The sequence below is a fragment of the Nansenia antarctica genome, assembly GCF_963989245.1.
Source record: "Nansenia antarctica genome assembly, chromosome: 17".
Taxonomy (NCBI): Eukaryota; Metazoa; Chordata; class Actinopteri; order Argentiniformes; family Microstomatidae; genus Nansenia; species Nansenia antarctica.
The window spans coordinates 8,503,147-8,575,235 of record NC_137687.1 but is presented as its reverse complement, the minus strand read 5'-3'; the positions used below and the strand labels follow the sequence as shown (position 1 = coordinate 8,575,235).

The 72,089-nt window shown below is 46.2% G+C and overlaps 2 protein-coding genes across 2 annotated transcripts; both read right to left on the bottom strand.

Annotated features, from left to right (window-relative positions):
* Positions 1–21,340: 21,340 nt before the first annotated feature.
* Positions 21,341–46,650, bottom strand: LOC308172739 (uncharacterized protein). The gene is made up of 6 exons (XM_080547690.1): positions 46,583–46,650; positions 26,256–26,800; positions 26,096–26,170; positions 25,835–26,012; positions 22,968–23,258; positions 21,341–22,539 (listed from the first exon to the last, which is right to left on the bottom strand). Exons 2-6 carry the CDS (start codon positions 26,796–26,798, stop codon positions 21,698–21,700), a joined length of 1,929 nt encoding a protein of 642 aa, XP_080403816.1. The 5' UTR covers positions 26,799–26,800; positions 46,583–46,650; the 3' UTR covers positions 21,341–21,697.
* Positions 46,651–56,526: 9,876 nt separating this feature from the next.
* Positions 56,527–59,893, bottom strand: LOC308172353 (uncharacterized protein; the record flags this gene model as incomplete). Its single annotated transcript, XM_080547265.1, has 4 exons — positions 56,527–56,710; positions 58,911–59,107; positions 59,191–59,265; positions 59,351–59,893. 4 exons carry the CDS (start codon positions 59,891–59,893, stop codon positions 56,527–56,529), a joined length of 999 nt encoding a protein of 332 aa, XP_080403391.1.
* Between the last annotated feature and the right edge of the window lie 12,196 nt (positions 59,894–72,089).

Below are 72,089 nucleotides of genomic sequence, written 5' to 3'. Positions count from 1 at the left end.
CCAAAGATTGAAATGAACTGAGTCAAGGCACGGACTACAGACTTGGTGGTGATATTGCGTAAGGGATAAGCTGCAGGATACCTGGTAGCCTGGCACATAACTGTCAGCAAATACTTAGCCCCAGTACGAGACGGAGGGAGGGGACCTACACAATCAATAATGAGATGGTCAAACGGTTGACTGGTTGCCTGAATCGGACTCAATGGAGCCGGTGTAATGCTCTGATTCGGCTTTCCTGTCAACTGACATGTATGACATGTTTTTACATAGGCTGCCACATCCCTCTTAAGGCGAGGCCAAACGAAGTAACGGAGGATGCGATCATAGGTCTTAGAAACTCCTAGGTGTCCACCCTCATCATGTGACACCTGCAGAACCAAGCTGCGATACTTGGAGGGCACAACAATTTGGTAAATGGGGTCTCCCACAAACTCAACGCCATGGGGAACCCACTTCCTCACCAATACCTCATTGTGAATGAAATAGGCATGGGCGCTGTTCCTCACCCCCCCAGCAGGGAGAGCTCCCTCAAACAGCTCTTTCAGACTTGGATCTGCCCGCTGCTCTCTCACCAGTTCACTGTGAGGGACAGACAGGGGAAAATCAGACAGTGATATCACATGCTCCACATCATCCACCATTTTGTCAGGGTCAGGCGTGGCACGGCTCATGGCACGAGTTACGGCACACGCAGTGAACACCTCAGGAAACTCCCGTTCACTTTCATCAGGCTTGCTTTTAAATACTGGCACAGACGTAACCACCACAGGTGGCGCCACATCTGCCCACACTCGTGCACCAACCAAGCCATTACCCATGATCATGGTCACCCCCTCACAGGGCAACGCTGGGCGCACACCCACAGTCATCTCACCCTGAAACAAATCAGATGAAAGAATTATTCTGTGCAGAGGAACATGCAATACAGCCAAACCCATACCACGAATGGGAATGGAGTCACCTGTGTCAGAGGCATCAGAAAATGGCAAAGCAGAAGCTAAAATAAACGAATCAAATGCCCCAGTATCCCGTAAAATGTTTACTGGGACCTTCTCATCCCCACCGACGAGGGACACCAAACCATCTGTAAGGAATGGCAAGTAAGATTCAAGGTCAGAGGATTGTGGAGACTCAACATGTGTAGAGCGCACCTGGGACAGCGAATCACAGGCTTGGGCAGCAGACTTAACCCGCTGCACCACCGGCGCCGCGCAACCAGCCCCTTTAGCCCCATCCCCATGAGACACTGGAGCCCAAGGCTTACCTCTAGACTTTAAAGCATAGCATTCAGATTTAACATGCCCCTTTTTATGGCAGTGACTGCACACTTTCTCATAACTCCTTGAACTATTCTGATTCTCATAACTCCTTGAACTATTCTGATTCTCATAACTCCTTGAACTATTCTGACCTCTACGACCAAAATCAGTTGCAACTGACTGACCAGCAGGTGGCATATCAAAACCAAAGGTACTCCTCTGAAACCCAGGCTCTGGCACATAAGCGCGAGACTCACCAAACGTGCGCGGCTCTCCAAACCTACCCCTGCTATGAATCAATGTAAAATCATCTGCCAACGCAGCAGCTTCAGCAGGAGTAGTCACCTGCTTTTCACTAATATAGGTGGCTATATTCTGGGGAATAGCATTTTTAAATTGCTCCAGTACAATCAGATCACACAAATCATCAAAATCATCTACATCAGACGCCTTGCACCAGCGATTGAAATGCAAAACTAATTCTCTTGTAAACTCAAGATGTGTCTGACTCTTGTTTCTCCTCCAATTCCTAAATTTCTGTCTGTAGGCCTCCGGAACCTGTTCATAAGATTTAAGCACTGCAGACTTCACTTTCTCATAAATCAGAGAATCCTCACGGCTCAGGGACGAATATGCCAACTGTGCTCGACCTGTAAAAACACATTGTAACATGAGGGTGCGTTCAGCATCTGGCCAACCACGAGTGTCAGCGAGGCGCTCAAACAACGAAAAAAACGAGTCAGGATCCCTTTCATTAAATTTAGGTAAAAGTTTCAAGTTTCCTGCTGTATCAAATGAGCCTCTATTTGCTCCCCTGGAAGCAAAAGAACCCCCACTACTTAAGACTTCACTACTGATTTTACCGTCTTCAATCAAATTCAACCTATGTCTCTCTAACTCCAATCTAGCCGTTTCAGTTTGCATTTGGACTTCACATTTCATTTTCTCAAGTGCAAATTCCTGGTCTAATCTCAGTTTGAGCAATTCTTTTTCCTGGTCAAATGTAAAAGGGTGCTTAGCAACAGGCGAAGCTAAACCCTTGACAGGCTGTGGCAAAATTGCCATCTCGACCAGTTTCGACTCTAAACATGCCCTAAGCTCATGTTTCTTTTGTTCTACCACCGCTACATCATAATGTTTTGCAACCAATAACAATTGAGCTTTAGTAAAACGGTACAATAAGTCATAGGATGGAGCTGCTATAAACCCCTCTACTCCAGACATTTTTATTTAATTAAATCACAATATTAAGTACAGGACAATGTAGGCCTATGGACCCAAGATGACGTATACACTGACAACTCAGCGCGCATCAGAGGAAATTGACAACCTCGCAACGGAGCATGCCCCTATCTGACTGCCTACCCCAGGACCTGACTGAGTAAGCTCAACCCTAGTCTTCATGCGTTAGCGGGAGGATCTTTAAACACTAACTCGTCAGCCCGGTTAGACCCCCAGCAAGCTGGTCGCCCACCTGACAGCTAAGAATGTGTCCCCGAGACAATTGCTCTAGCCGCCGTACCGCAACACTACAGAAAAACGCTCAGCCAGACTCAAAGGAGAGAGACCGTAAACCTACCAGGGCAGCCCCGTAGCCTACATGTGCGCAACTGACAGCCAATTGTATACACCCTCTTGCCCCAATAGAAAAAACCCTATCTAAGCACCATTACAAACAAAACGATCGCGCAGATCAATTAACAATAGGCTATTATATACAAAAATGCGATAAGTGTGTCTCCAAAATGCTTAATATGCCACTCAAGGCTTTCAAAAAAAACACCCGCAGGCGATAATTTTGAACTGGTGGGGAATCGACTACGACACCAGTTTGCAGTTCATTCACCAAAATCTCTGCCTAGGCTACTAACAGAGACACGCGCCTCAAGGCACCCCCCTGCCAATCAAGGCAACAAGCCATGGGAGTCGCACCACAAGTAATGAACCGCAATGTTTTAACTATCAATTAAGCAAAAAAGTACCGGGTAGAATTCAATAGAAAAAAAAGCAATATTTACTTACCAAAAGGTGATCAAAAATAATGCTAGAAAAACGAAAACGGACGGAGCCCCCAATTTGTCACGGCCAGGCTCATGACCATGACAAAAGACGGGAGACACACACACGATCTTTAAAGTAATGAAAATAAATGTTTTATTATAAACTAAATGAGGCTAAATACAATAATAAGATGAGGTGTGGTAGTCAGCAAATCAGTGGTGTAATGTGAGTGTAGTGGAAAGTGGTGAGGTGAGTGTTGCATGGTGTGAAACAAGGAACAAAACAAATAAGACAAATAATGGTGCCTAGAAGGGGGCCTCCATACTGAGGCCTGCATGGGTCTTTTATATGTCCCGGATCCTGGAACCAGGTGGGGCACAATCAGCTGTCCACCAGCTGATCTGCATTCCCCTGATTAGTAACCCTGTCCAGCAGGAGGCCTCTCTGCAGACAGGGAAACAGATGTTATTACAGGCCAGGACAATATATGGGGCCAGGGCCGTCACACTAGGGATGCACCGAAATGAAAATTCTTGGCCGAGGCCGAAGCCGAATTTAAGGAAACACTTGGCCGAATACCGAATACCGAATACCGAATGTGTATCAGCAGTTTTTAATTTTATCATTGCATAAACTAAATACATTTTGCTTTTTATTCATGCTTCTCAAAGAAAGAAATTGAGATTGAAAAAAAAGAACTTTTATATATAACTTATTATAACTAATTATCGTGGGATTTAATCTCTACTGCTTTCCAGGGTTCAAGTTAATGATATTCATGATTTGTCTCTACATAGGCTTCAGAAAGTATTTAGATCCCTTCACTTTTTTCACATTTTTGAATAGATTTGCCATCAATCCACACACAGTACCCCATAATCTAAGTAAAACGTTTTTTAATGTTTGCAAATGTATTAAAATGTAAATACAGAAATACCTCATGTACATAAGTATTCAGACCCTTTGTCACTCTTAAAATTAGGTGAAATGCTAAATGTCTTCAACAAGTCATTCATTCAACAAGTTGAATTGAGTCCACCTGAGTATAAGGATAATAGTTCATGTTATTTCAGAATGAATATCTTTTGTTTTTATAGTCTCTGGTTTGCATAGAAACCACCGCATGATACAGCTGCATGTCATAAACTCGTGTAGAACAGCTGGGAGTCTGAATATGTTTTCAACAAGGCAACAACTCTGCTTCTTCCGCTACGACTGCTAAGCTAACTAGCTAGATGAGTGTAAGGTTGCGTTCGTAAAGTCGCTCTGAGAGCGCTGGAGCGCACACTGGGCCGACGTCATAGAGAAACCGAGTCATTTGATTGGACGAGAGGCATTCCACGAGTGCTGATCGGATTTCCTGAGTGAATTTACGAACGCAGCCAGTTTTGAAAGCGCGTCGCCTCGCGCCTGTTGAGAGTTATATTTAATTGTATTGCGTCATCAAAACACGGCCACTATTCGGTGGTAAACATTCGGTGTTTTCACACATTCGGCCGAATACCGAATGTGCTTTATTTTGCGATATTCGGCCGAATACATTCGGTGGCCGAATGTTCGGTGCATCCCTAGCTGTAACGTTACCCCAGTTGTAGGCCTACCCCAGATGGGAACTACCGTGTGTACAAACAGGTCACAGGAGGCAGGAGAAGCATGTTTTACAATGCAAATAAACTCACCTGAATTAATTAGATGGGCTGAAAACCCTACATTTTTAGCTTCTCCAGACTGGGAGATCAGTGTTCTGAGACCATCCAGACTTCGTCGTAGGTCCTCAAGTGTGTCTGGAGTCAACACATCTGCAATGCGCTGTAGATTTCTAGTACAAGCATCTAGTGAACGAATCTCACGTTCACCACAAATCCCTTGATGATATGTTCTCTCTATTTCATGGCATTTTCACGCTATCCTATCCACCACAGCAACCGCCATTGCTTCTGCCAACACTCATCAAATGCTTTGCTGGTCCCGCCAATATCATGAGATACCTCGCATCATGAGCATCATCATGCAATACAATTCGGACTAGTCATAATGACGTTTGAGATATCTGCAACTATTATTTTGACTAGTCAAAACTGAATTACAGATATCTGCAATGTCATTTAAGGATGTGTGACAAGTTTAGTGTCGTTTTCGGTGACATCACTGCTGATATCTGTAATTCAATTTTGACTAGTCAAAACTGAATTACAGATATCTCTAACTGTCGTTTTGACTAGTCAGAATGACGTTATAGATATCTTGAATACAAATTTTGACTAGTAAAAATCGAATTACGACTAGTCAAATGTAGCTAATAAATGTTAAAACGGCTTGCAATAGAGTCACTCCCCATCTTCCGTCGGAGACTGAAGACCTCCATCTCTTCAGGTTACACCTTAACTGCTCCTCCTGAGACATCTACTACCCCCTGTACTGTCCCTCCTGAGACATCTACTACCCCCCAGCACTGTGTCTCCTGAGACATCTACTACCCCCCAGCACTGTGTGTCCTGAGACATCTACTACCCCCCAGCACTGCTCCTCCTGAGACATCTACTACCCCCAGCACTGTGTCTCCTGAGGGTTGGGTTGCGAGATCTAAACTACTAGAACTGAAAGCGGCAGGTAACAGGCACGTAACATCCATATGCTGTATATATAAATAAATATATTTGACTACCAGCAAGACACCGAGGGCTCGTATCTATAACAAACGTGGAGATTGTATGAGCCCCGCATCAGTCAGCCTTTCCGTAGAAATACATCGCTCCGTTATATATCTAACGTTTTGATTGATTGATTGAAAACTTTATTAGAATGTTTGCAGAAGTAGGTACATGAAAGTACATATTACATACAAGGTCAAACTAAGAGGATAAAAACCCAAGAAAGCCACTGGCTTATTTCAATTGGGGTCCTTGATTGTACATGTTTTAAGGCTGATCTGTGCATGATAGTGCTGCATTATGTTGATCTATTTATATCGATCTATTCTTGCCAATTCCTTATTACCAGTGAAAAGCTAAAACACTTTGAATGGAATAGATAGGACTTTCCATTCAATGGAGGAAGCATGATACTCGCTCAGAGTTCATCTCGCTTTTCCCCCCGTTGATGTATTATACAATCTAATCAGAGCAGTTGTTATTATGTAATATTATTGATGGATGTGCCATTTTTGATGGAGAGCAGTGAGCAGATGACTGGATGTGAGCATGTATTTGACTAATGCCGATAGATTCGCGTCTTGCTCCGAAACCGGAGCTGTCGGCGCTGACAGGATTCTACAGCGTTCCTTCAAACTATCGTAATTCATGAACTATATGCCCAATCTAAAAAATTCTAACAGTTTCTGAAAGCAGAGAAGTTGCACTTTTTGAACAGTTGAACTTTTTAAGGCTTATTACGGTAGGGTTAGGGTTAGGGTTAGGGTTAGGCCAGTATCTGCCTCAGAAACTCTGAAAAATGTCCACACCCGGGAAGCGAATTTGCGAAACCTAGGATGGTAGGGGGTGGCAGGGCAATACCGCTACCTGATTGGTTGGCGAAGCACTCCCTCATTGCCCCCTCATTGGCTGGCAATACCGCTACCTGATTGGTTGGCGAAGCACTCCCTCATTGCCCCCTCATTGGCTGGCGAGTCTACCATCTAAAGCCAGACTCCTTGCTATAAGCTATAGCTTGGGCTAACGTAAACGGCTAACGTAAACGCTAGCATGCGCGTGTGAACGGGTTGAAATGCAAGCCCAGAGAAGTTAGAAGTCATAAGGAAACATGTTTATTGACTGGGCAACACAGTGTAAAAATACACAGCTTCATAAAATAAACCAGAAACACTCATTCTGCAGTCTGCACGTTTTATTCTGATATTAACCACCCACAAACCATATTACTGCATAAGCAACCACACAGGGGAAATACAGTATCAAAGGAGCAGAACATTTCAGGAACATTTCAGAACTTTAGGAGTTGTTTAAACTTGAACTCTCTTAGATTATATTCAAGCCGATCAGCTACAGTGTTAGAAGTCATAAAGAAACATGTCACGTTCACGTTGTTGACGTTGACTGTTGATCTCATTTGCATACTCACGCTACGTTCATGTCTATAAATGTTAGAGCGCCAAATAAATCTTCCTCTTTCCGGAATGTTAACCGATGCGAGCAGTCGTGTGTACGTTATCCTTTCTATCTAATATATGTATATATATATATATGTTATGAAGGCCCACAATTTAGAGCCAGTTTAGTTTCCCCGAATCAGCCCTATTTTGCCCCTGTTATTTCCTTTATTATTTTCCATACTATTCCTGTACGTTTTTCCTGAATAGTGTATGTATTGTTATTGTAATGTTTATGTATATGTTTAATGACGTGGTATATCCGAGGTGTGTACGTGACCGGATGTATGGTTGGCGTACGTGACCGGATGTATGTTCGGTTGGTGTATATATAGCGACGGAAGTGGTCTGTGCGTCAGAGTGATGAGAGTAACGAGAGTGAGAAGAAGCAGAGAAAACGAGAAGTCGATCTAAGATGGCGGAGTCAGTAAAACGCACACCGTGCTGAAGCTGAAGACCTGAAGAGTGATTATTGAGTTTACCACAGTGACGGAGGGCAAACCTTACAGCAGCCATTCAACATCTCTCAACAGTCCACAAGGAGAACGGGAGACTCTGAGTGTCGGAGGAGACCTGCCTTTGGCATAGACTGTTGGTGGTGAATCACTGGCTGCCCGCATCACCGCGGGAGTTCGGAGTTTAGTGGGTTAGCAGCGCTAGCCCAGTTTAGCTGTGTTCCCGTTAGCCAGCCTTGCTAGCTGCCGGCTGCTAACGTTGGACCAAGCGAGACCCAAGCTGGACAAAGCCGTCGCCTTCACGAGGTGGATTGCGACCGACCGTGGACCACCGGACCTGAGCCATTCACACCTCGTCGTGGACTACGAAGAAGCCCCTTTCCCTTCGAGTTGCTACGTCACCCCCCCCCTTTGTCTGCTGCCTTCCTCGAAGCACATGCGAGCTCCAACCAGGCCTCAACGCGCTCCTTGCAGTCCGGGACACTAAGCCTTTTCCAGGCTAGGTACTGTGAGTGAGTGATTGAGTGTGTGTGTGGCCGGCGGGGAGGGAGTATATATATGGGGATGTATATATCATTTGTGTAAATAAATGTGTTTGTTCATATGGGATACCGTTGCTGTGTGTTTAGTCGTCTGTTAGCTAATGTTAATGCTAATGCTAATGCTAATGCTAATGCTAACGATAGTAATGCTAGTCTAAAGGGTTGCTGGCGCCCCCTGCCTCTATCCTCCTACACTGCCTATTTAGCTCAGAGTTAGTTAGATAACCAGCCCTTCCTAAATTCTACAGTCCTTTTAGCTACTCCCTGGTTACAATTGGTCCTTCGAGCCGGATAGGTTGTGTAGTGATAGCATGGCTGAGCGCAGCCAACCAGACAAGACAGTTACCCCCCCTTCTCCGCCCCCTGAGCCAGAGCCACGACCACAGAGAGTCCCGCGGTTGCCTCCGAGGTTACAGGAGTATGAGCTTGAGCTCGAAAGCTCACTGAGTGGTAGTGAGGAGCGCACTCCACGGGATACAGTGGTCGGAGAGGCCGAGGTGTCCGCCGGCGCGCGGGTGGCTAACACCGAGACAGCCATCAAAGAGCACCAGCCTGAGGATGAGATGGCAGAACAGCAGGGTTTTGCCGTAGAAACGGAAGAGCAGGAAGGAGAGGCCCGGTCCGACAGCGCCTGCGGGCGGAAGAGGGAGGGCCTCAGCCTTAACGATCTGCCTCCCAGTACGGCGCGCTCGAGACCTAGCTCTTGCCGTTCAGTGGCTTCCTCCCGGTCCAGGGTTTCCGTGGGCAGTTCTGCCTCTGGGGCGGATAGCATGCACTCCAGAGGGAGTAGTGCCGCGCTGTCAGAATGTATGCGCCAACAGGCCGAGATGGCGTTAGAGCGGGAACGCCTCCAGTTCGAGCGTGAACGCCTCCAGATGGAGGGGGCGGAACGCGCGGCGGCGAGGCAGATGGAGGGGGCGGAACGCGCGGCGGAGAGGCAGCGCCAGGAGGCGCTAGAACGTGAACGCCTCCAGATGGAAGGAGCGGAACGTGCGGCGGAGAGACAGCGCCAGGAGGCGTTAGAGAGGGAACGCATCCAGTTCGAGCGCGAGCGCCTCCAGATGGGGAGAGAGCAACTGCACGCGGAGACGATGGCGGAAGTGATGCAGACCATGCGCGACGTGTGCATCAGCAGAGCTCCGTCGGCCCGTAGCTCCAGAGCATCATCCGCACGGCCCTCTCGAGTGCCATCTCCTGAACCCCCCGCCGATGGCTCCATGACCCCCGCCATGACTGTCCAACTACAGGCCCAGCTGACCACCTTGAAGGAAGAGGACCAGGGACCCGACCGCTACGCGGCCCAGAGGGAGCCAGCGTCGCTGCCCGGGAGGGGAGCCATTCCCCAAGAGCGTAGCACACCCCTAGGTCCTCCAGTGCACCAAAATGCATGCAGGCCGGACACCCAGACCGTCACTCCAGCCCCGATCATCCACTACAGGATGTTTCCCCAGGTGGAGGGACCCAAGTTCCCCTTCTTCAAGGACGAGGACAGGAGCCAGTATGTGGAACTACGCATCTGCCTAGACACGCTCTTGGACGACTCCTGCTCAGAGTCCTACAAATATGCGATTCTCCTTCAGCATGTGAGGAACCCCAGAGCCCACAACATGGTTCTGGCCCATGCCTCCGCACCGACACCTTACACCAGAGCGCTCGCCGACTTGGATGCCCGCTACGGTCGTCCCTGGAACCACGCCCTTGCTGAACTGCAAGCCCTCGAACAGCAGGCCCCCATCAAGGATGAACGGGCGCTGGATGACTTCGCGCTCCGCGTGCACACCTTGGTTGGAATGCTGAAGACGCAGGGCCCAGCTGGCGCCAGCGAGATCAACAGCACCTCCAACGTAGAGCGGCTGCTCCGCAAGATCCCACGCTTCCGGCAGGAGAGGTTCCGGCGACAGCAGCGCGTTCGTAACCCCGGGAGGTTGGGTCTGAGCATGGCTGCCTTCGCGGAGTTCCTACTGGAGGAAGTGCATGACACCAACGTAGACGCCATGGGTTACGCTGAGCCGAAGAAGGAGAGGGAGAAGGGAGACCGCTGGGACAGGCCGAGCTCGAACAGAGGACGCCCAGTAGGAGTGCTGCACACGGAGGAGGAGCCTCGGAGAGAGAGGAAAGCCCGACCTGAGGGAAAGGATTCCTCTCAACCCCCTCAAAAGGGACGGAGAGGTCCACCGCCATGTCCGTACTGCACCAGCGAGCACTGGTTCAATGAGTGCAGTGACTTCAACAACCTGAGTACCGAGGCCAAGCAGAGGTGGCTCGAGGAGAACAAGAGGTGCTGGAACTGTGGGCGCGACCATCTGGCTAAGAACTGCACCTTGAGGAGAAAGTGCAACCGCTGTGAGGAGGTCCACCTCAACATCCTACACGAGGTCTCCCTCGCCAGGTCCACGGAGGGCACCAGAAGCCCTAGGTCCGGTAGCGCACCGGAAGAGGAAACACCTGTCTACTATCTAGACCCAACCCAGAGCAGCGGCTCCAAGGTCCTACTGAAGGTGGTGAAGGTCCGACTGCACCACAACAACGCTGTGTACGACACGTACGCCGTTCTAGACGACGGGTCGGAACGGACCATCCTCCTCCAGGAGGCAGTGCGCCAGTTGGGGCTCCACGGGACTGAGGAGAAGCTGACTCTGCGCACGATACGTCGCGACCTTAAAGAGGTCACCGGGGCGAGAATCAACTTCTCTATCTCCCCGGCGGGGCGGCCGTCGGATAGATATCGGCTTCAGAATGTCTTCACCGCAGACCAGCTAGCGCTCTCCCGCTACGACTACCCCCTGGAGAGATTACGCGCAAGATATTCCCACCTACGGCGAGTAGACCTACATCCGATAGAAGGAGCGGAGCCAACCCTTCTCATCGGCTCGGACAACGCTGCACTGATCGTGTCGCTCCGTCCTCCGCTGAGAGGACCACGAGGCTGCCCGATGGCTGTTAAGACTGCGCTTGGGTGGGCCCTCCAAGGCGCTACCGAGTGGAGAGATAGAGACGGGAGAGCTACGTCATCCCTCCATGTCCGCACCGAAGAAGTGCAGACCATCAACTGCCTTCACACCAGTGTGGACTCCATGAATGCGGCGCTACTAGACAACGTCCAGAAGCTGTGGACGCTAGACGTTGCGCCCTACAAGAATGAGAAGCTCTACGTACGGTCAAAGGAGGACGTCTACGCCCTAGACCTCCTTAAAGCAAAGACAGTGCGTATCGAAGTCCAGGGCGTGAAGAGATACGTCACACCACTACTCCGAAGAGAACCCATGCCAGAGTTTCGAGTATCCCCTCGAACCGTCCTACAGTGTCTGACCAGCACTGAGAAGCGTATGAGGAAGGACGAGGTCCTTGCTGCTTCTTACAGAACTGAGATGAAGAAACTGACGGAGTCCGGTCTGGTGAAGAAGCTTGAGCCAGCCGAGGCGAACCAGAGTGCCGAGTCTTGGTACCTCCCGCACCACAATGTTCACCACAACGGGAAGAACCGAGTGGTCTTCAACTGTAGCTACCAGGTGGGGAAGCTCAACCTCAACCACTATCTTCTCCCTGGTCCAACCTTGACCCCAGCCCTCTTGGGAGTTCTGGTGCGCTTCCGTCAGCAGCCGATCGCAGTCAGTGGTGACATTAAGCGAATGTTTCACCAGGTCAGGATGTTGGAGGAAGACAAGCCACTCATGAGGTTTCTCTGGAGAGAGGACCCGAGCGACCCCGACCCCTCTATCTACCAGTGGGAGGTGCTACCCTTCGGGACAACCTGCAGCCCCTGTTGCGCCACCTATGCGCTACAGACTCACGCCGCGCAGGAGACGGCACCTCCTGGAGTGTTTGACGCCGTCCATAAGAGCTTTTACGTGGACAACTGCCTCCACAGTTCGAAGACAGCCACGGAAGCCCGTCAGCTAGTCCAGGACCTGCGTGCTCATCTCCAGGAGGGTGGATTTGAGATCTGCCAGTGGGCCAGCAACGACCCGCAAGTCATCAGAGACCTCCCGAAGGAGGCCACCTCGACCAGCAGCGAGGCTTGGGTCTCTCACTCACCAGATGATGCTCAGGAGATGACGCTCGGACTTATCTGGCAGTTCCAGACCGACACTCTACGCTATCGCAATAAGCCTGCCAAGCCCCAACGCGTCACGATGAGAACGATATACAGCACTCTAGCGAGCCAGTACGACCCACTGGGATATATCGCTCCCTTCACGACGATGGCCAAGGTGCTTGTCCGGGAGCTGTGGGCCCAAGAACGAGGATGGGACGATCCTCTGCCTCGTCACCTAGAAGAGAAGTGGAAGGCCTGGGAGCAGGAACTTCCCACTCTCCAGCACATCAAGCTGCAGCGGAGCTACTTCCCTCCCTCCACGGACCTAGAGAGGAGTGTCATCACGCTACATGTATTCTGCGACGCCTCGGAGATGGCGTACGGGTCCGTGGCATACGTCAGAGCGGCAGAGCTTGGAGGTGAAGTCCACGTCTCGTTTGTCCTGGCACGTTCCCGAGTGGCGCCGAAAAAGCAACAGTCCATCCCAAGACTGGAGCTGTGTGCTGCCCTGAACGGCGCGCAACTGGGAAGGTTCCTGCTCGACGAGCTCCAGCTACCTCTGATGAGCGTCACCATGTGGTCAGACTCAACTACCGTCCTCCAGTGGTTGAAGTCCAGCTCATGTCGGTATAAGGTGTTCGTGGGCACCCGAGTCGCAGAGATTCTGGAGTTGACTGAGGTGAACTGCTGGCGTTATGTAGACACCAAGAGGAACCCTGCTGACGTCATCACGAGAGGGGCAACTCTCCAGGATCTGGCTGAGCCCCACCTGTATCACACGGGACCAGACTTCCTACAGGAGCGGGAGTCAGAGTGGCCAGCCACGCCGGCGTTAGCAGAAGACAGAGAGGACAAAGAGCTGCGTAAGACGTTGTTCTGCGGAACCACCCAGGTCGTAGACCCTGAGACTACTCCGGGAGAGGAGTGTGAGACGCTCGAAGAGCTGCAGAAGAGGATGTTCTGCTCCAAGGCCGGTCTACCCCTAGATACTACGCTCAGCGCCGAAGATTACACCGCGGCGGAGCTCCTGGTGCTGCAGAGTGCCCAACAGGATGCCTTCTCCCGAGAGCTGGAGTGTCTCGAGAAAGGGAAGCCGATCCCCTCGGACAGTAGACTCCGCGGCTTAGCTCCAGAGCTCGACGGTGTTCTCATTCGCGTGGGTGGCAGACTGCGCCGCGCTCAAGATCTAGACCTAGACACGAAGCATCCCATCGTGCTTCCCACTAAGCATCAGGTCACCAGATTGGTCATCAAGCACCATGATGACAAAGTGCAGCACGCAGGTGGAGAGCGTGTCTTCGCGGAGGTACGACGGAGATTCTGGATACTCCATGGACGGGAGGCGGTACGGAGATATCAAAGGTCCTGCTCGGACTGCCAGAGGTGGCGAGCCACGCCGCCGCAGCCCATGATGTCCGATCTGCCCGAGGACCGGCTGCGACTGAGACAGGCTCCGTTCCACTCTACTGGGGTCGACTGTTTCGGGCCACTCCTAGTCCGAAACCGGCGAGCCTCCGAGAAGCGGTGGGGCATCATCTACACGTGCCTGACGACGAGAGCAATGCACCTTGAAGTTCTGCACCAGCTCACAAGCGACAGCTTCCTCATGTCCTTCAAGAGGTTCACCTCCAGGCGAGGGACCCCTAAGACCCTCCGGTCGGACAGAGGCACCAACTTCGTCGGTGGTGAGGCCGAGCTGAGGGCGAGCTACGCTGCGATGACTGAGGAGGCCCGTGACAGACTCGCCTCCCAGCAAGTGAAGTTTGAGTTCAACCCCCCGAATGCTCCACACTTCGGGGGAGCCTGGGAGCGGGAGATTCGCTCAGTAAAGAACGTCCTACGTACCATTCTCGGACAGAAGGTGCCTACCGATGAGGTGCTCGAGACTGTACTAGCAGAGATTGAGGGCATCTTGAACTCCAGGCCCCTAGGCTATACCTCCAGTGATGTAGCAGATCTGGATCCCATTACGCCCAACTTCTTGCTGATGGGGCGGCGAGACTCTGCACTGCCTCAGGTAGTCTACGACCCTGCAGAGCTCACCGGAAGAAGATGGTGGAGGCACAGCCAGGTGCTCGCGGACCAGTTTTGGAAGCAGTTCATACTGCACTACCTGCCGACCCTGCAAGTCAGGCAGAAGTGGACGAGGGAGAGAGACAACTTGTCCGAAGGTGCCGTGGTACTGGTGATCGACCAGTCCCTTCCACGCGCCGCCTGGCAGACAGGCAGAGTGACCAAGGTCCTGCCGGGTCCGGATGGAAGGGTGCGGACGGCCATCGTGGACGTTGGTGGTCGCACTTACACCCGACCTGTGGCACGCCTGATTGAGCTCCCTAAAATTACAAAGGACACTATCACCTCATACCTCACGCTGCTAGGGCAGCCTAGCCAGTGTGCCTTCCCTAGTTAAATGAAACCGAGGGTTTCATGGGGCGGCTGTTATGAAGGCCCACAATTTAGAGCCAGTTTAGTTTCCCCGAATCAGCCCTATTTTGCCCCTGTTATTTCCTTTATTATTTTCCATACTATTCCTGTACGTTTTTCCTGAATAGTGTATGTATTGTTATTGTAATGTTTATGTATATGTTTAATGACGTGGTATATCCGAGGTGTGTACGTGACCGGATGTATGGTTGGCGTACGTGACCGGATGTATGTTCGGTTGGTGTATATATAGCGACGGAAGTGGTCTGTGCGTCAGAGTGATGAGAGTAACGAGAGTGAGAAGAAGCAGAGAAAACGAGAAGTCGATCTAAGATGGCGGAGTCAGTAAAACGCACACCGTGCTGAAGCTGAAGACCTGAAGAGTGATTATTGAGTTTACCACAGTGACGGAGGGCAAACCTTACAGCAGCCATTCAACATCTCTCAACAGTCCACAAGGAGAACGGGAGACTCTGAGTGTCGGAGGAGACCTGCCTTTGGCATAGACTGTTGGTGGTGAATCACTGGCTGCCCGCATCACCGCGGGAGTTCGGAGTTTAGTGGGTTAGCAGCGCTAGCCCAGTTTAGCTGTGTTCCCGTTAGCCAGCCTTGCTAGCTGCCGGCTGCTAACGTTGGACCAAGCGAGACCCAAGCTGGACAAAGCCGTCGCCTTCACGAGGTGGATTGCGACCGACCGTGGACCACCGGACCTGAGCCATTCACACCTCGTCGTGGACTACGAAGAAGCCCCTTTCCCTTCGAGTTGCTACGTCACCCCCCCCCTTTGTCTGCTGCCTTCCTCGAAGCACATGCGAGCTCCAACCAGGCCTCAACGCGCTCCTTGCAGTCCGGGACACTAAGCCTTTTCCAGGCTAGGTACTGTGAGTGAGTGATTGAGTGTGTGTGTGGCCGGCGGGGAGGGAGTATATATATGGGGATGTATATATCATTTGTGTAAATAAATGTGTTTGTTCATATGGGATACCGTTGCTGTGTGTTTAGTCGTCTGTTAGCTAATGTTAATGCTAATGCTAATGCTAATGCTAATGCTAACGATAGTAATGCTAGTCTAAAGGGTTGCTGGCGCCCCCTGCCTCTATCCTCCTACACTGCCTATTTAGCTCAGAGTTAGTTAGATAACCAGCCCTTCCTAAATTCTACAGTCCTTTTAGCTACTCCCTGGTTACAATATATTATTATCTACGCTGGATGCTTGCTGAGGAACTTGGCTGAACTGTCAATGACATCTGGACACAAGTGGACAGAGGTGGTCAGTGGAACACTTTTTTGGAGACGCATATTACAAGTTTAAACAGCAATGTTTCTCGCTGTCCACTTGCAATCTAATCTCAAAAACACATTCTAAGTGTAACAGTCTCATTGTTCCCCACCCTTCTAACATGTCTAACATTTTACATTTTTTTTTTTTTTAATTTTTGTTTTTCAGATTTTATCCCTTTTTCACCCAATTTGGTAGCCAATTTAACCCAATTTAGCATCCAATTATCCCCTGCCTATTGCATTGGATCCGCCGCCCGACCCCGTGGCCGGCAGTCCCAGAGGAGGGCGCCAGGCAGACTAGGCTGACTGGCTCCTCGAGCCCAGTACCGTTATTCCGGCACCCCAGGGGGCGGTGTTGCGCGACGGATCCTAGTCCAGAAATACTCCTATACCCTCCCTCGGAAGCGGCCGGCCAATATGCCGCTTCCCGTGTGCCTCGGCCATATTCTGGATCTGGCGAGCCGGGATACGAACCCCGGCCCCGGTGGGCAGCATGCACTAGCGGCCAGTGCGTAGACCGCTACATCACCGCGGGGCGGCAACATTTTACATTTTGTATCAATTAAGGTAGACTACTGAAGGAGAAGTGAGCGAGGGAAAAGACGAGAGAGAGAGGGAAAAGATCGAGGCAGCCATGAAGATCAGCCTGAAGATCGGCTTGAATATAATCTAAGAGAGTTCAAGTTTAAACAACTCCTAAAGTTCTGAACTGTTCCTGAAATGTACTGCTCCTTTGATACTGTATTTCCCCTGTGTGGTTGCTTATGCAGTAATATGGTTTGTGGGTGGTTAATATCGGAATAAAACGTGCAGACTGCAGAATGAGTGTTTCTAGTTTATTTTATGAAGCTGTGTATTTTTACACTGTGTTGCCCAGTCAATAAACATGTTTCCTTATGACTTCTAACTTCTCTGGGCGTGCATTTCAACCCGTTCACACGCCGCATGCTAGCATTTACGTTAGCCCAAGCTATAGCTTATAGCAAGGAGTCTGGCTTTAGATGGTAGACTCGCCAGCCAATGAGGGGGCAATGAGGGAGTGCTTCGCCAACCAATCAGGTAGCGGTATTGCCAGCCAATGAGGGGGCAATGAGGGAGTGCTTCGCCAACCAATCAGGTAGCGGTATTGCCCTGCCACCCCCTACCATCCTAGGTTTCGCAAATTCGCACCCGGCAAGCCATGTTTCGCTCTCGTCTCTCCACTGCGTGGCTGTACGCAGGCGCAGCATCATGAGCGCGATAATAAAACCGATAAATAATTAATAACATTAACTTCCCAATATCGGGCCGATAATATCGTGCATCCCTACTAGTGACCCAGTGCCATATGGGCAAATCATTTTTTTTGCAGATCTCCATGATTCACGTGGGTCACCTATTTTGAGGTAAAAACAGCGAATTTAGCCGAAAGGTGAGCGATTATCATGCCTGAACTGTCCCAAAAATGTTGGTACGCAAAAGCGCCTCTTTTCGTATTTTCTAGTGCGCATCCGTTATGTTGACCACACATGCGCACCACTTATGTGCACCTCTGATCATATTCATCTCATCTGCCCACAAATACATTTTTCAGGCCTTGCATGCTTTTTTTTTTTTTACAAACTGCAATGTGATGACCTGAAATAGGGGGACTATGTGTATACTATATGTACATAGACATCAAATTAAAGCTAAGAATCTCTACTTAATCCTCATATTAATTGTTTAATTTAAAATCCAAACTTTATGAAACAAGAAAAATGCTTACTGTCCCATTACTTAGGCAGGGCACTGCAGTTGTGAAGCTCAAGACAAGTGAACATGAAGTAGGCTGCTATAATGCACATTACAATACATCAATCAGTGCTTTCATTTGAAACGCATTTGGGATTTTATTACAGTTCAACAACTTCCAGTAACATTAGAGAGACACCTACTGGTCAATAAGAAGAACTACACCAAATACACTAACACTGGGGCCTTTAGTCTGTCTTTGAGGACTGTACAATTTCACTGTACATGTAGTAAATAATAATCACTTCAAATCTAGTCTCCAATTCAAGGTTAGGCTTCATAGACTCAGTCTAGGGGAGAGGGGCAGGGTTTAAACCCGGGTCTCATCACGTCACTGTCATCACATCAGCATTGTATCCTGTCCTCACGCTGTCCCTCCTCTCAGGAGACGATAGATGGATCCTTCCCTGTCTCTCATCAGTCTTATTAAACATGTCTCCCTGACAGAGAAGGGCCCTGGACACCTATAGACACTTGATTCCCTGACAGTGTGTGAAACCTTTACCATACTGGGAGCAGTGGTATGGCTTCTAACCAATGTGTGTTTTCTGATGTCTCTTTAGCCTTCTTAGTTCACTGAAACTCTCCCCACACTGAGAGCAGTGGTGTGGCTTCTATCCAGTGTGTGTTCTTTGATGTGAATTTAGGCGGTGTTGTTGACTGAAGTTCTTCCCACACTGAGAGCAGTGGTATGGCTTCTCTCCTGTGTGTATTCTCTGATGTACCTTTAGGTTTTCTAATAGACTGAAACTCTTCCCACACTGAGAGCAATGGTAGGGCTTCTCTCCTGTGTGTGTTCTCTGATGTATCTTTAGGCTTTTTAGGTGACTATAACTCTTCCCACACTGGGAGCAGTGGTATGGCTTCTCTCCTGTGTGTATTCTCTGATGCACCTTCAGGCTTCCGAGTTCACTGAAACTCTTCCCACACTGGGAGCAGTGGTATGGCTTCTCTCCTGTGTGTGTTCTCTGATGTGCCTTTAGAGATTGAAGGTGACTGAAGCTCTTCCCACACTGGGAGCAGTGGTAGGGCTTCTCTCCTGTGTGTGTTCTCTGATGTATCTTTAGGCTTTTTGGGTGACTATAACTCCTCCCACACTGGGAGCAGTGGTATGGTTTCTCTCCTGTGTGTATTTTCTGATGTGTCGTTAGGTTTCCTAGTAGACTGAAACTCTTCCCACACTGGGAGCAGTGGTATGGCTTTTCTAGTGTGTGTATCCTTTGATGCCCCTTCAGGCAACCTAGGTCTCTGAAACTGCTCCCACACTGGGAGCAGTGGTATGGCTTCACTCCTGTGTGTATTCTCTGATGTCTCTTTAGATTTCCTAGGTTACTGAAACTCTTCCCACACTGAGGGCAAGGGTAAGTACGTTTTCCTTTGTGAGCCTGTGGTTCTTTATGGTTTCCTGATGTGGTGAAGCTGGACTCACTCTCTGAGCCTGGGTTGGAGCTCTCCCCTGTAAGAATAGCAACACAGACAGGATGAGAAACATGACAGCAACAAGTAGTGCTTCCATCGACTCAGCAGTGCCAGAAGTAACAACATCTGGCATCTGTAGAACGCCATGACTGAACAGAGTTCAAGAGACACTTGGGAGAAACTTAAAAACACGCTGTCATACTAAGCAAGTATTGACTGTTACAGTTGTACACTGGATGGTGAGTAATATTCATCCATTAGTGGATTGAGGGGTGGCTGAGTTTCAGCAGCATGGCTCTACTCCTGTAACACCCACCACCCCATGCTTGTTTCCATGCCTTGTCTCTCTAGCCTAGTTATGCTTTCTCTATTAATTAATGGTTAATGTTTTAACACCATAGAGCATTGACTAGGTTGTACAATAATTAAAATAATAATTTTAGACAAATTCATGAACTTCCAACTCACTATTGTTCTCCTCTGCATCCTCTCCTCCTTCCTCTTCTTTCACAACCACATCTTTCTCCTCCACTTCCTCTTCTTCTTCTACCTCTTCTTTCACCATCATAGTTTTTTCCTCCACTTCCTCTTCTTCTTCTTCTTTCACCATCATAGTTTTTTCCTCCACTTCTTCCTCCTCCTCCTTCACCACCACATTGTGTTCCAGTGTTTGACTGCAGTCCTCCAGCTTCACTGTCACCATCTCTGGACGCCACTGTGTGCTTGTCTGGGCTGGAGAACCACAGCCAGAACCCAGGGACTCTGTGGACTTGGGTTCAGACATGGTAGCTGGGCTGGGAGGTGGATCTGTGTAGGGTAAACAAAGGTAGAGGCAATTTACCCAACATTCAGATTACCAAACACGTAACAGTGGATACTGTGGCAACCCGCTCACCAGCGCACCTAAGCCGGGGGCAGAGTACGATGGACAGCGCCCCGAGCCCCTAGGCAGAGTGATCGACAATTGCCACTATCTGCTCGCACGCGTCCGACAATCAACACAGTGGTGAGCGCGGGCTCGTTAAGCGGGCGCGGAACAGCTGTGCCAGCGGAGAAGACAGGATAAAGCGACCTGGCAAACCCTGATCGGGGGTTAGCGTTGCCAGTACACGGCACGACGCCGGATGGGTGAGGACCGCTTTGCTGTAACCAATACTGCGGTGACCACACCGAGATGACCTGAGGAGAGAACCTCGATACGAGAGCTCATGAGAAGGGTTCTGACCACACTGAGGGACCGATGCGAAGATTTGGAGGCAAGAACCCGCCGCTAGGGCTGCAACTAACGATTATTTTGATAATCGATTAATCTGCCGATTATTGTTTCGATTAATCGATTAATCGATTAATGTTGTCTGAACGCCCCCGTTGAGAAACGATGCTATAGACACTTGATTCCCTGACAGTGTGTGAAACCTTTACCATACTGGGAGCAGTGGTATGGCTTCTAACCAATGTGTGTTTTCTGATGTCTCTTTAGCCTTATTAATAAAGATTCGGAAAATTATTCTGACCATCGTATTATCTTAGTTTAATGTCATTTCAATGAATCATATAACTTTTATTTACAACAAGCACAACACAAAAATCGCTATTATGCACCGTGTTTGTCCGTGAATAACACCGGCTGTGGAGGTGGTAAAAAAACACAATACTCCTTTGCTAACTTCACCATCTGTCTACGGTCATTTTGAGCTCTTAACCACCGCGCTGACACCCCGAGAAGTTATGCCTTTAACCGTAAACTCGATGAACCGGGAGTTCGCCCGCAGCCGTCCAGCCATTTTCACCATTCACTCATGAGTCAAATGCCGGTTTTAACAGGGAATTCGCTCCGCGCTGTGTCCACGGTGATAGGAGTGGAGGATCGACTCCATTCAAAAACTTTTGAATTCCCTGGCTTCTCCTCTTTCCGGACACGTTTTAATTGTTATCCTAACCCCCGGTAAACCGAAGTTATTAACCCGCAAACGGCACCGTGTTTGTCTGTGAATAACACCGGCTGTGTCAAATTCCGGTAGATTCGCGTCTTGTCGCTGTTTCCCGATGATGATACTACAGTTCATAAAGCAGACAAGTGAAGGCAGTGGTTTTAAGGGTTCAAAAAACATGACTTTATTATGTGTACATAGCTTCCTCTCTCTCTTTCTCTTTCTCTCCAAAAAAATCACTGCTGTTGCTGTGTACACCCGGAAGCTTTTTGCCAGGCTGCGTGTGACGCGTAACTCCGCCTACTATCCTCTACTCCTCCTACTAGTCCGGGTCGGTTTGTGTATAATGGAAACCAGAACAGATCAAAAGTGACCCGACCTGACCCGACCCGACCCGACCTGGGCCGACATATGGAAAAGCGGCTTTAGTTCACTGAAACTCTCCCCACACTGAGAGCAGTGGTGTGGCTTCTATCCAGTGTGTGTTCTTTGATGTGAATTTAGGCTTTGTTGTTGACTGAAGTTCTTCCCACATTGGGAGCAGTGGTAAGGCTTCTCTCCTGTGTGTATTCTCTGATGTACCTTTAGGTTTTCTAATAGACTGAACCTCTTCCCACACTGAGAGCAATGGTAGGGCTTCTCTCCTGTGTGTGTTCTTTGATGTGAATTTAGGTGGTGTTGTTGACTGAAGTTCTTCCCACACTGAGAGCAGTGGTAGGGCTTCTCTCCTGTGTGTGTTCTACGGTGTGATTTTAGGCTTTTTTTGTGACTGAAGTTCTTCCCACATTGGGAGCAGTGGTATGGCTTCTCTCCTGTGTGTATTCTCTGATGTACCTTTAGGTTTTCTAATAGACTGAAACTCTTCCCACACTGAGAGCAATGGTATGGCTTCTCTTCTGTGTGTGTTCTCTGATGTGCCTTTAGAGTTTGAAGGTGACTGAAGCTCTTCCCACACTGGGAGCAGTGGTATGACTTCTCTCCTGTGTGTATTCTCTGATGCACCTTCAGGCTTCCTAGTTCACCAAAACTCTTCCCACACTGGGAGCAGTGGTATGGCTTCTCTCCTGTGTGTATTCTCTGATGTACCGTTAGGTTTCCTAGTTGACAGAAACTCTTCTCACACTGGGAGCAGTGGTATGGCTTCTCTCCTGTGTGTATTCTCTGATGTCTCTTTAGATTTCCTAGGCTACTGAAACTCTTCCCACACTGAGGGCAAGGGTAAGTATGTTTTCCTTTGTGAGCCTGTGGTTCTTTATGGTTTCCTGATGTGGTGAAGCTGGACTCACTCTCTGAGCCTGGGTTGGAGCTCTCCCCTGTAAGAATAGCAACACAGACAAGATGAGAAACATGAGCAACAAGTAGTGCTTCCATCGACTCAGCAGTGCCAGAAATAACAACATCTGGCATCTGTAGAACGCCATGACTGAACAGAGTTCAAGAGACACTTGGGAGAAACTAAAAACACGCTGTCATACTAAGCAAGTATTGACTGTTACAGTTGTACACTGGATGGTGAGTAATATTCATCCATTAGTGGATTGAGGGGTGGCTGAGTTTCAGCAGCATGGCTCTACTCCTGTAACACCCACCACCCCATGCTTGTTTCCATGCCTTGTCTCTCTAGCCTAGTTATGCTTTCTCTATTAATTAATGGTTAATGTTTTAACACCATAGAGCATTGACTAGGTTGTACAATAATTAAAATATTAATTTTAGACAAATTCATGAACTTCCAACTCACTATTGTTCTCCTCTCCATCCTCTCCTCCTTCCTCTTCTTTCACAACCACATCTTTCTCCTCCACTTCTTCTTCTTCTACCTCTTCTTTCACCATCATAGTTTTTTCCTCCACTTCTTCCTCCTCCTCCTTCACCACCACATCGTGTTCCAGTGTTTGACTGCAGTTCTCCAGCTTCACTGTCACCATCTCTGGACGCCACTGTGTGCTTGTCTGGGCTGGAGAACCACAGCCAGAACCCAGGGACTCTGTGGACTTGGGTTCAGACATGGTAGCTGGGCTGGGAGATGGATCTATGTAGGGTAAACAAAGGTAGAGGCAATTTACCCAACATTCAGATTACCAAACACGTAACAGTGGATACTGTGGCAACCCGCTCACCAGCGCACCTAAGCCGGGGGCAGAGTACGATGGACAGCGCCCCGAGCCCCTAGGCAGAGTGATCGACAATTGCCACTATCTGCTCGCACGCGTCCGACAATCAACACAGTGGTGAGCGCGGGCTCGTTAAGCGGGCGCGGAACAGCTGTGCCAGCGGAGAAGACAGGATAAAGCGACCTGGCAAACCCTGATCGGGGGTTAGCGTTGCCAGTACACGGCACGACGCCGGATGGGTGAGGACCGCTTTGCGGTAACCAATACTGCGGTGACCACACCGAGATGACCTGAGGAGAGAACCTCGATACGAGAGCTCATGAGAAGGGTTCTGACCACACTGAGGGACCGATGCGAAGATTTGGAGGCAAGATCCCGTCGCTAGGGCTGCAACTAACAATTATTTTGATAATCGATTAATCTGCCGATTATTGTTTCGATTAATCGGATACAGAAAAACCGGAAAAAAATGATTACTTTTTTTTGGGGGGGGGGGATTTATTTTGCAAATTTTATTTTATGTTTTCTAAATCAGCCAGGCCTATACATATACATGTGCAAAATGAATAACTATTAATAAAAAATAAAAAATAATATAAATAAAAAAGGCTTTGCTACATCAAATAGGTTTAACAACAGGCCATGGACTATGGCAGTAGATTGTTTCAATAAAGTAGTTGGACTCTAGCTCAATACATGCATTGTTTTAGGTAATAACTTTGCTTAATGTAAAGGTCAGTAACCCAAAGTGCAATATAGGCTACAGACAAGACACTAATGTTTTTATATAACAGATATGCTCCAAAACAATGCAATGTGTCCTCTCACTCCATACAATAGGCTAGGCGACAGTCAGTGCCTCACTCTAACTCACGGGTAGCTTGGTAGGCTACCACTAGCTAGCCTTTAGCTTATCACCTCTGCTCTACCACTGACGTTAGCCAGCTAGCTAAATACACTTGTCATGCAATATTGAATTCATGAATGCGAGCAAACACTCACTGGCTATCGCATTACATTACAGTCATTTAGCTGACGCTTCGCCAGAACTCACACTAACGCATTTGCATGGAGAGCAGGAGACGAAGGGCTGAGCCCAGCAGGACTTGTATAATAAAACAATAGGAAGTTAGCTGTAACCCTCCTCTATAGAAACATAGTTAGTGTAACCCTCCTCTATAGAAACATAGTTAGTGTAACCCTCCTCTATAGAAACATAGTTAGTGCTCTGGTTCTCAGCACAGCTACGCAGACTACAGCTGGACGAGCAGCGTAGTGACAGTCAGCTAGCGGCAGCAGCGAGCTAACCCTGCTAGCTAACTCACTAGCATGTCCTGACAGCAGACAGCAGACAGCTTCACTCTCAAGGCTTTTGAGTAGCATGATTTAAATGTAGCCACCGCGCCGGTGTAGGTACCGGATTTTCCCACTTTTCCGGTTCCGGTCATAGGTTCTGCCCTTTCCGGCCATAGGTAGCGCTATGATTCGCGATGCCTACACCGGCCGCAAGACAGCGTGGCGTGCGTCAACAGGAAGTAGGTTTGTTATGGAAACAAAACCCTTTTTTTTTTTTTTTTTTACGACGAATCGATAATGGCATTCGTCGCCAACGAATTTCATTATCGATTTTTAACAATTTAATCGATTCGTTGTTGCAGCCCTACCCGTCGCTGTAACATCCGCATCACGGGAGTGAAGGAGAGACGTGAGCATGGAAAACACCCATCTCAATTTGTGGCTACCATGCTTAAGGAGGCTCTGAGGGGCCTTGAGAAGCCTCCGACACTAGACCGGGAACCACCGCACTCTCCGCAGCAAGCCGACGCAAGATAACCTACCACCGCGGGCATGGGTAAAAAAGAGAAAAAGAGATGCCGCTAAAGGAGGCTATAGAAATGAGGTGAAGACAGCCAACGGTGACTAGATTCGTATCCTACCAGACTTCACTCAGGCTGTGAGTAAGCAACAGGCGGCCTTCACAGAGGTGAAAGGCCTACTTCGGGGCTGTGAAGGAGTTCGCTACGGCCTGAGATACCCAGCGACATTGATGAACAACATCAGATGGACAGGTGACGAGTTTCAAAGATCCAAGACTAGCCAAGGAGTTTGTTTTTCAAAAAGGTGGTGCGCAAGGATCCATAATGGACGTATTTGTTTGGTTTCACTGATTACGCACGCACAAGGTAGAGTGGAAAAGGACGTGAAACCACCACTACACAGACATTATGGGTGAGAACGAGTGGGTCACGCTTTGCTGTATATTGCCAATGTTATGGAATGTTCGATCCCCCCACTTGCAAGTTCTCTTGGACAAACAGGTGTGCTGTTCGGTTGATGTATTTAACAGGTCGAAGAGTTAAGAGCTATATTTAGTTCATTATTATTATTATTATTATTAGGTTTCTGTGAAGAAGAAAGGCAAATATGTGATTAAAATGTAATGTTAGCATGACGTCCCTCCACAAACACAGTTACCCATAGTGTTCCATCTTACCCATGGAGCAGGGGAACACATCGTTACGCATGACGGAGCCACGGCCGCTGCCCGATGCAGGAACGTCCTCTGGGAGACGCTCTCCAGCCTCCTCCTCCTCCCAGGCCTGAGTAGCCACCCCTGGCTCTTCCTCTCCGGCCTCGGTCTCCTCCTCAGGCTCCTCCCCCTCGTGCGTGACCTGTAGAAAGACAAGTGGATGAACGAGATGGATAATGGATAATGGATTAACATATTAATGAAGTCTACCATCCCCTTTTTCACCTCTTGTCCCGCCTCCTCTCCTCGACAGCTTCTCTTCTTGGAGCCTGCATTGGCCCCTGCTGCTGCCCCCTCCTCCTATGAAAGGAAAAGTGAAAGAATTAATATTTTGGCATGCATAAGTGTAAGTGCTTTAACCTTTTCCTCCTCTGCACTCACTCACCGGCAGCCTCCTCTTCACGCGGCGGTACTTCTTACGAAGACTGTCCAGCTCTGCCTCGAGCTGGGCGATCTTGCGTGCCTGGTTCTCCGCCTTGCTCTGGCACTCCGGGTGGGTGCACCCCCACCCCAGCTCCTCTGCAGAGGTTTGAGGGGTCACACCAGGGTCAGCACCATCGTCAATTAGCACCTCGAGGTCGAAGGTGCTGATCAAGCCGGCGGCGGCTGGGTCGGCCCGCAGCGCTGCCAACTGGCTCACGGCCTCCGCCCGCCTGGCCGCTGCAAAAAGGGCCTCCAGCCTGGCAGACGACATCTCCGGGTGTCCACCCGCCAGGTGCCTGTCCAGCCCGCTCCCCTTATAAGGGCAGCCCACGGCCGGACAGGGTTCCCCAGGGTTCTGGATCTTTATCCTTCCCGTCGCCAGATCCAGGAGGATTTTCTTCTCCTTACTGTTCCTCACGTTGTGCTGGTTCACTAGGTGCTTGGGCAGTGCCACCAGCCTCTTGTTGCACAGCGGGCAGACGCAGGAAGGCCTCGGAACAGCCATTACTAGAAGAAGAAGAAGAAGAAGAAAAAAAAGAAGAGAGTATCTCTTTAGATGGTTGAAAAATTAAATACTTTGTAGCGCCACCTAGCCATGCCATGCACTTAATCACCCCTTGGTACCCAAACCATACTGTCCATTTGGGCACCCACAAAGGTTCCTGAATGGACACTCCAGCTAAGACGCTATGAAAGTGATTTTTGTAAACAATGTAAGCTAATTTGTCAATAAATTTGCTCTAAGAAGACGTGTCACGTGACAGCTTCTCCTCAGATTGGATGAAGACTTCATAGAGAAGGCTTTGGAGATGAAACAACGCTTCCTTGAATACATATTATAGCCCCGGTACCTGAAAAGGGTAGTGGGGTAGTGGTGGTCTAGTGGATAGTGAGTTGGACTTGTGATCGGAAGGTTGTGAGTTCAAATCCCGCCTGAAACCACACCACTACTAGTGTGCCCTTGAGTAAGGCACTTAGCCCTCAGTTACTCCAGGGGGAATGTCCCTGTAATTCGGAATTGTAAATCGCTTTGGATTGAAAGCGTCTGCTAAATGGCAACATTTTAATTTAAATTAACATCAAGCTAAACCTTGCCAATAAAGTCCATCAAAGAAAGAGGCGTAGAGTGGCTTTTCAAATCAGGTATATTGAACTGGTAAAAACTGCAAGACAAACAGCACAAAACATGTTTCAACAGGATGTAAACAAACAGTGGCTAGCTAGAAAGTCCGTTATTTTTTTAACTAACAATCTAGCTACAAAATAATAACTAAAACGTAATATTCCCAACAAATGATGACTAATATATAAAGCTATCAATCCAACACTTGATATTTCGTACTTACAACATCAGTCAATCTGAACATGGATGTTAAATGATAATGGAGAGCAAACATACGTCAGTATATACTAATTGAGTATGCTAGTATGCTAGGGCTGTTACGATTATTCGACGTCGTCGACGTCATCGACTACGTCAATACGTCGGTTAGCGTAATATGCGTCGGTTAGTCGTAAATAAACAAAATGGCGATTTTTTTTTTATTTTTTTTTTTTAAACCTTTATTTTACCAGGCGAGACAATTAAGTGTATGAGTGAAAAATGGATAGCTACTAGCTAATGTTACACAAGCAATGTAGCTCACCACAGTTCGTATGTCTTGTCTTCTGGTGTTAGTAACGTTAGCTATGTAGCTGGCTAGCTACGGTAGCCTATTGTCATTGTGGTGCGAGCACCTACTGTATGTTATCTAGCTCGTAGCTCGCATGCTACGTTAGCATAAATTTAGCTAATCATAACATAGCAGCGAGAGTAACGTTAGCTAGCTATGTGTTGTGGTGATGGACAGACTTCTAAATGGCCATGTTGGCATTCAAGTTGGCTAAACATAGCAGTGAGGTGGAGACAAATACGTTTTTTTTTTTTTTTTTTTTTTACAGTACAAAAATTATCGTTAGACTTATCGATAAATTAGTCGTTAGACTAACCGAATAATCGATAAAATAATCGCTAGATTAATCGTTAGAAAAATAGTCGTTTGGGACAGCACTATAGTATGCAGTATGCTAGTATGCAGTATGTAGTATGCAGTATGCTAGTATGCACCGCTGGACTGGCCATACAATCTTTCTGCCCGCTGGCAGATGGGCCGCGCTAGTTTTGGGCCGGTCGGGCCGCCTGACCCCCCCCCCCCCCGACGGCGGTCCCGTCTATACTAATACATGGGCTGGCCCAATCACATGCTTAGGCCCTGCTGTCCATCGGTCCGTAGTAAGATAGTGAAAGGGGGTGCCCAGAAAATTAGGGAGAAAAAAAGAAAGTAAGAAGCTAGCAAAGGATGCCTCAAAATGTCAGAAACTGACAGATATGTTCTCTGCATCGACTGTGGGGGCTAGGCCTACTACAGCTGCCACAGCAAAATCTTTACCGCTAACTAACGTTAGCACTGATGTGCCGTTAGCAATTGAGGAGGAGACAGAGGACACAGCTAGAGAGGTAAGCAATGTTGTTACTTGGTTTTACAAAAGCAAAGTTATGTTAGTCGCTTGCATTGGCCAGATTAAGGGAGCAGCAGCAGAGAATGTCTTATGACTTATGCTAACCCGTACAGGCAGCATGATTGCATTGCGCTTCACCAGGACTTGGCTGGAATTCATGCACACTCATAGGGCTTTCACACCGGCAAAGAACTGTGCCGGTTCGCGTTCGCAAACCAAGTCTGGAACCGGCCGGCGCGTTCAGACCGAAGCTCAATTGGTTCGGAACCTGAAAAGTTGGTTCGCAGCGGGCACCAAAAAATAGTGGTTCTCAAGTGAACCAAAAACGCGAACCGTGACGTCGTCAGAGGGTGTGTCATATTCTAGGCTGCAGAGACCAGCAAGGAGGAAGTAGACCAAATGTAATCTAATCTAAATCTAATCATTAGTGATCCAAAACAATATCAAAAGTGTCATTATTCTCTCTATCTTCCTCACATGCTCAGCAAACACACACACGCACACGCGCGCGGACATGCGCGAACGCGAATTTCGTAAGCCATTTCTATTCCAGTAACGGAGCAGCTGATTAGTAAAAGAACGCGTGTAGAAAGTGTCTTTTGTTTTGTTTCATAGAAAATAGTGTTTATTTCAGATACTGTAGTGGAAGATATTATCTTCATTTCCAGTGAAGTAGCTGCCATCTAGTTGTGAAATGTTTGTTTATCCCGCCCCTTCATCACCCAGCGTTGATAACGCGGATGGTTCAGGTTACACTGGTATGAACGCGGGCTCGTTCGCCAGACAGCACCAAGGTTCAGAGGTTTCCGAACGCGAACGCGAACCGGCACGGTTCTTTGCCGGTGTGAAAGCCCTAACAGTGATCTCTCTCGTGGTGTAACGTTAGTGCTGCTTGGCTGTGGACTCTATAGCTAACGTTAGATGGGGGTGTTCTGCATTTTGTGACTTTCTATTTTGTTGCTAGCTAGCAAGTTGAGGTATCACTGTCACTGACATAAATGCAATAGGCCTACCAACAATGGGTGTTAATAATACTTTTTATTTGAAAATAAAAATATTAAAAAAAAAAATCTACACTAGCCTAGTTCAGAACTAATGAATGATTTTTATTGCATGGAGAAATAAAACTCATGCAGTCTGCAACCCAATAATGTTGTCTTGCAACCTTCCATTTGAAATGACTGGGCTTCTGGTGTAACATAATGCAATCATGCAGCCTGTGTGTACATGTAAATGAGAACTTTGCTGATTTTGACAACCAGTTAGTTTACTTCTCTGTCCATGTCTTGTTGAACCAGGTTGAGCTGCTGCTGCCCTCCCCAGAAAAGCAGAGTGTCAGGGAAAGAGAGGAAAAGGAGAGAGAAAAAGATGAAACAGAGGAAACAGAGTGCCACGTTCAGGACTTCAATTACTTTGCCTGTCCTGAGCCTTCCATGCTAGATCACTTTTTAGATTACCACCCTCAGCAGAGAACCAAAAATACAGCAGCACAAAAGTATTTCACATGTGCAGATGGCACCAGTAGGAAGTGGCTCACATATTGCGAAGAACAGCATACATTGTTTTGTTTTGTCTGTATGGCATTTGGCAATAGCACTGACCCCAGAACATTTATTACTGGAATGACAGGATGGAGACGTGCGCAACAGAATGTGGAGGAGCATGAAAAGAGTGCTACACACCGAAAGTGTGCTGAAGCCTATTTTCTAAGAAGTAGAAAAGGAGATATCCAGAGCAAGTTTGCTGGCAGTCAGATGTCTGCTCGTAGGCAGCAAGTAAGAAAGAAACGCCAGGTTTTGGAGTGTGTTGTGGATGTGGTGAAGGTGATAGGCAAGAGGGGCTTGAGCTACAGGCATGTGGAGAACGAGGCAGCATACAAGTGGGACGACAGTACCCTGGATCATGGCAACTTTTTGGAGCTCATCCTTATAATAGGAAAGTGCAATGTTAGCCTCAAAGAGCATCTTGAGGAGTGCATTAAAAAGAGCAAAGAATTGCATGCATACAGTGGAACAAAAGGTAGAGGGTCCCTCGTCACCTTACTGTCCAAGACCACTGTAAACTCAGTGATAGACAGTATTGGTCATCTCATTCAGGAGAGCCTCGCAAGTGACATACAAAAAGCTGGAATGTTCACTGTTCAGCTCGACACCACACAGGACATAACCAGCCAGGATCAGTGTGCCGTCGTTATTCGGTACGTGACAGAGGAAGTCCATGAGAGGCTGGTTGCTGTGGTGAAGTGCCATGCATCCACAGGGCAATACTTTGTGGAATTGCTCTCTGGGGTCCTGGATGGTCTGAAACTGGACAAGGCCATGTGCATCGGCAACTCAACAGATGGAGCTTCAAATATGCAGGGTCAGTACAGAGGCTTTTCAGCACTTATGGCATCCCAGTCTCCTACTCATGTCCATGTATGGTGCTATGCCCATGTACTGAATCTTGTCCTGGCAGACACGACTGGAAGTGTTTTGGAAAGTGGATCTCTGTTCAGTCTACTAAACGACGTGGCAGTCTTCATCAAGGACTCATATCAGAGGGTCATACTGTGGGACAATGAAGTGTCACTAACCCGGCTCAGGGAAAGTGACAAAATAGGGAGACAAGTCGAGGGTAAAGGTAAATTATTCTTTTATTATTAACTAAAGAAAATAAGTCATTGAGAAATGGGATGTGATAGTCAGTTTATCAGTTGTGTAGGGTGTGGGTGAGTGATCTGTAATGTGGAATGTTGTAAGGTGTAAACAAAGGAACAAAACGTTGCCACTAACAAAGGAATCAAAAAAGCATAACCTGTATGGAGAGAGAGAGATAGGGACTGATCCCCAATGCACAACCTAAATAGGTACAGGTGTGCTACATCAGCCAATCAGGCCCCCTCTCCCCACTGCCATCCTGCAACACAATCAGAACAAGACAGCAGTGGAGGGAGGAGACCGTAACACCCCCCCCCATAAAATGTGGGGACTAAAAAGGACCCAAAACCATTTCAAAACACTAACGTCAAATTTACAAAATAAACTTAGCCCCATAGCCACCAACCTACTCACCAAAACAGCACCCCCCCCAGGCCACACCGCACACCTCAGCAACCACGGCCTATGGAAGCAATTTAAGAGGGTGAAGAGTAGGGTTGGGTACCGAAAATCGGTACCGGTAGGTACCGGTTACTTTACATTCGGTATGTACCCATACCGAATCGCAAAGGAGATTTCGGTACCTCATTTCGGTACTTTTCTATCTCGCTCCGGTGTCTACTGGTGACTCGTGGCGTCACATCGCCTAAATGTCCACTCAGTGAAAGCAGCGAGTACGGAAGGATAACGAGAAGGTTGCTAATAGCAACTTCCGCTAGCGGGTTGGCATAACGCGACGCTCGACTTATGGGTGCGTTCCGTAAACTCGTTCTGGAATTCTGATCACCACTCGTGGAATGCCTTCTGTCCAATCAAATGACTTGCTCCCCTTATGACGTCGGGCCCAGTGTGCGCTGCGACGCTCTCTGAGCGAGTTTACGAACGCAAGCCTTTGATTGGACAGTGCACTCCAGGATTCGACGCGTCTGTTGATGACGTAGTGCGGATGTGTGGCTGCGTCTCTGCGAGGTGGACAACATGATCGGGGATCTCCTGATATTCGGGTACTGTGTCAGATCATGTATATATCATGTAGATATATCCTTATCCTACTACTGTGTCTGAAAAATTAATCGTCATGTCATCATGGACCAGAGAGGGGGAGGGGAGTAGTAGTAGCTGAGCGGCAACAGAGTTTGGATTTTGACGAGGTGGAGGGCTCCAGTTCATCAGAGTTATATTTCCTCTCGGTCTTCTTGGTTCTGGGGGCTATGCAGGCCTCTTCACTAGATCCCTTTTCTAAGAATATTCTGATGTCCTTGAGGGGCTGCCGAACAAGTGTGTACTCGTATTATTCGACATCAGTACCGACGATAGGCACCGCCAGCTTAATGGAGTCCCCAAGGCTCAGGAGTTTTATTTTAATTTATTTTAATTTGAGTGTATATTTAACTAATATATATTGTGCCTCAGCAATAAAAAAGTGAAAAGCTGTTTAATGTTGTCGACCGTGTTATTATAATATATATATATGTCATTTAAAAAAATCTAAAGTACCGAATTAAGTACCGTTTTGGTACCGGTACCGTTTTTAAAGTATCGGTTAGGTACCGGTACCGGATAAAACCCAAACGGTACCCAACCCTAGTGAAGAGAGCCAGGGGAAGGATACAAAAAGGGAGAGGCTGATGACCAGGAAAAACCAAAATCAAAAAATCAAAAGATGCAGTAACCACAACCATACTCTCAATAGGGATGCTCCGATTTATCGGCCACCGATTTAAATCGGCCGATTTCACTCCAAATGACTCGATCGGTGATCGGCAAAAATGGCCGATCGCAAAAACCGATTTATTTTTTATTTTTATTTTTCCCTGGGGAAGACAGATAACTGAACAGAAAACATAGGAGGACGTAACAGTATGTAAACCATGAAGGCCACGTTTATGATGTCTTTTATACAGCCATATCGACTGACTTGGGCTTCAGGCCCTAACTGGGTGATAGGCCAGACTTTTACTATGCCATAAAAATGGGTCTGCGTTTGCTTGGTGCCTAATGGATCAAAACTTTTGTCTAAAAAGCAAAAAATATGTAGGCTATCCAGTCAGTAGGCCTACAGTTATGTATTTAAAAAAAAATCGGAATCGGTATCGGTTGATCTTGAGGAAAAAAATCGGTGATCGGTATCGGCCCCAAAAATCCAGATCGGAGCATCCCTAACTCTCAACCAGGGTCAATCAAAAATGTAACCACGACCCCCTGGTTCAAAGAACAGAAAAAGCCTCCGCCACCATCAAATAAAAAACAATAGAAGAGCTGCCAGGCCAACATACATTTTACCAGCTCCAAAAGCCCAGACAGTAGCAGGTCAGCAAGAGACTCTGATTTAATCAGTCTTCCTACAAAAACACAAACAAGGCCAGCTACACCCTCACCTTCCTGCGCTGCCACCACAGGACCAGGAGGAGAGCTGGGCACTTCCACACAAATTGTACAGACAACTCGATCAACAGATGTACCAATGGCAGGAACAGAACACAATGGTACAGACTCTGTAAGCTGGTTAGACTTTGCTGTCTGGCAAATATGGCATGCTCTAATGTAGGCTGAGATATCTCTCTTCACACGAGGCCAATAGAAATTACACAAAATGTGGTCATAGGTCTTCTGGACCCCTAAATGACCAACCACATCATGTGACATCCTCATAATCATCTCACGTAAAGAGTGAGGGACAACAATTTGAACAAAAGGATCACCCATAGAACAATCTCCTTGAGGAACCCCCTTCAACCCGCAACAACCTCGTCATCAGTAAGAAGCTGTTCAAATAGAACTTTAAGAACAGGGTTAGCTCTCTGCTTCGTCACCAGGTCATCTCGAGTAACTACACTAGGACATTTTGACAAAAGGTCACACGCCTTGCTTGTAACCCTAGTTACAGGGTCAGGTGTAGGAACAGCATTTGCACGGCTCAGCGCACCTGTCACAGCACAGGATGGAAACACCTCAGGGAAACACTGTTTCACAACCAACGGTGGAGATATGTCACCCCAGACGCGTCCATCCGCTAAATTATTCCCCAAAATAACCTCCACACCTTTAACAGGCAGCAACGGCCGCACCCCCACAACAACTTCACCCTGTACCAGGTCTGAAAAGAGGTCAATCTTATGCAATCAAATCAAATCAAATCAAATCAAATTTTATTTGTATAGCGCATTTCTTACAAGATGCAACTCAATGCGCTTCACACAATGAAAATGTTCAGTCAATCAGTCAATCAATCAATCAATACTGACAGAGCCGCGAGCAGGCAAAAGTAAAAAAAACCTGTATACTATGTAGCCAGGAAAAATTCCCTTGCAGCCCTCTACCAATAGAGCGACTACTAGCCAGTTTGCTTACCAGTACCCAGCGGTCCCCCAGGGGAGGCCAAGGACCACCGGCACAAAGCAAGCAAGCAAGGGCAAAAACCTGTACACCATGTATCCAGGAAAAATTCCTTGCATATTATCGGCGTACACACTGTCCATAAATTTAGTGTTGTATTTGCATCGTTCTTGCATGTATGGTCACAGGTCCTGCCAAAAGAGAAACTTAAGCACAGTTATGATGCAACAACACAATAGAGACAATAAAGATGACAGCAATACAACCTGATGGTGGTCCTGGTACACCCTTGTACCGGTTCCAGTATTGCTCTAGGTGCTATTTGGAGCTGACAGTGCCTCATCAGCACCCGGGTCCATTTTCCTGTCAACACAAATCTCAAAACACGAGTATGGTGTAATGGCCTAGTGATCCTAGTTCTATAATGTCCAATGTCTCCCTTAGTATCAAAAGGCGACATTGAATAAGTAGGTTTTGAGGTCACGCTTAAAAATGTCCTGAGTTTTAGACAACCTCAGGCCCTCAGGTAGGGTGTTCCACAATCTAGGAGCATATATGCTAAAAGCTGATCCTCCAAATCTCTTTGTCCTAGCCTCTGGCACTATTAAAAGTTCCGTGCCACTAGACCGTAGGGGTCTAGCTGGTGTGTATCTTATGAGCATGTCCACCATGTAATTGGGTGCATCACAGTGAAGTGATTTATAAACTAGTAAAAGGATCTTAAAGTCTATTCTGTGACTGACAGGGAGCCAGTGTAGTGATCTCAAGACAGGTGTGATGTGCGCTCTCCGTTTGGTCCTAGTAAGGACACGAGCAGCAGCATTTTGAACCATTTGTAGTCTATTTATCATTTTTTGGGGGAGACCTGTCAGGAGAGCATTACAGTAATCTAGCCTACTAGTAACAAACGCATGCATTAATTTTTCAGTGTCTGCCTGGGAGAGAAATTATTGTACCTTAGTGATGTTTCTTAGATGGTAGAAGGATGTTTTAATAGTGTTATTAATATGAGTTTCAAAATTTAGATCTGGGTCAATTATGACACCAAGATTCCTGGCCTGACACTTAGTGTTAAGAGCTAGTGTTTTCAAGTGTGCAGATAATTTCTCTCCCAGTTTTCTCGCCAATGATCAATACCTCTGTTTTTTCTTGATTGAGTTGGAGAAAGTTTGTGTCATCCAAATATTAATATCGGCAATACAGTCTATCAGGTGGTCGATCATCTTGTAGTCGTTGGGAGTTACTGAGATATAAAGCTGAGTGTCGTCAGCATAGCTGTGGTAGTTAACGCTATGCTTCTTGATAACAGAACTGAGGGGTAGCATGTATAGGCTAAAAAGCAACGGTCCTAAAATGGACCCCTGCAATGGGACCGACCAAGTGTTAAGTCCAATTCCCCTAATCAAGACACTGTCACCTGTATCAGATAGCTGGGAAAATGGCAGGGCAGATTTCAGGACAAAAGATTCAGACGCACCAGTGTCACGCAATATCCTAACTGGAACCTTTTCCCCACTCCCAAGGATAGACACAAAACCATTCGTAATGAAAGGTGCATAATTTGAAACAACCAGAGATTTCTCATCTGGCTGCACACAAGACAAACTGGGTGTAGACCAAGCATCTTCAGTAACTGCTAGCACAACCGTTTTTACCTCAGGACTAGAAAAAGACCTGGTTTTGCCCTGAAGGACAGGACACTCATTCTTCCAGTGACCTCCCCCCCGGCAGTAGCGACAGGCTCCTCTTCCCTGTGAGCCTCTATCAAATCTAAAGGACGGGGTCTCATTCCTCGCCTCAAAACTAACAGGACGAAACCCAGATGAGCTCCGCCTCTCACTGCGGTCCCAGTCACGAGCACGTAGCTCCCCCAACCTGCCGTTGTGCGTTAAAACAAAGTTATCAGCTAACACTGCTGCCTCAGAAGCTGTACACACCTCGCGTTCACCAAGATATACAGCAAGGTGCTCAGGAACAGAATCTCTGAACTGCTCCAACACAATTAACTGACACAACTCCTCATAGCTGGTAACAGATGAGGCAGAGCACCACCGATCAAACTGTAACGTCAACTCACGGACAAAATCAACATGAGATTGCTCGTTACGCCGCTTTGCAGTTCTAAAACGTTGGCGGTACGCTTCCGGAACCAATTGATAACAGGGCTCGACAGTGCGACCATTTCACTCGCAATTGCGACTAAAAATACATCTGTGCGACTAGAGAAATAAATTCACAAGCACACTGTGCGAGTACAGATTTATTTTTTTATTTTATTTTTTTTATTCTAAAAATAAATCTGCGCGAACCGTGTGGCCACATTTTAAGCCGTCAGCCAGCCCGCTACGACCACGGGAAGTCATGTTAAAAGTGAAGTTACTTCTGTTAAACTGGCGCTAAGCTAACATCGCTAATCGCTAACTCCCTCCTGGGCCTTAAAGAGACAAGCGCCCTTTTCTCATCTCAAGCTTCATTAGCTTCATTAGCTCACCACATCTACAGATTTGGTCCCACACACTCCAGATTTGAACCCAAGGTTACAACTAGGGTTAACTACCCAGGGTAGAAAGTAGAAAGCTCTCAGACCTTCAGAACCCATTGAAAGTAGTGGAGGTACTCCAGAAGTCCAAATGCATCTCTAATCCTAGGAAACCCTAGGAAGCAAGTTGCCTAATGGCATGAAAATGCAACATGTTGTACTTGAGTGTGGCAGAGAGGTGGGACCCCCGGGGATGGTGGTGTGCTAACAGCTAGCCGCCGCAGAGGCACCGTCACCGTGCTGGGCTGGCCACCTCCACATGTCACCACCCCGGGCAGCATGGGGCTGGGGACTGGTCATCTGGATGTGGGGTCAGTGTTTCCTCCAGGAATTTTTACAATGGTGGCGGGTAGTGCTGACTGCGCGCACAGCGCGCTCGCGATTTTTTGCGCGTGCACGCGCATGAAACGCGCACGCGCGCTCAAAACAACGACGTAATTTCAGCCAAAACTCGAGGATGGCCCAAAAAAATAAAATGTTTTCCTGTACTTCTCCCGTGTGTCTCTTATTGTCTGTGTCTGCATGTTTTTCCAGCATGTAATTCCGTTGTCAATAAAAACAAAAACATTGATCTGACGGTTTTTTTCACAACGTTATTACTTGTCACTTTAAGCCCAGGAGGGAGTTAGCGATTAGCGATGTTTAGCTTAGCTTAGTTTAACAGAAGTATCTTCACTTTTAACATGACTTCCCGTGGTCGTAGAGGGCTGGTCGACGGCTTAAAATGACCGTGTAGACCTGTAGACCTTATCCAGCTATAGTCTTGTGTTTCTACCCCGGGCATAGCCGGTGTTATTCACGGACAAACACTCCTGTTAGAGTGGTTCTAGTACACTGGACATAGGTAACACATAGAGAGGCTTCTCCTCTCTCTCTCCATACTACACTACACTACACTACGCTAGCTCGCGGTGTTCGGGTGACAGCCAGGGCGCGTTCGTAAATACGCTCTGGAAATCTGATCAGCACTCACGGAATGCCTCTTGTCCAATCAAATGACTTGGTCCCTTTATGACGTTGAACCCAGTGTGCGCTCCGGGGCTCTCAGAGCGAATTTACGAACGCAGCCTCAAGTTCAATACTCGCGACACACACGGACTGGTCCAGTTTCAGCGCTTGTGGGTGTGTCTAGCGCTGTGAAGGTCTGAAAAGCGGCCTAAATCCTTTTTTTTTTTTTGGGTTGAGAAATCTGAATGGTGGCGGAGGAAATTCCATCGTGGCGGCGCGCCACGATGAAATGCATGTAGAGGAAACACTGGGGGTAGTTTAATACCCCTAGATGTGGAGTTGTCTGGCCACCGTGTGTGACTGATGTAGCCTGACCCAGCAGCAGGGAGGTGGGCAGCATGGAGACAGACCTTTGCATGGCCTGGCTGGGCTGCTAGCTGACAGACCTAGCCCTAAAGCCTGGCTGGGCTGCTAGCTGCTAGCTGACAGGCATGACATGGATGAATGAATGAACATGCTGCTAACCAGGAGAACTTGACACAGCTAGTTACCATAATACAATGCCATCAACTCTGCGTCTAGTAGGGCTGTAGGCATGGGCCAATGTGTGATTTTGGTGCAAAAATTGCAAAATCACTAATAAAAATGTGTTATAATTACATTTTTCACTGTGCTCCTAAATTTCTTTGTGTGCCCCTAACATTTTTCATTTAGGAGCACATGTGCTCCTAGTGAAAAAGGTTAGCGTAGAGCCCTGGATAAGCACGCAAAATTGCAGTTTTAACTAAGGAATAGTCCCTACAGTCAGCCCTACTTAGAGCAGAGTAGGCCTCCTGGGCTCCACCCGTAATCACGCTCTGTAGGAGCAAGATGCGGTCTGAATCAGACCAACGTCTAACCTCAGCCACTCGCTCAAATAGTAAAAAAAAACGAGTCAAGGTCTCGCTCATTGAACTTAGGCACAAGCTTTAGGTTAGTAGAAATATCAAAATGGGGACCCACACGTTCCCTAGCGGGGTCGGAATCATAGAGAGAAAAACCCCCGACATCTTTACCCTCCTTAATTAACTTAAGATGCTCCCATTTAAATTCTAATTTAGCATTTTCTAAACTTTTCTCATGCTCTTGCTGCAACAACAATAACTCCTTCTGTTGGTCAAAAGTCAAATGACTACTCACGGGAGTTGGGGTAAGCGGAAGGGTTAGAGATTCCTCCAGGATACCAGCTTGAATCAGATTGTCCATCACGACCGTTCTTAAAGTCTCCTTGAGACGGCTAACAGTTTTACTTATTTCAATCTTATGGAGATCCGCGATTTTCAAAAGTTGGTCCTTACTACATCTCTCTAACAACTCCACTGATGGTTTCTGCATGAACTCTTCGACAATAGAAGCCATGATTAATGTGCACGTAACTACTATAACAACAAATGCCTCCCCACCTGTTGAAGCACACAAAACAGTAGCAGTCGCAGTCGCACCGAGCGCAGCAATGGAGATATTCAACGGAGCTTCCCCAAATCCAAGATAGCTCAACCCTAGTCTTTGTAGTCTTTGTGTGGCTTCGTGGTGGGTAATTACGCACTCAATACCGCTAACACGGAACAAGTAACCAGCACGCTGGCGCACTCCCCCGTGCTACGGCGATGCCCCCGAGACCACTGCTCTAGCCACGGTTACCACACAAAAATAATTTAAAAAAACAACAAAAGCCCAACGCACTCCCCAAAGGAAATAAGCCGCTATGCCTAACATGGGGTAGAAGGCATCAGCTCCTAAATCTCTCACCACTGCACTAGGGGTGCAACGGTTCAGTTGGCCCACGGTTCGGTACGGTTCGGTATTTTGGGTCACGGTTTTCGGTACGGTTCGGTTCAGAAACAAACGTTCCAGACCAACTCGACCTCTGACCAAAGGCCGCGTTCGAGGCATTCACGTGGACGCTCCGGCGCTCTCAGAGCTAATTTCTGGGTCTGGGTCTGCGTTTGCTTGGTGCCTAATGGATCAAAACTTTTGTCTAAAAAGCAAAAAATATGTAGGCTATCCAGTCAGTAGGCCTACAGTTATGTATTTAAAAATCGGTATCGGTATCGGTTAGAGATGCTCCGATCAGGGTTTTTGGTGCCGATCACCGATCACCGATCACTGGAATCAGTGATCTGCCGATCCGATATCACCGATCACCGATCACAGCGTCGAAAATGGCAATTGAAGCATTCTATTGATTGTGTAGCATTATTTATGTTTTAAATTATTCTTAACACCATTGACATTGTATATTAAGTATTTAAATGAAATTAGGAGATGAGAAAGTATCATGAATTGACGACCATCTGTTTTATTGAATTCACAACCACCTGTAGCTTACTTCAGGAAAAACAAATAAAATGTGAAAATAAAAATCATAATAAATAAAATGTACACTGTCACATCAAATGTGCAACATTCCACTCGAATGAGAGGAACTAGGGGCTCTTAGAGAACTTGGAGCTTATACTGTAACTGTAGCTTTCCTGAGGAACAATAAACATACCCAAACTAAACTGCAACATAAACAGGCTATAGCCAAATATAAAATACTGTTTCAAGTCAGTCAGTTTCCAGTCATATTTAGGAGGAGATAAGACAGCAAGTCAGCAATAATCAATAAAACAAAAAAACTAAACATTGCACCTAAGGAGATTTCAGACTCAAACCTTACTTCTGATTAAGCAGCATCACTGGCAGATTAGCCTTGAGAAATACAAGCATCTCAGCGTTTTTGGCACTCAGCCTGTTCCTCTTATCATCTAAAATATGTCCTGCTGCTGAAAAGTCGCTCGCTATCTACACTTGTGCAAGGTGCACAGAGGAAGACCTAAAACTCACGCGCTAATAGTTGTTGTTGCTATGGGCCAAGTGACTTCCTGCTCGCGGGGTCACATGACGTCGGTGAACACTACCTACACTACGCTCGTGAAGTCGCGCTGGAACTCTGACCAGCACTCGTGGAACGCCTCTCGTCCAATCAAAGCACTCGGTCCCTTTATGACGTCGAGCCCAGTGTGCGCTTCGGCGCTCTCTGAGCGAATCGACGAACGCAGCAAATGCCGTATGATATTCGTGGTATTGAAAGACCTTGCGTGCGTTCCTCCGCAAGGTATTTCTTTTGAGCAGACATTACAAACGGCATATTTGTTGTCTCTTTCCGACACTGTGTAATATTTCCAGACTGGCGACGCCATTTTGTAAACTGATCGGTCATGTTTGATCGGCCGTTTTGAGAACTCCGATCAAAACCGATCAAGGCCATATCGGCCGATACCGATCGGCGCCGATCAGATCGGAGCATCACTAGTATCGGTATCGGTTAGGGGTGTAACGGATCACCTAACTCACGGATCGGATCGTGTCACGGATTTTGAGTCACGGATCGGATCATTTTTCGGATCAACACAAAACATTTTCCTTGAATTCTGTAAAAAGAGGATGCATTTGCTAATTCGCCGACAATTAGGATCCTCTCCTTTTCATAGAGGTCGGGCACAACCTTCTCACTGAAGTGGGGGCGCGAGGGGATTTTGTAACGTGGCTCAAGCACATTGATCATATTTTGAAACCCTCCGTTCTCCACAACGGAGTATGGCCTCATGTCTGCCGCGATAAACTTCCCAATTGAATTGGTAATGGCTTTAGCCCGGTCTGAGTCTGCAGGAATCGTCTGTTTAAATGACGTTTGGAGAAGTTGTTGTTGAGCTACTTTTTTCTTGCCCCCCGTCATCAACACACCAGGGTGATGTCGCGTTAAATGTGTGGCCATGCTTGACGTATTGCCTGCCTCATAAGATTTCCGCGTGGCACAATGCCTACACACCGTAACTTTCCCTCCTTCCATCATTATTATAAGTAACAGGGAAGCCAAAGTGCTCCCATACATGTGATTTCAATGACGAGGGAGGCCTTTCCAGTTCGCCAACGTTGCTAGCACTCGCCATGATACTTGTTGCTGTGGATTCCCAGCTTCACGTGGAGTGAGTACGTAACAGAGTACTTTTTTTGTGTGTTTACACAATCACCCAGGCTGCTTAGCGGGTGATATGACGTGATATAAGTGGGACAGAGATGAGTGAATGAATGTTGTTGTCAACTCAGTACACATGCAGAGAGTGAGAATAAAGCGCACATGATTGTTTTTCTACCGGTTACATTTGAATGAATGAATGGTCTTTATTGTCATTGCTACAGCACAGGTACCAAACAACGAAATTTAGGAGGGGTGGCTCCCCTGGTGTTAAAAAAAAAAAAAAAAAAAAAAACGATTTTGCTATTGATCCGCGGTACACATGCGTTCCGAACCGTGGAGGGCGATCCGAACGGATCACGGATTATCCGTGATCCGTTACACCCCTAGTATCGGTTGATCTTGAGGAAAAAAATCGGTGATCGGTATCGGCCCCAAAAATCCAGATCGGAGCATCCCTAGCTCCAACACTGGTACACTCTTGTGTTTAAAATCATCTCTGGCTTCTTACCGAATTATCTGGGCCTGAAGTTCATCCCTATACCGAGTGGCTCGGGTCTCAGGTCTCGTAGATGGCTACAATACAAGGTGCCACTTATCATGAACAATGTTGGAAGGGCAAGCTTGTCTTATTATGGCCCTTGGTCTTGGAATGACCTACAGACTACTTTTAAATTAGAGGCCCTTATTTCCATAAGTATCTTAAAGCGTAGATTAAAGGATGTGGTCACCGCTCGCTGTACCTGCTTTGGTTAGACTTCTCAATGTTTTAATCACCTTGTAAATACCCCTACCATTGTTTGTCTATTGTATTGTTGCCACTGTCTTATGTCCTGTCTTGTTATCTGAACTGTTTTTTTAAGATACTATTTTGACCCTGTCTTGGCCAGGTCTCTCTTGTAAAAGAGGTTTTAATCTCAATGTGACTTCCTGGTAAAATAAAGGTAAAAAAAAAAAAAAAAAAAAAAAAAAACGAAAACCGTCACGGTTCACTAGTGAATTGAGCCGTGGAACGCAAACCGTACCGTCCGTAAAAAAACCGAGAACCGTTGCACCCCTACACTGCACAAGTAACAACCACACTCCTACCTAGGTGTCCCAACAGATAGTAGAGCAAATGGCGTCTCTAGCCTGGGCAAGTGTCTGGAGACAAACCGTAGTCCTCTCTCTCCCCCAGCACACAAACAAACACAAATAACTGTTGGCACAAATCACAACAGAAAGGTAACTAAGATGCCACAGCATCAACAAAACCATACCCAACTTATCTCCCAAATTTTTTTGCGCTTAACAAAGAACCAACCAAAGAACAACGAACCAACAAACTAACCAATTTAACAAAAAAACAACCAAAAATCAACCAACCCAAATCACTGAAACTATCAAACAGTGAAACAAAAGAGCGCTAACCAAACTACAACAAAAGGTCCTACAACAACTAAATCCGACGGCCGAGCCCCCATTTGTCACTAACCCGGCTCAGGGAAAGTGACAAAATAGGGAGACAAGTCGAGGGTAAAGGTAAATTATTCTTTTATTATTAACTAAAGAAAATAAGTCATTGAGAAATGGGATGTGATAGTCAGTTTATCAGTTGTGTAGGGTGTGGGTGAGTGATCTGTAATGTGGAATGTTGTAAGGTGTAAACAAAGGAACAAAACGTTTGCCACTAACAAAGGAGTCAAAAAAAGCATAACCTGTATGGAGAGAGAGAGATAGGGACTGATCCCCAATGCACAACCTAAATAGGTACAGGTGTGCTACATCAGCCAATCAGGCCCCCTCTCCCCACTGCCATCCTGCAACACAATCAGAACAAGACAGCAGTGGAGGGAGGAGACCGTAACAGAAGCCCAAGACAAAAGGCACAGACGACTATCTCCAATAGGAGAAACACGGTGGTTGTCCAAGCATGAAGCAGTTGGAAAAGTGTTTGGACACTTTAATAAACCGACAAGCAGCCTCTACCTTGAAACAGTGCTCACACTGACAGCCATAGAACAGCAGGCAAAGGAGAAGCCAACCATCCGTGCCAAAGCAAGAGGATTCAAAGAGGGCCTCCTCAAATACGAAACCGTCTTAACAGCACAGATCTTCCTCAGAATATTTGAGCTGACCACGCCACTCTCCAAGTACCTCCAGACCAGTGGGATGGAAATCCTCTCCGCCCATCGGATGGTGATAGCCACACAAGACAGCCTCAAAAACATCACACGGGATTTCACTACTGTGAAGGCGGCTGCAGACACCTTTGTAAAGTGGGCCAACGAGAACTTGGAAGGGAGAGAGGGAGGAGCAGACATCGAAGTGGAGACTTCACTCCCCAAGAAAAGAATAAGGAAGAGGAAGAACATGCCGGGAGAGAAGGCTCTAGATGAGGTACCTGACAATGCTCTCAGAGCATACGAGGTGAATGTCCACAACCTAATTCTGGACACAGCCAGCGAGGTAATCCAGAGAAGGTTTTTAACAAACGGCACTCTCATTAATGATTTGGCATGCCTGGACCCCAGGAACTTCAACAATTTCAAGACGACAGACCTTCCTCACAATGCTTTCCAGGACCTCAGCAAATGTCTAATCAGATTTGACAGCAGGGCTACAGTGGAAAACCTTCAGATGGAAATGAAGAACTTCGCTCTGCAGTGGGACAGGCTTAAGGCATCCCACATGGAGGAATACACTGCCAGAACAGTGGAAGAAGATGGGTCTGCAGGAGAGGATAAGGAGACAGATATTGTCAGCAAAAGCTGCAGAAACTGCCCACTCTGCTGCTTTCAGGTACTTCGACAGTTCAACATGCTCTCAGATGCCTACCATGTCCTTGGGCTTGCCTACAAGTACCTGCTGACGCTCTCCGTAACCCAGGTGGCCAGCGAGAGAACATTTTCAACACTCAAGTTCATCAAGAACAGACTGAGGAGCACCCTGTCTGCAGACAAGCTGGAGACGTTCTTGTTGATGGCGACCGAAAAATATGTCCTCATGGGGTTGGACTCTGACACCATCATTGACAGGGTAGCTGAGAAGAGTGACCTCATGAGAAAGATGCTCCTCTAGCTTAAAAAGGTGAGACATATATTTAAAAATATCTAAATTCTCATCACTAGGCTAGTCCAGTCTCAGGGATGTGTGTGCCACACACCGCCACCTACTGTGCGGGAGTGTGCCACAGACTTGTCAAACAAATGCTAATCTCTCTCCTTTTCTCTCTCTATTTCTCTCTGTCTCATAGGATGCCTTCCCTTGTCATGTTTTAAAGACTGCAGCCTTTCCGTTTGTGTTGGTTGATCTGGAGTTCACAGGCAGCGTTTTGACTTGGTGAGTATACACTATATAGACATGCTGCAAATCAGTTTTTTGATTCCCAGAAGATTCTGATCTGAATCAGTTATGTAATCACTTATCATGTCTTCTCACTCCTTGGTCTCTTTATCTCTGCCCCTCCCTCTACTCTGTTCCTCTCACTATCTTTCGGATATGGCCATTAATTGTCCAGGTGGAGATTGAAAGGGCTGAGCCTTTCGGAACTGGGTGAGTATCCAATCTTTTCAGCTATAGCCATCTTTTACATGTGTTGCTGTACCATGTCTCACATTTCTCTTGTGTGTGTGTGTCTTTCTCTCTCTTCCCTATTGCATTGTCTGCATTTTTTTTTTTACAGTGGTGTTATATTGAGTGATAATTGATATTGTTTGTATTTAAAATGTTAATAAATAATTGTAATTATTCCTATGACTGCAGAGCTTTTTGTTATACAACTACTTAACAGTATTAAAATGTTTATAAATCATTGTAATTATTCCTATGACTGCCGAGCTTTTTGTTATACAACTACTTAACAGTATTGAGTATGGGTATTGTTTGCTCAGCACAGCAGCCATGTCTCATCACCGTGGAGTACGTCAACAGTGAGTGAGTACACTGGTTCACACTTGCATTGGTATACTTGCTGTCCATGTCACTTACTCCGCTCTATAGGGGTTTTACAAATGGTATATTCAACAGACTGCCAGCATGTTGATCGGCGGTGTCGGACCGATTGTGTTGGGCCGGTCTGAGCCACATGGCAGGGCCTAATTTTTGTCCCAGTCCAGCCCTGCTAGTATGCCATTTCGAACACAGCCTATGCTAGCTGGCACAGTTACACTCCACCAACCGGAGCGTTAGCACGTTAGCTTAGCGTAAACTGGGACCGTCGTAACATCAACAACCACAACAACAACATCGCAGCTGCTACAGCACTTTTTTTTAAATAAATGACATCAACTACATATTCTCCCACATGACCATTACCCTCGTAAACATGAATAATTATACAATATTACCTGTAATAAATCACGGAATGTCCAGTCAGCCGGATCGGGTAGAGTGTGGCTTCACGTACGGCCCCAGCTCACATTTTACGACACTGTCGTGCACATTACCGTAGTAACTGTAATACTATGGCATTACCCTATTTAAATAAATAATAATGTAAAGAAACAGAATACACCACTAGTCACGACACGGCGTCGATCTTCCGACGCAATGTGCCTCGATACATAAGATGCTTGTGTCAATAAAAAATAAATTTAAAAAACGTGACTACTTGAACGAAGCTTCGTACGTCACACAAGCACCTAACCGATGTGTCAATCATTCCGCAGACGAGGCAGTGTTCCACGTTTCGTACTGCATAAAATGACGTGGAACTCATATTCGAGTGTTGTCGTCAGAGTTGAGACATATACGGACGCCAGTGGTGGTCTAGTGAGTTGGACTGATGATCGGAGGTTGTGAGTTCAAATCCTGCCTGAAACACCACCACTAGTGTGCCCTTGAGTAAAGCCCTCAATTACTCCAGGGGGAATGTCCCTGTAAGTCGCTTTTGGATTAAAAGCGTTTGCTAAATGGCAAATTCTATTATATTCATATCAGAAATGGCCACAACAGTTGCATGGGGTAGAGAGAGGACTCACACTGGACAGTGATGTCATCATGTTAGAGAGAAGACTCACACTGGACAGTGATGTCATCATGTTAAAGAGAGGACTCACACTGGACAGTGATGTCATCATGTTAAAGAGAGGACTCACACTGGACAGTGATGTCATCATGCTAGAGAGAGGACTCACACTGGACAGTGATGTCATCATGTTAAAGAGAGGACTCACACTGGACAGTGATGTCATCATGCTAGAGAGAAGACTCACACTGGACAGTGATGTCATCATGCTAGAGAGAAGACTCACACTGGACAGTGATGTCATCATGTGTCCTTCTACCGCTGCGCAGTGGAGAGCATCCTCACCTACTGCATCTGCGTGTGGTTCTCCAGCTGCACAGCCGCAGAGAGGAATGCGCTACAGAGAGTCGTGAGATCGGCCCAGAAGATCACCGGCGCCCCCCTCCCCTCTCTGGAAGAGCTGTACAACACACGCTGACTCAGGAAGGCCTCCAAGATCTCCAGAGACCCATCCCACCCTGGGTACGAACACTTTGCTCGGCTGCCCTCGGACAGGCGGTTCAGGACCATGTTCGCAAGGACAAACAGACTGAAGCTCAGCTTCTACCCCAGGGCCATTCAGGCCCTGAACACAGCAAAGACCTAGGTTCTAGGCCCTGGACAATCTAGACAATTTGATGGCAGCTACTAGATTGAAATCAAGTGTAATACTGAAACACAACTGTGAACATTTCAAACCTGCAAACTGCGACACTTTAAATGAATGTGCAATAACACTATGTGCAATATGATAACCCTCGGGTACATAAGGTTCAGAGATAGGAAATGTTAGAATAGGTATAGCATAGCATAGAGTACAGCACAGTGTTTTATTTGTATAGTATAGTATAGTGGATAGTGTACATAGCCTTTATTTATGTAAACCAGCTCTTTTCCCTTCTTGTTTTTAGTTTTTTTTCCTAGCAGCAGGGGAGCCCCCCTCCCAAATTTCGTTGTTTGGTACCTGTACTATATCAATGACAATAAAGACCATTCATTCATTCATAAAATACCGCTTCTCTTCAAATCACTCTCCAGCTCCTATGACGCTTTGAGGTCAATGCATTTGTTTTTTTTGTAAACTACCGTAGTAACCCTAAATGGTTAGAAAGTGCAACTTCTCTGCTTTCAGAAACGGTTGGATTTTTTTTCGATTGCACATATACAGTTAGGTCCGTAAATATTTGGATAGTGACACAATTTCCATAATTTTGGCTCTGTATGCCACCACAATGGATTTTAAATAAAACAATCGAGATGTAATTGAAGTGCAGACTTTCAGCTTTAATTCAAGGGGTATTGAAGGGGTATATTAACAAAAATATTGTATGAAACATTTAGGAATTGCAACCATTTTTATACACAGTCCCCTGTTTTCAGGAGCTCAAAAGTAATTGGACAAATGAACATAATCATAAATACAATTTTCATTTTGAATACTTCGTCCAGAATCCTTTGCAGGCAATGACTGCCTGAAGTCTGGAACCCATGGACATCACCAAATGCTGGGTTTCCTCCTTTGTGATCCTTTGCCTGGCCTTTACTGTAGCTGTCTTCAGTTGTTGTTCGTTTGTGGGTCTTTCTGCCTTCAGCAAGTGAAATGCATGCTTGATCGGGTTAAGGTCAGGTGATTGACTCGGCCATTGCAGAATATTCCACTTCTTTGCCTTAAAAAACTCATGGGTTGCTTATGCAGTATGTTTTGGGTCATTGTCCATCTGTATTGTGAAGTGCCATCCAATCAACTTGGCTGAATTTGTCTGAATCTGAGCAGACAGAATATCCCTAAATACTTCAGAATTCATCCGTCTGCTTCTGTCTTCTGTCACATCATCAATAAACACTAGTGACTAGGGATGCACGATATGCATTTTTTTCAACCGATACCGATAACCGATGTTTACCCGCTTCTCGTGGCCGATAACCGATATGAGAACCGATATGAGAACAGATATAATTTCACAGTTGATAACCTGTAGTTCATGCACACCTGAAGGTAAGAAAGGCTATGTAGTGAGCAAAGATTGATGATTTGATATTCCATAGTGATCTCACCAAATCTAACTTACATCACTATTGTTAACACAACAAAGAGAACACTTCTGACTCTTCAAATGTTGAAATCATTTAAGCCTCTTTCACACATAGTTCCCTGTAACTTCAATGGAATCCCAAGCTGTGCCGTCCAGCCATTTTCGCCGTTCACTCATGAGCCAAATGCCGGTAGATTCGCGTCTTGCTCCCTTTAACACATGTTGGTGTTTCCCTGGTTGCGAGATCTAAACTACTAGAACTGAAAGCGGCAGGTAACAGGCACGTAACATCCATATGCTGTATATATAAATAAATATATTTGACTACCAGCAAGACACCGGAGCACTCGTATCTATAACAAACGCGGAGATTGTATGAGCCCCGCATCAGTCAGCCTTTCCGTAGAAATTCATCGCTCCGTTACATGTTTTAAGGCTGATCTGTGCATGATAGTGCTGCATTATGTTGATCTATTTATATCGATCTATTCTTGCCAATTCCTTATTACCAGTGGAAAGCTAAAACACTTTGAATGGAATAGATAGGACTTTCCATTCAATGGAGGAAGCATGATACTCGCTCAGAGTTCATCTCGCTTTTCCCCCCGTTGATGTATTAAACAATCTAATCAGAGCAGTTGTTATTATGTAATATTATTGATGGATGTGCCATTTTTGATGGAGAGCAGTGAGCGGATGACTGGATGTGAGCATGTATTTGACTAATGCCGATAGATTCGCGTCTTGCTCCGAAACCGGAGCTGTCGGCGCTGACAGGATTCTACAGCGTTCCTTCAAACTATCGTAATTCATGAACTATATGCCCAATCTAAAAAATTCTAACAGTTTCTGAAAGCAGAGAAGTTGCACTTTTTGAACAGTTGAACTTTTTAAGGCTTATTACGGTAGTTCACCGAACTTTTGCCGAACATGTATTGCAAATTGCAAACGCACTATCTGCCTCAGAAACTCTGAAAAATGTCCACACCCGGGAAGCCATGTTTCGCTCTCGTCTCTCCACTGCGTGGCTGTACGCAGGCGCAGCATCATGAGCGCGACAACCGGAACCGGAAATATTTCCGGCTTCATATTATCGGCTCTATATTATTAAATTTAATAAAACCGATAAATAATTAATAACATTAATTTCCCAATATCGGGCCGATAAATATCGGCGCCGATAATATCGTGCATCCCTACTAGTGAACCAGTGCCATATGGGCAAATCATTTTTTTTGCAGATCTACATGATTCACGATTTACCTATTTTGAGGTAAAAACAGCGAATTTAGCCGAAAGGTGAGCGATTATCATGTCTGAACTGTCCCAAAAATGTTGGTACGCAAAAGCGCCTCTTTTCGTATTTTCTAGTGCGCATCCGTTATGTTGACCACACATGCGCACCACTTATGTGCACCTCTGATCATATTCATCTCATCTGCCCACAAGTAAATTTTTCAGGTCTTGCATGCTTTTTTTTTTTTTTTACAAACTGCAATGTGATGACCCTGAAATAGGGGGACTATGTGCATACTATAATGTACATAGACATCAAATTAAAGCTAAGAATCTCTACTTAATCCTCATATTAATTGTTTAATTTAAAATCCAAACTTTATGAAACCAAAAAAATGCTTACTGTCCCATTACTTAGGCAGGGCACTGCAGTTGTGAAGCTCAAGACAAGTGAAAATGAAGTCGGCTGCTATAATGCACATTACAATACATCAATCAGTGCTTTCATTTGAAACGCATTTGGGATTTTATTACAGTTCAACAACTTCCAGTAACATTAGAGAGACACCTACTGGTCAATAAGAAGAACTACACCAAATACACTGGGGCCTTTAGTCTGTCTTTGATGACTGTACAATTTCACTGTACATGTAGTAAATAATAATCACTTCAAATCTAGTCTCCAATTCAAGGTTAGGCTTCATAGAATCAGTCTAGGGGAGATGGGCAGGGTTTAAACCCGGGTCTCATCACGTCACTGTCATCACATCAGCATTGTATCCTGTCCTCACGCTGTCCCTCCTCTCAGGAGACGATAGATGGATCCTTCCCTGTCTCTGATCAGTCTTATTAAACATGTCTCCCTGACAGAGAAGGGCCCTGGAAACCTATAGACCAGTGGTTCTCAACCTTTTTTGGGCCAGCGCCCCCCTGTCCATTATCCAGGCCTCTTACCGCCCCCCCCCATCAAAAAAAGTAGGCTTATTTTCTTCCCTAAATATTAATGTTGACTAATATTCCGTGTTATATAATTTAAAAAGCATGTCACTGAATGCCAAATAATAGATTGGATTTACCTGGGCAGTTGGAATATCATTATCATTAGTTTACCAGAGAGCAGAAAAGCCATGTGAATGTGAATAAAAATGCTGTTTCTGAGTGTTAAACAAACTCAGACAACATCAGAGAATACAAACAGACTGCTACGGAACAGCAGCAATTTCACACATGTCCGATGCAGAACAAACATTAGGCTGCAGAACTGTACATTACAACTAACATTGTTAGTTTTTTTAAAGTGTGCTGGTGTTGCATTTCTCCAAATTGCTGTTTTATGATGCTAATATTTATTCATTTTTGATTGGACTTTTGGGGGGGGGGGGGGGTCACAATATGGCTGCAAACGCTAGGGGGCTATTATTTTAATATTTTATTTAGTATTCTATGGTTTTATTTTCATAAACTGACCACTTTGAATTTCTCATATCAAAACATATCAAAACATGTCCCAAAGTTCAGAGCTCTGCGCTCTGGGAGCGATCAGAGATGGGCGCTCTGACTGAAAACACGGTTTTGTCCGAGCGAACTGACCGTTTGTGCATTTACGAACGTACCCGTAATAACACTGCTGACAGCTGATCAATACAAAAGACACTGCAGCTGATGTGTTCGTTTCCAGGACATCACAAGAGGAGCAACATATCACAAAAAAGCGATCGTATATTTTAGTTTGCAAACACATCGCAATGCTAACATCAGAATGGCACTAGGGATAACATCCACAACAACACTTAACAGTAATACATTTATGTAATAAACTGTGATGAACCTGCGAGGGGAGGGGACATTCGTAGCTGATTTCTCTAGGTTAGATTATTGGTAAGCGACAGAGAACTTTCAGGACTGGTTTATTACGATCGCTTTTTTGAGATAGGTTGTTCCTGCTGTGATGTTCTGGTATGGTGGTATGGTATTAGCACTCATTTTAACTAAATTAAATAAGCTGTATTGAAAGCAAGCGAACGAAGCGAACGCAACAATTACAATGAGCCCACAAACTGAAACATATGTCACTCAAGCATAGCCTACAAGGAAAACACTCATAGAAGTTGGGCATTGGTCAACATGATGTTACAGATGGGATGAACCGGGGTTCTTTCTATCGTAGCATAGTATTGCAATTTCTGCACTGTACATGAACTGTCAAGATTCTTCTACAATGCAGCTTACCCAGACACATTGGAAACTATCAAAAGCTCTGCCTTTGCTAGCTGAGTTTTTAGCTTCTCCATCTTCTTGATGACACTCACTTTTATTTTCTTGGGCGCTGCGCTACATGTGTCTGCGTCACAGAGCCCGGCCATGTTCAGAGCGCTCAGATGGGCGCTCTGACTGAAAACACGGTTTGTCCGAGCGAACTGACCGTTCGTGCATTTACGAATGTGCCCGTAATAACACAGCTGTTTTTCATGAGAAAAATACTTTATGCCTGAACGCCCCCCAAGAACACCTCAACGCCCCCCTTTAAAAAATATTTGTTCCAGCGCCCCCCGATGTTGTCTGAACGCCCCCGTTGAGATACGATGCTATAGACCAGAGGTTCCCAAACTTTTTTTAACCAAGGCACCCCTGAAGCTTTCCCCCTTCTCCAAGGCACCGCAACTCTACGAAGATTTAAAAAATGCCTCGGAGCTTAAACTAAAAACAATACACGATGAATTGGTTTGAAAATGTGTGTTTATATATAATACATAAGTATTGCCCCAATGAATTTTAACAAGATAATAAAAGTCATAAATGAACTGTAATGGATGGGCAAGAATGCATAGGTCAGTCAAACTATCGCTAAATTAAATAAAATTGTGGCCCTCAAGGATTGTACAATATGGGAGGAGACTCAGAGGGAATTCTTCACACAAATAAAATATCAAAGGCCTGTATAATCAATCAATGGAACAATGCTTTTTTGGGGGGCTTAAAATAATGCCTTAAAATGTAATTCTCATTTCAATGCTCATTCTGAGATTATTATTTCACATCTTCTGAACCAAACGGGTAACTCACAACTATAATAATTTAACAATAATAATCATGACAGAATTGTAAAAATTGAGAGAAATACAAAACAAAGAAATATGTTGTGCGCATTAGTGGGACACATGCGCCTGCTTTTGGGAGCAGAGTCTCTTTATGCGGGGAGAGATAGTGGACAGCGCGACACGCAGGTCCTGTTCCACTGACAGTCACGTGCGTGTCTTGTTCTTGACGTATGCTAGAGAAGAAAAAGCCAGCTCGCACAAGTAGGAGGTTGGGAAGGGTAAAAGCACCTTGATGGCGCTCTCTGAGAGAGATGGATATTCATGTCCCACAAGCAGTCAAAACCTATCCAAACCTAGCTCACCATGTTTGAGCTTCAGTGTGCGGTCCATAATGAGCTCTGCCAGTTCATCTTGAGCTTTGCTGCTCAAACTAGCGGCTGATGCTGATGAGAGGGGGTTGAACGGATCCCGGAGCCAGTCAAAGTCTTCGTTCATTGGAGGGAAATAGGACTCAAATCTCTCCTCCAGCATACGTAGGTGCGCAGCGATCAGATTCAAGAAAGACGCTGACTTGTGTGCTGCGTCATTGGCCGTCAATGTAAACATTTCAATGTTTTTCTTGGCCACCCCATCTTGCCACCGTCTCAATTTGGATCGGAATCCGTTCAGTTTGTCTGTCGCTGTCAAGATATTCTCAGCCTTCCCTTGCATTTTTATGTTGAGGTCATTAAGGTGGCTGAAAATATCTGCCAGATAAGCAAGCTTAATCCACCACGATTCATCTTCCAATTGTTCTTTGTATGGCAAGTCGTGCTCACTGACAAAAGTGATCAGTTCATCTCGGAGCTCATAGACACGGGATAACACCTTGCCCCGCGACAGCCAGCGGACCTCTGTGTGTAATAAGAGCCCCTCATGCTCGGACCCCATCTCATTGCACAATGTGCTGAACAGCCGTGACTTCAGCGGGCGTGATTTTACATAATTAACCATTTTCACCGCTTGGTCCAAGACTTCAGTGAGGAGTAGTTAGTTAGTAACTAGTAGGCCTAGTTAGTAAATTAATATCTTTCAAATCTGAGAAATATATATTTTATTTGCTTATGAACTCCATTGCACATGTAATAAACAAACGTTTATTCATGTATTATTATTATAATTGTATATTATACTTGTTTCATTTTTTTTTTTTTTTTTTTTTTTTTACGAGCAGATTTGGCGGCACCCCCGGACAGGTGCCGCGGCACCCACTTTGGGAACCTCTGCTATAGACACTTGATTCCCTGACAGTGTGTGAAACCTTTACCATACTGGGAGCAGTGGTATGGCTTCTAACCAATGTGTGTTTTCTGATGTCTCTTTAGCCTTCTTAGTTCACTGAAACTCTCCCCACACTGAGAGCAGTGGTGTGGCTTCTATCCAGTGTGTGTTCTCTGATGTACCTTTAGGTTTCCTAATAGACTGAAACTCTTCCCACACTGAGAGCAATGGTATGGCTTCTCTCCTGTGTGTGTTCTCTGATGTGAATTTAGGCTTTGTTGTTGACTGAAGTTCTTCCCACATTGGGAGCAGTGGTATGACTTCTCTCCTGTGTGTATTCTCTGATGTACCTTTAGGTTTCCTAATAGACTGAAACTCTTCCCACACTGAGAGCAATGGTATGGCTTCTCTCCTGTGTGTGTTCTCTGATGTGCCTTTAGAGTTAGAAGGTGACTGAAGCTCTTCCCACACTGGGAGCAGTGGTATGACTTCTCTCCTGTGTGTATTCTCTGATGCACCTTCAGGCTTCCTAGTTCACTGAAACTCTTCCCACACTGGGAGCAGTGGTATGGCTTCTCTCCTGTGTGTATTCTCTGATGTACCTTCAGGCTTCCTAATACACCGAAACTCTTCCCACACTGAGAGCAGTGGTAGGGCTTCTCTCCTGTGTGTATTCTCTGATGTCTCTTTAGATTACTGAAACTCTTCCCACACTGAGGGCAAGGGTAAGTATGTTTTCCTTTGTGAGCCTGTGGTTCTTTATGGTTTCCTGATGTGGTGAAGCTGGACTCACTCTCTGAGCCTGGGTTGGAGCTCTCCCCTGTAAGAATAGCAACACAGACAGGATGAGAAACATGAGAGCAACAAGTAGTGCTTCCATCGACTCAGCAGTGCCAGAAGTAACAACATCTGGCATCTGTAGAACGCCATGACTGAACAGAGTTCAAGAGACACTTGGGAGAAACTAAAAACACGCTGTCATACTAAGCAAGTATTGACTGTTACAGTTGTACACTGGATGGTGAGTAATATTCATCCATTAGTGGATTGAGGGGTGGCTGAGTTTCAGCAGCATGGCTCTACTCCTGTACCACCCACCACCCCATGCTTGTTTCCATGTCTCTCTAGCCTAGTTATGCTTTCTCTATTAATTAATGGTTAATGTTTTAACACCATAGAGCATTGACTAGGTTGTACAATAATTAAAATATTAATTTTAGACAAATTCATGAACTTCCAACTCACTATTGTTCTCCTCTGCATCCTCTCCTCCTTCCTCTTCTTTCACAACCACGTCTTTCTCCTCCACTTCCTCTTCTTCTTCTTTCACCATCATAGTTTTTTCCTCCACTTCTTCCTCCTCCTCTTTCACCACCACATCGTGTTCCAGTGTTTGACTGCAGTTCTCCAGCTTCACTGTCACCATCTCTGGACGCCACTGTGTGCTTGTCTGGGCTGGAGAACCACAGCCAGAACCCAGGGACTCTGTGGACTTGGGTTCAGACATGGTAGCTGGGCTGGGAGATGGATCTATGTAGGGTAAACAAAGGTAGAGGCAATTTACCCAACATTCAGATTACCAAACACGTAACAGTGGATACTGTGGCAACCCGCTCACCAGCGCACCTAAGCCGGGGGCAGAGTACGATGGACAGCGCCCCGAGCCCCTAGGTAGAGTGATCGACAATTGCCACTATCTGCTCGCACGCGTCCGACAATCAACACAGTGGTGAGCGCGGGCTCGTTAAGCGGGCGCGGAACAGCTGTGCCAGCGGAGAAGACAGGATAAAGCGACCTGGCAAACCCTGATCGGGGGTTAGCGTTGCCAGTACACGGCACGACGCCGGATGGGTGAGGACCGCTTTGCGGTAACCAATACTGCGGTGACCACACCGAGATGACCTGAGGAGAGAACCTCGATACGAGAGCTCATGAGAAGGGTTCTGACCACACTGAAGGACCGATGCGAAGATTTGGAGGCAAGATCCCGTCGCTAGGGCTGCAACTAACGATTATTTTGATAATCGATTAATCTGCCGATTATTGTTTCGATTAATCGATTAATCGGATACACAAAAAAGGGGGGAAAATAGTACTTTTTAAAAATTGATTTATTTTGCACATTTTATTTTATGTTTTCTAAATCAGCCAGGCCTATACATATACATGTGCAAAATGAATAACTATTAATAAAAAATAAAAAATAATATAAATAAAAAAGGCTTTGCTACATCAAATAGGTTTAACAACAGGCCATGGACTATGGCGGTAGATTGTTTCAATAAAGTAGTTGGACTCTAGCTCAATACATGCATTGTTTTAGGTAATAACTTTGCTTAATGTAAAGGTCAGTAACCCAAAGTGCAATATAGGCTACAGACAAGACACTAATGTTTTTATATAACAGATATGCTCCAAAACAATGCAATGTGTCCTCTCACTCCATACAATAGGCTAGGCGACAGTCAGTGCCTCACTCTAACTCACGGGTAGCTTGGTAGGCTACCACTAGCTAGCCCTTTAGCTTATCACCTCTGCTCTACCACTGACATTAGCCAGCTAGCTAAATACACTTGTCATGCAATATTGAATTCATGAATGCGAGCAAACACTCACTGGCTATCGCATTACATTACAGTCATTTAGCTGACGCTTCGCCAGAACTCACACTAACGCATTTGCATGGAGAGCAGGAGACGAAGGGCTGAGCCCAGCAGGACTTATATAATAAAACAATAGGAAGTTAGCTGTAACCCTCCTCTATAGAAACATAGTTAGTGTAACCCTCCTCTATAGAAACATAGTTAGTGTAACCCTCCTCTATAGAAACATAGTTAGTGCTCTGGTTCTCAGCACAGCTACGCAGACTACAGCTGGACGAGCAGCGTAGTGACAGTCAGCTAGCGGCAGCAGCGAGCTAACCCTGCTAGCTAACTCACTAGCATGTCCTGACAGCAGACAGCAGACAGCTTCACTCTCAAGGCTTTTGAGTAGCATGATTTAAATGTAGCCACCGCGCCGGTGTAGGTACCGGATTTTCCCACTTTTCCGGTTCCGGTCATAGGTTCTGCCCTTTCCGGCCATAGGTAGCGCTATGATTCGCGATGCCTACACCGGCCGCAAGACAGCGTGGCGTGCGTCAACAGGAAAGTAGGTTTGTTATGGAAACAAAACCCGACAAAAAAATAAATATATAATTTAAAACGACGAATCAATAATGGCATTCGTCGCCAACGAATTTCATTATCGATTTTTAACAATTTAATCGATTCGTTGTTGCAGCCCTACCCGTCGCTGTAACATCCGCATCACGGGAGTGAAGGAGGGACGTGAGCAAGGAAAACACCCATCTCAGTTTGTGGCTACCATGCTTAAGGAGGCTCTGAGGGGCCTTGAGAAGCCTCCGACACTAGACCGGGAACCACCGCACTCTCCGCAGCAAGCCGACGCAAGATAACCTACCACCGCGGGCATGGGTAAAAAAGAGAAAAAGAGATTCCGCTAAAGGAGGCTATAGAAATGAGGTGAAGACAGCCAACGGTGACTAGATTCGTATCCTACCAGACTTCACCCAGGCTGTGAGTAAGCAACAGGCGGCCTTCACAGAGGTGAAAGGCCTACTTCGGGGCTGTGAAGGAGTTCGCTACGGCCTGAGATACCCAGCGACATTGATGAACAACATCAGATGGACAGGTGACGAGTTTCAAAGATCCAAGACTAGCCAAGGAGTTTGTTTTTCAAAAAGGTGGTGCGCAAGGATCCATAATGGACGTATTTGTTTGGTTTCACTGATTACGCACGCACAAGGTAGAGTGGAAAAGGACGTGAAACCACCACTACACAGACATTATGGGTGAGAACGAGTGGGTCACGCTTTGCTGTATATTGCCAATGTTATGGAATGTTCGATCCCCCCACTTGCAAGTTCTCTTGGACAAACAGGTGTGCTGTTCGGTTGATGTATTTAACAGGTCGAAGAGTTAAGAGCTATATTTAGTTCATTATTATTATTATTATTATTATTAGGTTTCTGTGAAGAAGAAAGGCAAATATGTGATTAAAATGTAATGTTAGCATGACGTCCCTCCACAAACACAGTTACCCATAGTGTTCCATCTTACCCATGGAGCAGGGGAACACATCGTTACGGATGACGGAGCCACGGCCGCTGCCCGATGCAGGAACGTCCTCTGGGAGACGCTCTCCAGCCTCCTCCTCCTCCCAGGCCTGAGTAGCCACCCCTGGCTCTTCCTCTCCGGCCTCGGTCTCCTCCTCAGGCTCCTCCCCCTCGTGCGTGACCTGTAGAAAGACAAGTGGATGAACGAGATGGATAATGGATAATGGATTAACATATTAATGAAGTCTACCATCCCCTTTTTCACCTCTTGTCCCGCCTCCTCTCCTCGACAGCTTCTCTTCTTGGAGCCTGCATTGGCCCCTGCTGCTGCCCCCTCCTCCTATGAAAGGAAAAGTGAAAGAATTAATATTTTGGCATGCATAAGTGTAAGTGCTTTAACCTTTTCCTCCTCTGCACTCACTCACCGGCAGCCTCCTCTTCACGCGGCGGTACTTCTTACGAAGACTGTCCAGCTCTGCCTCGAGCTGGGCGATCTTGCGTGCCTGGTTCTCCGCCTTGCTCTGGCACTCCGGGTGGGTGCACCCCCACCCCAGCTCCTCTGCAGAGGTTTGAGGGGTCACACCAGGGTCAGCACCATCGTCAATTAGCACCTCGAGGTCGAAGGTGCTGATCAAGCCGGCGGCGGCTGGGTCGGCCCGCAGCGCTGCCAACTGGCTCACGGCCTCCGCCCGCCTGGCCACTGCAAAAAGGGCCTCCAGCCTGGCAGACGACATCTCCGGGTGTCCACCCGCCAGGTGCCTGTCCAGCCCGCTCCCCTTATAAGGGCAGCCCACGGCCGGACAGGGTTCCCCAGGGTTCTGGATCTTTATCCTTCCCGTCGCCAGATCCAGGAGGATTTTCTTCTCCTTACTGTTCCTCACGTTGTGCTGGTTCACTAGGTGCTTGGGCAGTGCCACCAGCCTCTTGTTGCACAGCGGGCAGACGCAGGAAGGCCTCGGAACAGCCATTACTAGAAGAAGAAGAAGAAGAAAAAAAAGAAGAGAGTATCTCTTTAGATGGTTGAAAAATTAAATACTTTGTAGCGCCACCTAGCCATGCCATGCACTTAATCACCCCTTGGTACCCAAACCATACTGTCCATTTGGGCACCCACAAAGGTTCCTGAATGGACACTCCAGCTAAGACGCTATGAAAGTGATTTTTGTAAACAATGCAAGCTAATTTGTCAATAAATTTGCTCTAAGAAGACGTGTCACGTGACAGCTTCTCCTCAGATTGGATGAAGACTTCATAGAGAAGGCTTTGGAGATGAAACAACGCTTCCTTGAATACATATTATAGCCCCGGTACCTGAAAAGGGTAGTGGGGTAGTGGTGGTCTAGTGCAGTGTTTCTCAACCCTCTCCTCGGGGCGCCCCAGCCGCTCCACATATTTGATCTGTTCCACCACCAGCTCACCTGATTCAACTAATCAAGTCCAAAGCAATTATGATTTGTACTTTATTAGTTGAATCAGGTGTGCTGGTGGTGGAACAGATCAAATATGTGGAGCGGCTGGGGCGCCCCGAGGAGAGGGTTGAGAAACACTGGTCTAGTGGATAGTGAGTTGGACTTGTGATCGGAAGGTTGTGAGTTCAAATCCCGCCTGAAACCACACCACTACTAGTGTGCCCCTGAGTAAGGCACTTAGCCCTCAGTTACTCCAGGGGGAATGTCCCTGTAATTCGGAATTGTAAATCGCTTTGGATTGAAAGCGTCTGCTAAATGGCAACATTTTTATTTAAATTAACATCAAGCTAAACCTTGCCAATAAAGTCCATCAAAGAAAGAGGCGTAGAGTGGCTTTTCAAATCAGGTATATTGAACTTGGTAAAAACTGCAAGACAAACAGCACAAAACATGTTTCAACAGGATGTAAACAAACAGTGGCTAGCTAGAAAGTCCGTTATTTTTTGAACTAACAATCTAGCTACAAAATAATAACTAAAACGTAATATTCCCAACAAATGATGACTAATATATAAAGCTATCAATCCAACACTTGATATTTCGTACTTACAACATTGCTTTGTGTCAATCTGAACATGGATGTTAAATGATAATGGAGACATTGGAGAGCAAACATACACCACACCCCCCCCCCCCCCCCGACGGCGGCCCCGTCTATACTAACATATGGGCTGGCCCAATCACATGCTTAGGCCCTGCTGTCCATCGGCCCCCTCCCCCACTCTGATCCCTCGGCCGACAACCCAAGTACAGTGTCATGTCCGTAGATAAGATAGTGAAAGGGGGTGCCCAGAAAATTAGGGAGAAAAAAAGTAAGAAGCTAGCAGAGGATGCCTCAAAATGTCAGAAACTGACAGATATGTTCTCTGCATCGACTGTGGGGGCTAGGCCTACTACAGCTGCCACAGCAAAATCTTTACCGCTAACTAACGTTAGCACTGATGTGCCGTTAGCAATTGAGGAGGAGACAGAGGACACAGCTAGAGAGGTAAGCAATGTTGTTACTTGGTTTTACAAAAGCAAAGTTATGTTAGTCGCTTGCATTGGCCAGATTAAGGGAGCAGCAGCAGAGAATGTCTTATGACTTATGCTAACCCGTACAGGCAGCATGATTGCATTGCGCTTCACCAGGACTTGGCTGGAATTCATGCACACACAGTGATCTCTCTCGTGGTGTAACGTTAGTGCTGCTTGGCTGTGGACTCTATAGCTAACGTTAGATGGGGGTGTTCTGCATTTTGTGACTTTCTATTTTGTTGCTAGCTAGCAAGTTGAGGTATCACTGTCACTGACATAAATGCAATAGGCCTACCAACAATGGGTGTTAATAATACTTTTTATTTGAAAATAAAAATATTAAAAAAAAAATCTACACTAGCCTAGTTCAGAACTAATGAATGATTTTTATTGCATGGAGAAATAAAACTCATGCAGTCTGCAACCCAATAATGTTGTCTTGCAACCTTCCATTTGAAATGACTGGGCTTCTGGTGTAACATAATGCAATCATGCAGCCTGTGTGTACATGTAAATGAGAACTTTGCTGATTTTGACAACCAGTTAGTTTACTTCTCTGTCCATGTCTTGTTGAACCAGGTTGAGCTGCTGCTGCCCTCCCCAGAAAAGCAGAGTGTCAGGCAAAGAGAGGAAAAGGAGAGAGAAAAAGATGAAACAGAGGAAACAGAGTGCCACGTTCAGGACTTCAATTACTTTGCCTGTCCTGAGCCTTCCATGCTAGATCACTTTTTAGATTACCACCCTCAGCAGAGAACCAAAAATACAGCAGCACAAAAGTATTTCACATGTGCAGATGGCACCAGTAGGAAGTGGCTCACATATTGCGAAGAACAGCATACATTGTTTTGTTTTGTCTGTATGGCATTTGGCAATAGCACTGACCCCAGAACATTTATTACTGGAATGACAGGATGGAGACGTGCACAACAGAATGTGGAGGAGCATGAAAAGAGTGCTACACACCGAAAGTGTGCTGAAGCCTATTTTCTAAGAAGTAGAAAAGGAGATATCCAGAGCAAGTTTGCTGGCAGTCAGATGTCTGCTCATAGGCAGCAAGTAAGAAAGAAACGCCAGGTTTTGGAGTGTGTTGTGGATGTGGTGAAGGTGATAGGCAAGAGGGGCTTGAGCTACAGGCATGTGGAGAACGAGGCAGCATACAAGTGGGACGACAGTACCCTGGATCATGGCAACTTTTTGGAGCTCATCCTTATAATAGGAAAGTGCAATGTTAGCCTCAAAGAGCATCTTGAGGAGTGCATTAAAAAGAGCAAAGAATTGCATGCATCCAGTGGAACAAAAGGTAGAGGGTCCCTCGTCACCTTACTGTCCAAGACCACTGTAAACTCAGTGATAGACAGTATTGGTCATCTCATTCAGGAGACCATCGCAAGTGACATACAAAAAGCTGGAATGTTCACTGTTCAGCTCGACACCACACAGGACATAACCAGCCAGGATCAGTGTGCCGTCGTTATTCGGTACGTGACAGAGGAAGTCCATGAGAGGCTGGTTGCTGTGGTGAAGTGCCATGCATCCACAGGGCAATACTTTGTGGAATTGCTCTCTGGGGTCCTGGATGGTCTGAAACTGGACAAGGCCATGTGCATCGGCAACTCAACAGATGGAGCTTCAAATATGCAGGGTCAGTACAGAGGCTTTTCAGCACTTATGGCATCCCAGTCTCCTACTCATGTCCATGTATGGTGCTATGCCCATGTACTGAATCTTGTCCTGGCAGACACGACTGGAAGTGTTTTGGAAAGTGGATCTCTGTTCAGTCTACTAAACGACGTGGCAGTCTTCATCAAGGACTCATATCAGAGGGTCATACTGTGGGACAATGAAGTGTCACTAACCCGGCTCAGGGAAAGTGACAAAATAGGGAGACAAGTCGAGGGTAAAGGTAAATTATTCTTTTATTATTAACTAAAGAAAATAAGTCATTGAGAAATGGGATGTGATAGTCAGTTTATCAGTTGTGTAGGGTGTGGGTGAGTGATCTGTAATGTGGAATGTTGTAAGGTGTAAACAAAGGAACAAAACGTTGCCACCACTAACAAAGGAATCAAAAAAGCATAACCTGTATGGAGAGAGAGAGATAGGGACTGATCCCCAATGCACAACCTAAATAGCCACAGGTGTGCTACATCAGCCAATCAGGCCCCCTCTCCCCACTGCCATCCTGCAACACAATCAGAACAAGACAGCAGTGGAGGGAGGAGACCGTAACACCCCCCCCCATAAAATGTGGGGACTAAAAAGGACCCAAAACCATTTCAAAACACTAACGTCAAATTTACAAAATAAACTTATCCCCATAGCCACCAACCTACTCACCACAACAGCACCCCCCCCCCAGGCCACACCGCACACCTCAGCAACCACGGCCTATGGAAGCAATTTAAGAGGGTGAAGAGTAGGGTTGGGTACCGAAAATCGGTACCGGTAGGTACCGGTTACTTTACATTCGGTATGTACCCGTACCGAATCGCAAAGGAGATTTCGGTACCTCATTTCGGTACTTTTCTATCTCGCTCCGGTGTCTACTGGTGACTCGTGGCGTCACATCGCCTACATTTCCACTCAGTGAAAGCAGCGAGTACGGAAGGATAACGAGAAGGTTGCTAATAGCAACTTCTGCTAGCGGGTTGGCATAACGCGACGCTCGACTTATGGGTGCGTTCCGTAAACTCGTTCTGGAATTCTGATCACCACTCGTGGAATGCCTTCTGTCCAATCAAATGACTTGCTCCCCTTATGACGTCGGGCCCAGTGTGCGCTGCGACGCTCTCTGAGCGAGTTTACGAACGCAAGCCTTTGATTGGACAGTGCACTCCAGGATTCGACACGTCTGTTGATGACGTAGTGCGGATGTGTGGCTGCGTCTCTGCGAGGTGGACAACATGATCGGGGATCTCCTGATATTCGGGTACTGTGTCAGATCATGTATATATCATGTAGATATATCCTTATCCTACTACTGTCAGTGTTTCCTCTACATGCATTTCATCGTGGCGGTCCGCCACGATGGAATTTCCTCCGCCACCATTCAGATTTCTCAACAAAAAAAAAATAAAAAATTTAGGCCGCTTTTCAGACCTTCACAGCGCTAGACACACCCACAAGCGCTGAAACTGGACCAGTCCGTGTGTGTCGCGAGTATTGAACTTGAGGCTGCGTTCGTAAATTCGCTCTGAGAGCCCCGGAGCGCACACTGGGTTCAACGTCATAAAGGGACCAAGTCATTTGATTGGACAAGAGGCATTCCGTGAGTGCTGATCAGATTTCCAGAGCGTATTTACGAACGCGCCCTGGCTGTCACCCGAACACCGCGAGCTAGCGTAGTGTAGTGTAGTATAGGATGCGTAGTGTAGTGTAGTGTAGGATGGAGAGAGAGAGGAGAAGCCTCTCTATGTGTTACCTATGTCCAGTGTACTAGAACCACTCTAACAGGAGTGTTTGTCCGTGAATAACACCGGCTATGCCCGGGGTAGAAACACAAGACTATAGCTGGATAAGGTCTACAGGGTCATTTTAAGCCGTCGACCAGCCCTCTACGACCACGGGAAGTCATGTTAAAAGTGAAGATACTTCTGTTAAACTAAGCTAAGCTAAACATCGCTAATCGCTAACTCCCTCCTGGGCTTAAAGTGACAAGTAATAACGTTGTGAAAAAAAACGTCAGATCAGTGTTTTTGTTTTTATTGACAACGGAATTACATGCTGGAAAAACATGCAGACACAGACAATAAGAGACACACGGGAGAAATACAGGAAAACATTTTATTTTTTTGGGCCAACCTCGAGTTTTGGCTGAAATTACGTCGTTGTTTTGAGCGCGCGCGCGGTCAGCACTACCCGCCACCATTGTAAAAATTCCTGGAGGAAACACTGACTGTGTCTGAAAAATTAATCGTCATGTCATCATGGACCAGAGAGGGGGAGGGGAGTAGTAGTAGCTGAGCGGCAACAGAGTTTGGATTTTGACGAGGTGGAGGGCTCCAGTTCATCAGAGTTATATTTTCTCTCGGTCTTCTTGGTTCTGGGGGCTATGCAGGCCTCTTCACTAGATCCCTTTTCTAAGAATATTCTGATGTCCTTGAGGGGCTGCCGAACAAGTGTGTACTCGTATTCGACATCAGTACCGACGATAGGCACCGCCAGCTTAATGGAGTCCCCAAGGCTCAGGAGTTTTATTTTAATTTATTTTAATTTGAGTGTATATTTAACTAATATATATTGTGCCTCAGCAATAAAAAAGTGAAAAGCTGTTTAATGTTGTCGACCGTGTTATTATAATATATATATATATATATATATATATATATATATATATACCGTATTTTCCGGACTATAAGTCGCGGTTTTTTTCATACTTTGGCTGGTCCTGCGACTTATAGTCAGGTGCGACTTATATATCAATAATTCATAATCTCTGACTGACATGAACTGACATACGGTAATCTCTGACTGACATGAACCAAGGAGTAACTTCCGCTAGCGCCTCATACACGATAGAATAGCCATTATACTTGACAATGTGGACATTAAACACGACAATGTGGACATTAAACATGATGTTATGGACCTTATACACAATGTTATGGACGTTATAAACGATATTAAAGTCATTTATTCCTTCCAGAGACTGTTCTATGTTGCTAAATTACCCCCGCGAGGCTATTTTGCTACTTCCGCTAGCGCCACATACGCGATAGAATAGCCATTATACTCGACAATGTGGACATTAAACACGACAATGTGGACATTAAACATGATATTATGGACCTTATACACGATATTATGAACGTTATACACGATATTAAAGTCATTTATTACCTTTCAGAGGCTGTTCAATGTTGCATTGTTTGTAGGCCGCCCTTCATCCTAACTACTTCCGTTTTTCACCAAGCTATCTTTGTCATGGCCTTATACACGATAAATAGTCGTTACACTCGACAATGTGGACATTAAGCACTATATTATGAACGTTATACACGCTATTATGAACGTTATACACGATATTAAAGTCATGTATTACCTTTCAGAGGCTGTTCCATCCTGTTTGCTTGCTCCCGCGACGCCATTTTGCTAACCTTCGTTAGCAACGCGCTAGCTAGCCCTGGCTTTACACTCGATAATTTAAGTATTTCTAACCTTTCAGAAGAAGTTTTAACGTGAATTATGTCCTTCCTGGGCTTACAAATCCTCTCATGTCTCTTCACAGTGCCAGACTAGAGTCAAGCTCAACAGGGTCTTCTTTCCCCGCTGATTCCGCCAAGCCCGTTCCCTTGAACCATGCGACTTATAGTCCAGTGCGACTTATATGTGGTTTTTCCTCTTCATGGCCCATTTTTGGCCTGCTGCGACTTATACTCGGGTGCGACTTATAGTCCGGAAAATACGGTATGTCATTTTAAAAAATCAAAAGTACCGAATTAAGTACCGTTTTGGTACCGGTACCGTTTTTAAAGTATCGGTTAGGTACCGGTACCGGATAAAACCCAAACGGTACCCAACCCTAGTGAAGAGAGCCAGGGGAAGGATACAAAAAGGGAGAGGCTGATGACCAGGAAAAACCAAAATCAAAAAATCAAAAGATGCGGTAACCACAACCATACTCTCAACCAGGGTCAATCAAAAATGTAACCACGACCGCCTGGTTCAAAGAACAGAAAAAGCCTCCGCCACCATCAAATAAAAAACAATAGAAGAGCTGCCAGGCCAACATACATTTTACCAGCTCCAAAAGCCCAGACAGTAGCAGGTCAGCAAGAGACTCTGATTTAATCAGTCTTCCTACAAAAACACAAACAAGGCCAGCTACAACCTCACCTTCCTGCGCTGCCACCACAGGACCAGGAGGAGAGCTGGGCACTTCCACACAAATTGTACAGACAACTCGATCAACAGATGTACCAATGGCAGGAACAGAACACAATGGTACAGACTCTGTAAGCTGGTTAGACTTTGCTGTCTGGCAAATATGGCATGCTCTAATGTAGGCTGAGATATCTCTCTTCACACGAGGCCAATAGAAATTACCGTATTTTCCGCACTATAAGGCGCACTTAAAAGTAAAAAAAAAACAAAAAAAACCGACAGTGCGCCTTATAATCCGGTGCGCCTTATATATGGATCAAAATGTAAAAATTACATGACCAATAAAAACAATTTAATAATAATAAAATGTTTCAGTACGACTGGTAAACTGCAAGCCGCACCGCTTGCAGCATTACGGTAATCAGTAAACACCGGTGCTTACTCACAGTCCCACACCAATAAAGAAGACCACAAAATGGCTCCTGTCAAGAGACACGCTTACGACGCAGAGTTCAAGCTCAAGGCTGTCAGTCACGCAGTAGAAAATGGGAATAGAGCAGCAGCGAGAGAATTCAACATTAATGAATCAATGGTACGGAAGTGGAGGAAGCAAGAAGATGACCTGCGCCAAGTAAAGAAGACTAAACAAAGTGGGACCAAATGTGTAGATGTGGTGACCTAATGAAGGAGGGAGTTAGCGATTAGCCATGTTAGCTTCACAGAGCTAACTTCACTACTTTTAACATGACTTTCCCGAGGTCATAGTCCCTAACGACGGCCGCCATCTTGGAATCTCCGCGAATGCTATGCTATTGTTATGCTATCATGTGCTCTGAATGGATGCCGTACTCGCCCAACTGTTCAATTCGGACACTGAAGAAGAAGAATTCAAGGGATTCGTGGACGAGGAATGAACTGAAAAAGTGAGCTTTACGTGTTATACATAACTGAACAATGTTGAGTTATGCACTAACGTTTGATTTAGTGGTATTAGACTGTTTCTTTTACTACGTGTTTACTGAAATAAAGTTTGAATGTTTGACTGATTGAATTAATGAACATCTCATCCCTCTGTCTCCATGTCATTGTAGAACACCCATGCCTTTGGAATGTGAAGCTTGAGGTCTACAAAGACAAAGAAACGTTCCCCTCCATGTTTGGGAGAAGAGTGAACTTGTTATATTGTTTGGGAGATATTGTTAATATTGTTAATATGTTATTGTTAATATTGTTAATATGCACATTAACGTTTGAACAACGTTTGAACGTTGAACAACGTTTAAGAACGCTTAATAAAGTTTGACTTTATTTGACTGTTGTGTTGACATTCCCTTTAGCACAGCTCCATCTAGTGGATGCATAACGCAACCCCAGTCCAAAAAAAAAAACGACAGTGCGCCTTATAATCTGGTGCGCCTTATAATCCGGTGCGCCTTGTATATGAAAACAATTCTAAAATAGGCCATTCATTGAAGGTGCGCCTTATAATCCGGTGCGCCTTATAGTGCGGAAAATACGGTACACAAAATGTGGTCATAGGTCTTCTGGACCCCTAAATGACCAACCACATCATGTGACATCCTCATAATCATCTCACGTAAAGAGTGAGGGACAACAATTTGAACAAAAGGATCACCCATAGAACAATCTCCTTGAGGAACCCCCTTCCTCACCAACAGCTGATCCTGCAGGTAGTAACCCGCAACAACCTCGTCATCAGTAAGAAGCTGTTCAAATAGAACTTTAAGAACAGGGTTAGCTCTCTGCTTCGTCACCAGGTCATCTCGAGTAACTACACTAGGACATTTTGACAAAAGGTCACACGCCTTGCTTGTAACCCTCAGTGTTTCCTCTACATGCATTTATTGGTGGCGGGCCGCCACGAATGAATTTCTTCCGCCACGAATTGATTCAGTCATCAAAAAAAAAAAAAAGTCTAAAAAAATATATTAAAAAAATCTGAACATTTTAGCTGATTAAAATATATCTGATCCTAGATCAGCGCTATAATGGATGTTGACTAAAAGTGCACCTAAATCCACGCCCATCTCTCTCTAACCGCTGATCCAAAATCAGATTAATGACATTCAGTTGACGACGTGACACAAGGGCTCCTGATTGGTCTAAATGTGAACTGTGGTATTATTGTTATTGTGTACAGGCCACCGTAGTGACATCAGGGGGGTATTCCATCAACATCGCTAAAGGGAAAATCCAGGTTTAGTCTGATAAATCTCGCAAGAGTTCTTAAAAATATCCAGGCATATTCTGATAGGTCTCGCGAGAGTTAGCAAAAATAAGCCAGGATTTTCCTTTAGCGACGTTGATGGAATACCCCCCAGGTCAGGTGGGCAGGTTACGACGAGACAACAAGAGACCGGTATTGTAGAGCTTACAGAGCGAGTTAAAATAAAGACACTTACATTGAAATACAGAAGGACTCACGTGTATGTTTAATAGAATAACACGACATGGTGTCAGAAGCCCTGTAAGTGAGTGTTAAGGGCCAATCCCAATTCACCCCTAGCCCTTCGTTTTCACCCCTATGGCTCGATTTGCGCGTTCACGTTTAGGGGGAGGGCTGTCCCAATTCATATTTCATCGAGGGCTAGGGGTAAGGGGGAGGGCTAACTATTACTTCGTTTCGAGCGATTCCAGGACCAGACTAGCTTCGAAGGGCTAGGGGTACGCTACCCCTTGATACCAGGATGCATTGCGAATCATCTACAAATATAAAATCCTCAATTTTGGCCGCCATTGGCTACAATCTGTAATTTGGCTCTACAAGTGTTAATGTCATTTTATGAAGTTTTTATATGTTTTCAGGCGAGAAAGTAACCATATATATTCACAAAATGTGTCCAGTTTATCAAAATAACCCGTTTATCCTAGATACTACGGAGGATGTTATCATAGTGTTGTTAGCATAGTGTTTGTGATGCTAACGGCCACCATCTTTCGTCATCAACCCAGGAGAAGAAGATCCTCATCTATCATCATCTTTATCCTCCTCCTGGGCTTAAACACGACTAGACTAGTGTGATCATGTCATATTACTGTGTTAGTAGAAATGATGCGTTGGTTTAGTAGTATAGTACATGAGAGCTACGGCGCTAGTTGTTGTGCTAGTTGCATTGACTGACTGTGTTCGCGAATGCTATGCTATTGTGGTGCTATCATGTGCTAGTTGATTGTGTGTACTAGTTTTCACTGAATAAATCACGATTTCTTTCAAAGAAGGTAGCAGGTGTGTTTATGTCCATGTCAAGGAGAAGGTACGACTTGTATGACAGTAGTGTGATTAGGACATAAGTTAAGGATATTAGTGTAGTTGTACTTTAGCCTGTGGAGACGCGATAGCATTAGCTCCACACGGATTTAACATGAACAGTAGTCATAGACACTTGTAGTAGTAGTTGTTGTATAACAAGGTGAATAGTGAGTTAACATGTTTATTAGTTGTATCCCTTCCTTGTTGTTGAACATGTCTGTGACTGAAATAGACTAGATACTACGGAGGATGTTTTCATAGTGTTTGTGATGCTAACGGCCGCCATCTTTGCTATCTCCTCCGGTCACAGGAGAGAATTCGCCGGCAACACAACGCGTCACCCGTACCGCGTCTAAACCACTGTTGATGACGTAGGCGCCGTCATTCCCCTAGACCCTCTGGTCGAGGGGGAGGCACAGGACTCCTCATCTCGCCCAAGTGGTCACACACTGTCCTTCCCCTGGCACACTTGTCTACATCCTCCTTTGAATTTCATGCTGCTTTTGTCTCTTCCCCGGTCAAACTCCACATTGTTGTCATCTATCGCCCCCCAGGCCAACTCGGTGACTTCCTAGGCGAGATGGATGGCCTTCTCAGCTCTTTCCCTGATGATGGCACTCCGCTCGTACTACTAGGTGACTTCAATTTCCAATCTGAGAAGCTTCTCTCATCTGGAGTACTTGACCTTCTCCTCTCCTTCGGCCTTACCCTGTCCCCCTCTCCTCCGACTCATAAGGCAGGCAATCAGCTCGACCTTGTCTTCACCAGATCTTCCCACACTTCCAACCTTACCGTTACCCCTCTTCCAGTTTCTGATCACCACTTTATATCCTTCTCCCTTCCCCTCAAAACTTCCTCTTCCCTCTCAGCCTCTAACCACTTAAGACCCTCTCGTCGTAACCTACGTACCCTGTCCCCCAGCGCCCTCTCTTCTTCTGTCCTATCCTCCCTACCCTCTGTCGAATCCTTCTCCCTTCTATCCACTGATGCGGCATCCTCAACCCTCCTGTCCGCTCTCACCTCATCCTTCGACACCCTCTGTCCACTAACCTTGAAGCCAGCTCGATCCTCTCCTCGAGCTCCCTGGCTCTCTGAAACGCTACATGCTTGTAGACTAGAGCTCAGAGCAGCTGAGAGGAAATGGAGAAAAACTGGCCTTTCTGATGACCTTAACCTCTATCACTCTCTCCTTGCCAACTACGCCTCCTCGGCATCAGCTGCTAAAACATCCTACTATCATTCAAAAATGCATTCTTCTGCCTCTAATCCTAGAAAACTGTTCTCCACTTTCTCTTCACTCCTTAATCCACCTCCTCCCCCTCCTCCTTCCTCCCTGTCCGCCGATGACTTTGTCACCTACTTTGAAAAAAAGGTGGACGACATCAGCAGCACCTTTCTCCCCCCACCGCTCCCTCCTCCCACTAACAATGCTAACACTGTTCCCACTAACAATGCTAACACCCCTTCCAAACTCTCCCCTCGACACTCGATCTCTGGATTGTCATCTTTTTCCCCCCTCTCCCCCGATGAGATTCTCACACTTATCACATCAAAGCGGGCAACCACATGCCCTCTTGACCCCAT

Bases quoted from the DNA above. Each gene is read 5' to 3' on its own strand.
- LOC308172739 (XM_080547690.1), bottom strand. From the start codon at position 26,798: ATGGCTGTTCCGAGGCCTTCCTGCGTCTGCCCGCTGTGCAACAAGAGG. The intron at 23,259-25,834 runs GTAAGATGGAAC...TACCCTACATAG, and splicing joins TGTGTTCCCCTGCTCCATGG to ATCCATCTCCCAGCCCAGCT. The intron at 22,540-22,967 runs GTGAGTTGGAAG...CTATTCTTACAG, and splicing joins GGATGGAGAGGAGAACAATA to GGGAGAGCTCCAACCCAGGC.